Source organism: Bufo bufo, chromosome 7 (assembly GCF_905171765.1).
Source record: "Bufo bufo chromosome 7, aBufBuf1.1, whole genome shotgun sequence".
In the NCBI taxonomy this organism is placed as follows: Eukaryota; Metazoa; Chordata; class Amphibia; order Anura; family Bufonidae; genus Bufo; species Bufo bufo.
Window position 1 is genome coordinate 20499387 of NC_053395.1, and position 72089 is coordinate 20571475.

Here is a 72089-nt window from a genome sequence, read left to right on the forward strand (position 1 = left end):
GTCTCCTTGTCATGGCTGATATACCCAGGGTGGCAGGCATCCAAAGACCGGCAGCCCTGAATCAGAAAAACAGAATATGTATATAAAAAAACAAAAAAGTCAATGCCAAACTCCAGACTCTATTAATGAACAACAGGAGCAACACTGCTGTATAATTACACAGGAGAACTGTCGTAATGAACGTCTGCCAGAGCTGGAGTCCAGCGCCCATCGTTCTCTATTTATGGCGTAAATATAACCTTCTAGAATAGCTATTAAAGGAGTCACCCAGGTTAGTAAGAGGCTGCAGGACTGACAACTTCAAACAGATGATTGCCAGGTATACCCACAGCCAGACCTCTCACTGATCCAAAGATAGGCTAGCAATTTCAAAAACTTGGATGACCCATTTAGTATCACTCATCACGCTTCAGGATAGAGCACAGATTTCATGTTCTCTTTCCTCAGAGGATTTGCATGTACTGCCAAAAAAAAGCGAGGTAAAGGAAGTGACAACTACTCTGAGGAAGTTTCTAACTGCAAAAGTATAATTATAGCACCACCCCCATAGACAAAAATATAACTACTATAATACTGCTCCTATGTACAAGAATATAACTACTATAATACTGCTCCTATGTACAAGAATATAACTACTATAATACTGCTCCTATGTACAAGAATATAACTACTATAATACTGCTCCTAGTATATAACTACTATAATACTGCTCCTATGTACAAGAATATAACTACTATAATACTGCTCCTATGTACAAGAATATAACTACTATAATACTGCTCCTATGTACAAGAATATAACTACTATAATACTGCCTCCTATATACAAGAATATAACTACTATAATACTGCCTCCTATATACAAGAATATAACTACTATAATACTGCCTCCTATGTACAAGAATATAACTACTATAATACCGCTCCTATGTACAAGAATATAACTACTATAATACCGCTCCTATGTACAAGAATATAACTACTATAATACCGCTCCTATGTACAAGAATATAACTACTATAATACCGCTCCTATGTACAAGAATATAACTACTATAATACCGCTCCTATGTACAAGAATATAACTACTATAATACTGCCTCCTATGTACAAGAATATAACTACTATAATACTGCTCCTATGTACAAGAATATAACTACTATAATACTGCCTCCTATGTACAAGAATATAACTACTATAATACTGCTCCTATGTACAAGAATATAACTACTATAATACTGCTCCTATGTACAGGAATATAACTACTATAATACTGCCTCCTATGTACAAGAATATAACTACTATAATACCGCTCCTATGTACAAGAATATAACTACTATAATACCGCTCCTATGTACAAGAATATAACTACTATAATACCGCTCCTATGTACAAGAATATAACTACTATAATACCGCTCCTATGTACAAGAATATAACTACTATAATACTGCTCCTATGTACAAGAATATAACTACTATAATACTGCCTCCTATGTACAAGAATATAACTACTATAATACTGCCTCCTATGTACAAGAATATAACTACTATAATACTGCTCCTATGTACAAGAATATAACTACTATAATACTGCTCCTATGTACAAGAATATAACTACTATAATACTGCCTCCTATGTACAAGAATATAACTACTATAATACTGCCTCCTATGTACAAGAATATAACTTCTATAATACTGCTCCTATGTACAAGAATATAACTACTATAATACTGCTCCTATGTACAAGAATATAACTACTATAATACTGCCTCCTATGTACAAGAATATAACTACTACAATACTGTTCCCTATGTACAAGAATATACCTACTATAATACTGCTCCTATGTACAAGAATATAACTACTATAATACTGCTCCTATGTACAGGAATATAACTATTATAATACTGCTCCTATATACAAGAATATAACTACTATAATACTGCTTCTATGTACAAGAATATAACTACTATAATACTGCTTCTATGTACAAGAATATAACTACTATAATACTGCTCCTATGTACAGGAATATAACTACTATAATACTGCTCATATGTACAAGAATATAACTACTATAATACTGCTCCGATGTACAAGAATATAACTACTATAATACTGCTCCTATATACAAGAATATAACTACTATAATACTGCTCTTATGTACAAGAATATAACTACTATAATACTGCTCCTATATACAAGAATATAACTACTATAATACTGCTCCTATGTACAAGAATATAACTACTATAATACTGCTTCTATGTACAAGAATATAACTACTATAATACTGCCCTCGACAGTCGAGGAGATCAGTTTCTTACAGACCACAATTCGCCCTCCGGGGTCCACACATTCGGTTTACCTCACACATATCAGACTTCTTCAGCCTGGGGCTGTTGGACTCCGCACTGGCGCCATCGGCAGGGCTGTGAGAACGGATCCTGCTACTCATCTGAATTCCTCCTTCCTCCTCTTCCACCTGGTCCCCCTGACCCAGGCTATCCCCGCAGGCCGCTCCCTGGGGGAGGGGCGAGTGCAGAGCTTCAGTGCAGAACAGAGTGCGGGGTCCATGGAGTTCACAGAAGTGGCACAGAGCTACAATGGCGTTCATGATTCTCGCGGACAGGCTTGGAGTCAGCTTACAGCCGTGTCATCCAGCGATGGCCATCAGCTCCTCTCGCTCCAGACATACAGATTGTCATCCTCTAAGAACTGAACACGTAAGAGCAGAGTTAGCAGAGCGGAGACAACTACTTAAACAGCAATTCCCTTTCCATAGTCCAATTTTGAAGCAGAGAAGTCAAGTTTCCAGTGATGTCCTGTGAGGACTTGTCCAGCCTTGAAGCTGGCAACCAAGGTCCATACCTGTGTCCCTGAAGCCCCTAAACAGAAAAAAGGAAGACTCCCCCGTCTGCGATCCCCGCAGGACCAGGAAGGGCATGTGACTGCTGAGGCCAATTAAAGGTCTCAGAGGCTTCAACACTATATCACAGCAGAGACGTACGATTCAAGCCACTGAGGTCTGTGACTGGCTGCAGGGGTCCGGGGGAACCGGGCTCTTATTACTCCTGCAGGGACCAGAAGCCGCGGGGAGCAGAGCAGTGGTGGGACCATGGAAAGGCAAGTCTTTGCTTTTTTATGTTCAGGGTCACCGATCTGGACCAAAGAAGTGGTCGGCTTCAAAGTCACCCCTTTAATGCATGTAGATATATTATAAGCCTCAGTGTAACTCTCCTTGCAGAGATCCAGCAGGTGTAGGGAGTCTTACAAGCAAAGCTTCCTGGGAAAAAAATATGCCAATTCCCTTTCAGATGGAAAACACTCTAGTGCCACCTAGAGGTGGGTAAGAAGCTGACTTTAAAGGTCTGATCCAGATACAGGGAGCTCCCTCTAGTGGTGGTGTTTGCAGGCATTGGTTAATCTTTTAAAGGTGTAGTCCTATATTAGGATATGCCATACATGTCTGATAGATGCAGGTCTCACCTCTGGGACCTAGGCTGCACCCATCTTCAGAATAGGGGGTCCCTGCCCCCCCATCTTGCCTGGTGAGGCGGCTGCAGACAATGAATGGAGAGGGGGCCATATAAGAGGAGCGCTCCCTCCATTCATGCACATACTCTACTGTTTATACGACTCCCATCCACATCTTCGTGCTTTGTCCGTATGAATGCTCGAGTCGACGGCCACCATGAAGGGCAAGGTACTAGAGATACGTGTAAGTGTCCTGTGGTTGTGTCAGATATGTATAAGGCTACTTTCACACCAGCGTTAATATTTTCCAGTATCGAGATCCGTCATAGGGTCTCAATACCGGAAAAAAACGCTTCCGTTTTGTCCCTACTCATTGTCAATGGGTACAAAACGTAACTGAACAGAATGCTCCAAAATGCATTCCATTCTGTTCTCATACCGGAGATGCGGAGCAAAACGTCATGACGCACAATGCAAGTCAGAGGGGACGGATCCGTTTTCTCTGACACAATAGAAAACGGATCCGTCCTCCATTGACTTTCAACGGAGTTCATGACGGATCCGTCTTGGGTACGTTAAAGATAATACAACCGGATCCGTTCATAACGGATGCAGATGGTTGTATTATCAGTAACGGAAGCGTTTTTGCTGAACCCTGCCGGATCCAATAAAAACGCTAGTGTGAAAGTGGCCTAAGATTGGAGCTCCCCTTGGGTTTTCACATCTGGACGATTATGGCGTATAGATAGGTGCGGGACACACTCCTATCTCAAGAATAAGGCCCTGTCATGAATGAAGGGCACTGTGTACATACACCGTGTACTGACCAGTCACCTGAAACAGCGGAGTGAGCGCGCTCAGCTATTGTCAGAAGTCCCATAGCAATGAATGGACAAAGCTGCGCATGCGCAGCGTTCACATAGCCTTATGAGGGCTTATTTTTTGAGGGGCAAGTTGTACTTTCTAATGGCCCTATTTACGGTTGCATATAATGTTGTGGGCAGCAGGAAAAAAAGTGGGATCTAATTGGAAAAAAAAACAAAAAAAAAAACACAATTCTGCCAGTTTTTTTTTTATTTTTTTATGCCGTTCACTATGTCGTAAAATTGACCTGTTACCTTCATTCTCCAGATCAGTATGATTACAATGATACCACACCTGTATCGTTTTTCTTGCATTCTAATACTGAAAAAAAAAAACTTGGAAAACAAAAATGTTAGCACCATATTCTGACCCCTATAACTTTTTTGTAGTTATGCTTACGGACCTGTGTCAGGGCTCACTTTTTGCGGGGAGATCTGTACTTTTCAGCTATACCATTTTGAAGTGTGTGTGTGTGTGTGACTTTTTGATCAATTTTAATTTTTAAGAAAATATATTTTTTTGGGAGGGGGGAGTTGAAGTGACAAAAAAAATGACAAATTGGCAGCTTATTTATTTATTTCTCGTTACGCCATTGCCCGTGGGACCGTTGACAGGTGTTTTTTTTTTTAAGGGGCACAGGCTAGGACCATAGGGTTTTTGGCTCCAAGGCCAGACTCCACTGCGGACTGTCCGTGTGCAGATCTGCACCTAACAGCTGTGTGGTGGGACCAGGAGAGTTCACTTTTAAGTCTTAGGCTAGGTCTACACAACGACACGTGTCGCACCAATGTCACGCGACACATATAATAATAGTCTATGGTGTCGCAATGCGACATGCTGCCACTGGGACACGACAGTCACAGAAAAATTCATCTCGAATGGATTTTTTGCGACTGTCGCGTCACAGTATGTCGCATGTCGCAGTGCGACACCATAGACTATCATTGTAAAAATTGTCGCGCGGTATGCCTACCTCTCCGGCCCCTGTCGGGGTGCGCCTACCCTCCGACCCAGTCACCGTGCACCTACCTCTCCGGCCCCTGTCAGGGTGCGCCTACCCTCCGACCCCGTCACTGTGCACCTTCCTCTCCGTCCCCCGTCACTGTGCACCTTCCTCTCCGTCCCCCGTCACCGTGCGCCTACCTCTTCGCCCCCTGTCACCGTGCGCCTACCTCTTCGCCCCCTGTCACCGTGCGCCTACCTCTTCGCCCCCTGTCACCGTGCGCCTACCTCTCCGCCCCCCGTCACCGTGCGCCTACCTCTCCGCCCCCCGTCACCGTGCGCCTACCTCTCCGCCCCCCGTCACCGTGCGACTACCTCTTCGACCCCCTGTCACCATGCCCCTTTGGTTCCCGTCAGGGGCACTTTCCTTGACAGACACCCAGCTGGCCCAGAGACTAGTCCAGGGGTCAGCAACCTCCTGCTGTTGTGAAACTACAACTCCCAGCATGCACACTTGCTCAGTTGTTCTAAAACCTCCCATAGAAATAAACAGAGCATGCTGGGATTTGTAGTGCTGACCCCTGGACTAGGACATTTGCTGTAAGCTGAGACCCCTTAGATTTAGAGATTGAGGGGTCCCCATCGACACCCCCCTCCCTCGTCATACTTCTATAGCTGGCCACATAAGTCCACGCTATAGCCCCGGGTGGCACTACAAGTCGCAGCACCCCTGGGTATATAAACCTGACCGCAGCCCCCTGCATGCACACACACTCACCTGTCAATCCGCCATGTTTACATCACATGACATCCCCTGCCTTCCGTTTCTCTGGACGACCGTAAGTGTGGGAATTGAGAGGGGGGGTTCAAATTTTCACAGGCCGAGAACTTACTTCTGCCTGGCTGCACTCTTAAGAGACTCACTTCATACGGCGAGAAATAATGGCGGTTTACTTCCCAGAAAGAAAGTAAAGGCAGCGATTAAACCGGGGCTTCTTACACGCCCCCCCGCAAAGCATTCCAATGGTTTAACCCTGAGCGCGAGCTGCTGCCTGGAATGCGTCACCTGATGCTGCAGTCACATGACTCCTCCCCGTCCATGTGCTGCGGTGTGTCACCGGGCTGTCACGGGACGCCCCGCTCGCTGCTGTGCGCCGCCTGTGAAAATCACCCTCACTCACGTGCTCTTAAAGGGCCACTAACGTTTCATTAGAGAGGCAGGAAAGGCCTGATTTGTTTATTTTATTTTTTTGTTACTGTCCTGATCACGTGAGTGGAGGTTGGGAAGGTCACGTGTTTACCACCGAAACGGCCCAACGCGATAATTACAGTGTGTGTGTGAACGCAGCCGATGTCTCCCATACATTCCCAGTACAAACCTGCAGCTTTTTTTTTTATTATTTATTTTATCCATGTTTTTTGAAAAATATCACACACTGCTGTGGTGTTTTTAGTCCATAGACCTCCATTTTTATGTTATTATTTTTACACTATTTCCTATCGTTATCCTCTGAACTGCTGGACGATGCGCCTGCTTAATGATGAGGCGCACACCTTCTGCAGTCCGTGCGCCTACACCGAAATCTGCCGCAGCTCCGAAAAATTAGTGCAAAAGAAGAAGAAGTTCACCCAGCCTGCTGGCCCCACCTTCTCTTTGGGAAAGTGGCCAGGACGGCGTAGAATCGCCACTTAGGTGCAATGGAGTTTAAAAAGTCAGAAACACGAGGTCTACGACTTTTTAGCGCCAGAAAACAGCTGTTGGCGGGAGCGATAAATTCATCCCAGAGCTTGCAAAGAAAAGCCACAAAAAAGGCATGGACATTGGGGCACGTGTACTAAAGTGTTTGCGCCTGTTTTTAGTCCAAAAAAAAAGTACAGTTTTTGTCCAATTTTTTTAGCTGCATTTTTTTACTGAAATTGCACCTATTTTGGGGTTTTTGCACCTCATTCAACTATTTAGATTTTTTTTTTAGACTCATTCAGAAGTTTCCTAACTTTTGCAACTTTTTTTCTAACCTATTTATGTAGGTGCGTCTTTTTTCTGCCTGAATTTGTCGCAAAAACAGTCCTAATTTCTATTCCACCCCAGGGCTGGCATACTTTTCTTTGTGTGTTTTGAGTGGTGAAGCGCTTTCCTGGAGAGATGAAACTTTTCACTGCAAAGATGCAACTTTTTCATGCAAGTAAATTAGATCAGTCTAAGGACTCATGCACACGAACGTATTTTCTTTCAGTGTCTTTTTTTTTTTTGCGGACCGTATGTGGAACCATTCATTTCAATGGGTCTGCAAAAAAAAAAGTTATTCCATGTACATTCCGTTTCCATATTTCCGTTCTGCAAAAAAATAGAACATTATTGTCCACATTACGGACAAGGATAGGACTGTCCTATTAGCTGTTCCGTACGGAATGCACACGGACGTCATCCGTATTTTTTATGGATCCGTTTTTTGCAGACCGCGAAATACATAGGGTCGTGTGTATGAGCCCTAAGTCAGGGATGCCCAACCCAAAACCCTACAGCTGTTGTAAAACTACAACTCCCAGCATGCCCTGATAGCTGTCGGTAGGCCAGGCATAATGGAAGTTGTAGTTTTGCAACAGCTGGAGGGCCGCAGGTTGAGCGTCCCTGGTCTAAGTGAATATGAGCCTGTCTTACTGAAAAACAACCACCAGAGGTCAGCCTAATAACGCCGGCTATAATTCATCGACTGGGAAGCATGTAATAAATACTCGGAAAAAGACAGACAAATGAAATCCGCCGGTCTAATTTTATGGCCAAAAACAGGGGAGCTTGATAAATGTACCCCACTATTTATACATTGGAAAAAATATATATATGTCTCAAAAACACTGATGTTTTCAGGCACACTCCCCCCCCCCCCCCTAAAAAAAAGCCCAAACTAAATGAATGTGTGAATGAGCCCCCAATTCTATTGTAAAGAATGTAGAGGAACACGCTCGCCCATCAATTACTATTTTAATTACTGCTTGCAAAGTGAATGACTTGCTGGATCAGTATGTCAGGCGCCTGATAACCATGTGACCCTTTTCATTGGGGGAGGGGGAACATACGGTTTCTCCTTGTAGAGATCAGCTATTTAGTGCAAGTAGTCTTAGGGTACGTGCACGCTAGCGCTACTTTCACACTAGCGTTTCTATTTTTCAGTATTGAGATCCGTCACAGGATCTAAATACCGGAGGAAAAAAACGCTTCCGTTTTGTCCCCATTCATTGTCAATGTAGACAAAACGTAACTGAACAGAACGGAGCGCTCCAAAATGCATTCCGTTCCATTTGGTTACCATACCGTCGAGCAAACCGCAGCATTCTGCGGTTTTCATTTCGTCCTTGGATGTGGAGCAAGACGGATCCGTCGTAACTCTGACAATAGAAAACGGATCTGTCCCCCATTGACTTTCAGTGGGGGTTCATGACAGATCAGTCTTGGCGATGTTGAAGGTAATATAACCGGATCCGCAATACATAACTGCAGTTCCTCAACCAAAAACACATTCAATACAGAATACCGCGCACTATTATTCCTGTTACCCCTGCTAGGGAGAGACCACAATCACGTATCAGTACATAAACCAAGATTACCTTGCTATTGAATCCTCCTCTGTGATCTCTATACAACTCCTATTGCAGGCTTGATTTCAGGATTTTTTGGGGTCCGGCATCTTTTTTTTCGCTGGAGCGCGCCCCAGCCAGTAGCGTTGCTCCGTGCTAAGTTTTGAAAGCTCGCGCTCACCGTACTTTTAGTCCGTCTGCCTCTTGCCACTCCGCCCCCATTATAGTCAATGGGGACCTGAGCAGCAGTGAACTAGCGGCAGGACGGATCCGACAGGCTGTTCCCCTGCCGCTAATGTGAAAGTACCCTAAGCTACCGTCTTTCCCCGAAAATAAGACATCCCCCGAAAATAAGACCTACTTCCAGTTTTGCCTCTCGCAGTAATATAAGGCATCCCCCCGAAAAAAAGGCCTCCCCGATAATAAGGCCTCCCCGATAATAAGGCCCCGCCAGAATATAAGGCCCCTGACGCTACCGTAGGGCGTATGAATCCTCTGGACTGTAGCGGCGGCTGCCGCCGCACAGCTCACTGATTGGCCGCAGCGCATCCAGAGCTGTTCAGGCGGTGCGAGGTCTCTTTAAATCAGAGAGCCTGCGCTGCCGCCAGGAGAAGCTGCCGCCTGCTGCTCGCTCTGCCCTGACGGAATCTGGCTGACTCGCGATTAGACAGTGAGTCGCACGGGGCAGGAGCTGGGCACACTGTGTGGAATCTGGCTGGCACGGACACACAGGGGTGACTGAGGTGGTGGGGGGGGAAATGTTTGATAAGGTAGTGGGGGATTTCTGGTGACGGTGGGAGGGGGGAGAGAGACTAAATAATCCACTGTCCACTGGCACAGGGTAGTGGGATCACTTAAAATGACACAGGGGGATCAGAGGTGGGAATCAAAATGACACAGGATGATCAGAAGGGGGTACTACCGTAAAATAGTAATCCCCCTCCCCTCTGATTCTCTTGTGCCATTTTGATTCCCCCCTCTGATCCCCATGTGTCATGGAAAATAAGACATCCCCTGAAAATAAGACCTAGCGCATTTTTGGGAGCAAAAATTAATATAAGACACTGTCTTATTTTCGGGGAAACAGGGTATGTAAATGAGCTCTTTCTGGAAAAGAAAGCTGCCCTCTGGCTCCACCTGGTGGACATCTTAAAAGCACAAAGTCAAGCAGCAGCTACCGCCATATGTGATACTTCAGTTACAATTCTTTCATTGCACCTGCTTCTTTAAAGGGGTATTCCTGTTGGTAAAAGATATCATCTATCCACAGGGGGTCCTACCGCTGGGACACCCACCAAACATGAGAATGGGTACCCGGTAACCCTTGGATCACCCTATGAACAGAGCTGCAGGTCGGGCATGCAAACTACCACACTACTTACCAGTAGGGGAGATCCAAAGACAGCTTACTACAGCGCTCACCTATTTCCGGAACTCCCATAGAGATTAATGGAGCGGCAGTTCACACATTTTTATTTTGGAGGGCTCCGGCTCTGAGGGGTACCCATTCTCGCGATCAGGTGGGCCCTTCACCGATCTAATAGTTCTCCCCTATCGTGTGAATCAGGGATAATACCCCTGATATTGTGACCCTTGTGCAAGGAAAGAAATGGTGTACCCCTGCCATATTTAAAGGGGATATGTGGGGGGGGGGGGGGGGTACTGAAACCAAAACCAGTTGCTAAAATAAAAGGGTAGAAGCCCTCAGCTGTTTTTACAACACTTCTGAGATGTAAAAAAAAGTCAATTTGCAACTTCAAACTTTTTGCCACTTTTGAAGAGAGCTGGGGCAGGGATTACCAGAAAGGGTCGTGGCCTCCAGGAGTCCGATAGTCACTGCAACTTATGCCAGAAACGGGCAGTTCAAATCTATGGCAGGCTCCTGGGTGCTGTAGATATTATTCTCCGGCCTACAGACTGTGGCGCTTACTACATATGGTTTGTCTCACAGCAAAGGACTTTTCCCTAAGGCCCCTTTCACACGGGTGAGATTCCCGCGCGGGTGCAATGCGTGATGTGAACACATTGCACCCGCACTGAATCCGGACCCATTCATTTCTATGGGGCTGTTCAGTTGTGCGTTGTATGAAAATCGCAGCAAGCTCTATATTCTGCATTTTTCACACAACACAGGCCCCATAGAAGTGAATGGGGCTGTGTGAAAACCGCAAGCAAGTGCGGATGCGGTGCGATTTTCACGCATGGTTGCTAGGAGACGATCGGGATGGGGACCCGATCATTATTATTATTTTCCCTTATAACATGGTTATAAGGGAAAATAATAGCATTCTTAATACAGAATGCTTAGTACAATAGCGCTGGAGGGGTTAAAAAAAATAAAATAATTTAACTCGCCTTAATCCACTTGTTTGTGCAGCCGGCATCTCTTCTGTCTTCATCTTTGCTGTGCAGTAGGAAAAAGACCTGTGGTGAGGTCACTACGCTCATCACATGGTCCATCACCATGGTGATAGATCATGTGATGAGTGCAGTGATGTCATCAAAGGTCCTTTACTCAGGTCCTGAAGAAAGACTAGAAGCCGAGCTGCGAGAACAAGTGGATTAACCACCTCCGGACCGCCTAACGCACAGACGCATCCGGAAGGTGGTTGATTCATTCCTCCTGGACGCGCCGGCGCGTCATCTCGCGAGATTTCCTGTGAACAGGCGCGCACGTTCACAGGAACGGAAGGTAAGCGAGTGGATCTCCAGCCTGCCAGCGGCGATCGTTATGATAACAAAGTAAATGTATCGGATCGATCTAAGTTGCTCACCTACCCAATGTCCAGTGGTCTGCGTGGGGGCTCTCACTGTCAAGCGTACTCCTCGACGTACGTTTCGCTAATGATTCTCCTGAAGAAGCATTAGCGAAACGTACGTCGAGGAGTACGCTTGACAGAGAGAGCCCACACGCAGACCACTGGACATTGGGTAGGTGAGCAACTTAGATCGATCCGATACATTTACTTTGAATATGTATTAATAACTTAATCTGTTCGGATAAGATACAATTTAACACATGAATGCCATTTATGCTCACTATATACCCATGTTTAATCTGCTTCACACCGGAAGTAATTGTATTACTATGGCTAGATGCAGCTTTAAATAATATATGCTGATCTAGATTCCAGATATAAAGCACCTTGAAAGTGATTAAAGCAATTAAAACAATTTAATCTGCCAGCAGTCGATGTATTGTGGACTGCCTCTTGAAGCACGCTGTATGGTCTCTACATTTATGTTTGTATGTTTTTTTTATGTCATAATAAAATTTAACTTTATTAGGTAAATATGTTTCCCGATTCTCTTTGTCGATTTGAATACCTTAGGGTGTCTACTTTCTGAAATGGGGTAATTTGTGGGGTGTTTCTCCTGTCTGGGCATTGTAGAACCTCAGGAAACATGACAGGTGCTCAGAAAGTCAGAGCTGCTTCAAAAAGCGGAAATTCACATTTTTGTACCATAGTTTGTAAACGCTATAACTTTTACCCAAACATTTTTTTTTTTATCAAAAGAGATGTAGAACAATAAATTTAGAGAAAAATTTATATATGGATGTCGTTTTTTTTGCAAAATTTTACAACTGAAAGTGAAAAATGTCATTTTTTTGCAAAAAAAATCGTTAAATTTCGATTAATAACAAAAAAAGTAAATGGCAGCAGCAATGAAATACCACAAAATGAAAGCTCTATTAGTGAGAAGAAAAGGAGGTAAAATTCATTTGGGTGGTAAGTTGTATGACCGAGCAATAAACGGTGAAAGTAGTGTAGGTCAGAAGTGTAAAAAGTGGCCTGGTCATTAAGGGTGTTTAAGCTAGGGGAGCTGAGGTGGTTAAGGGGTTAAATATTATAATATATATATAAAAAAAATATGATTTTTTTTAACCCCTCCAGCCCCATTGTACTATGCATTCTGTATTAAGAATGCAATTATTTTCCCTTATTACCATGTTATAAGGGAAAATAATACAGTCTACACAACACCTAACCCAAACCCGAACTTCTGTGAAGTTCAGGTTTGGGTACCAAACATGCCAATTTTTCTCACGCGCGTGCAAAACGCATTAAAATGTTTTGCACTCGCGCAAAAAAAAAAAAAGCGCATTTTCCCGCGACGCACCAGCATCTTATCCGGCCCAAAACCATGACGTCCGTGTGAAAGAGGCCTAAGACTGTAGGATGATACACCATTCTTAGTAAAACTACACCAATGTGGACTTCTGTGTCCTTCTTCTAGCGACCGGTTGGTGTCCCTCCGATCCAACCTTCTAACTTGATGAAAAGAAATTTAAAGGGGGTTTTCTGAGCCTTTTTAACAGACCGGTGGGGGGTCTGACGCTCCTGTAAACTCAGCAGCTTTCCCTAGGCCAGTGACGTCATAGTCCTCGGTCACAGGGCCCAGACGCAGCGATTCCATGCAGGCGCTGTGCTTGGTAAGCTGCAAGACTGCCGTGGCCCTACCTTCTAAAACAGCTGACCGGTGGGGGTCCCGGGTGCCGGACCCTCACTGATCAGGCACTAGGGACCTATCCAGAGGATAGGTGAACAGTTAAAAAGGCTTGGAAAACACCTTTAAAGAAAACTATTCCAAATGTCCCTCCTGGCACCAGAGCTCAACTCCATACCGTAGGCAATCACCTAGGTCATCACTTGTACACAGAAGCTCAGTGGAGACAGGAGCAGAATTTTAGCAGCATCTCTATTGGATTTCTTTTTTTTTTTCTATTTCTTCCAGGAAATGGGCCCAAATCTTCTATTAACCCTTTAGACTTCTACGTGACAGGGCAGTACTGCTCTCCCTGCTGCACAATGACGGGTCCAGAGACAAATTCACAACAGACTTTATTGGTATAGGTCGTTTTCCGCTCCTTGGAGTAACTTTGAACGCATACAGGGCTGAGAGAGTTTCATAAATATTGGTTTTCCTTTTTTTTTATTTTATTTTTATTAATGTCCAGGCATAGAGGTGGTGGCATTTCTCTCAGCTTGATATCGAAGACGTTGTTTTGCATTGCTGACGATCCAGGGGTGGGGGTGCGGAGCCGTCCCCTTCAAGAATAGCTCGATGGCTTGTTTCCTGAGTCGTCGTCTTGAGAGCCCATGCTCTGCAATTCACAAGAGGTCGGGGGTCAAGAAAGAGCAACTGTCGTCTGTCAAGCAAACTCTATACCGTGCTGCAACCTTTAACAGACCCTGCTGTAACCTTTATGTACAACCCTGGAGAACCCCTTTAAAGGGATCGTCCAGGACTAGAAAAACAAGGCTGCTTTTCTCAAAAATCAGCGCCAAACCCGTCCATGGGCTGTGTCTGTCTGGCATGGCAACTCCGCTTCTTTGAAGTGAATGGGGCTATACTGTAATACCGTGGCACTGTCTCTCTAAGAAAGCAGCCATGTTTTTATAATCCTGTATCAGCCCTTTAAGTCTCTGTGCGTTTTTCAATATCTGAATAAAGTTTATTGCTACAGACTGTTTCAGGTCATGCTGGGAGTTGTAGTGCCTCCACAGCTAGACACCAAACTAGACCTTAAAGCGAACCTGTCACCATGATTTTGCGCATAGAGCTGGGGACATGGGCTGCTAGATGGCCACTAGCTCATCTGCAGTACCCAGGTCCCACAGCTCTCTGCGCTTTTATTGTGTTAAAAAACCGTTTTCAGTGATATGCAAATTACCTGATATGAGTCCTGTAGCCGGAGATGAGTCAAGCTTCAAGGAGCCCAGCACCGCCCCGCGTCCTCCGAATCTCCTCCTTGCCGGCTGACGTCACAGAGCTGGAGCGCCGAAATCTCGCGATGCGCGAGCTAGCGCATGCGTAGTTCGTTCCCTGTGCTGATGCCAGCACAGGGAATGAACATGATGCAGACACTGCGCATGCGCTAGCTCGCGCATCACGAGATTTCGGCGCTCCAGCTCTGTGACGTCAGCCGGCAAGGAGGAGATTCGGAGGACGCGGGGCGGTGCTGGGCTCCTTGACGCTTGACTCATCTCCGGACACAGGACTCATATCAGGTAATTTGCATATCACTCAAAACGGTTTTTCAATACAATAAAAGCGCGGAGAGCTGTGGGACCTGGGTACTGCAGATGAGCTAGTGGCCATCTAGCAGCCCATGTCCCCAGCTCTATGCGCAAAATCATGGTGACAGGTTTCCTTTAACTGGATGATTATTACCTTCTGAACAAACTGTGGGTTCACCGTGATTTCTTGATCCATTGCTTTTAATCGATCGTCAAGGTCTATACAGCGCAGCATCTGGAGACCGGAGACAAAGGAGTTAATTCAGCGACGAGCACGGGGATTTCTGCAGGCCCAATTCCAATGCATGGTACGGCCGCAGACATTTCTGCAACTGATCTGCCATATGCACATTCCCCCATATAGTAGACTGCGCTGTAGACCTGGCCTTCAGGGGAACACAGTACCTCCTCCCCAAATACCTAGAGGGTCCCAATACTTACTTCCTGATCAATATTGTGAAGCATAGCAGGATTGTTGTATTTCTCGGGATTATCATGAAAGCACACCATGCCATCCTTCTGATTAATACTTGCGAAGATTTCTCCATCTTCTATCTGAAAGGGTTAAATGAAAGAAGGTAATAAGATCATTTTTTTTATTCCAGGCAAAATTACATCAGTCCTCGATATGTTCCAATATAGCGGTGACTGCATTTACTCACTGTTTGGCAGCATTTCACAGTCCATAGTGGAAGCTCTAGCCCAGGGATCAGTAACCTCTGGCACTCCAGACGTTCTGAAACTACAACTCCCAGAATGCTCCATTCACTTCTATGGGAGTCGTGAGAACAGCCAGGCATGTTAGCATGCTGGGAGTTGTAGTTTCACAGCAGCTGGAGTGCCGCTCTAGCCCCTTGGAGGGTCAGTTTGCTGTCTGCCTGTTTCTAACTCTGCACAGGTTGTAATATAACCTGACCTCACGGGATTTATTAGCTAGATGATGGCTGCCTGGGACAACACGATGCAGAACCTGCAGGTGGTTTACAAGGCACTTTAACCTTGCTGCATTAGGTGACCACGTGAGTGACAAGGAAGCGGAGAGAAGTCTGTGCAGGGAACCAATTCAGCTTTTGTTTTGCCTGGCTTATGGACAGGTATGGCAGATTGATAGGATATGCCTTAGAGGGGTTGTCTCATATGAGACAATGAGGGCATATCGCTAGGATAACCCCCCATTGTCCGAAAAGTATCGAGAACTGAGTGGGCCAAAGTGGTGGCTGGAGGACTTCGGTCTGGCCACCGATCGCTCTCCCCATACAAGTGAATGGGAGCACACCGCACATGACTGGCCACCGCTCCCATTCACATCCATGGGCCCGTTGCAAATAGCAGAGCCAGTTCTCGGCTATTTTCGGTGGTCCCATAGAAATGAACGGAGGGCGCATGCGCAGTGCGCCCTCCACCACTTTTGGGGCTCCGTTTAGGACAATGCCACCATTTTCTCAGATGAGACAACCCCTTTAAATGTTCGATAGGTGCAGGTCCCGCCTAAGTGACCCCAAGGTGAATCAAGAGCAAGCCGTGCATGCACAGCCCCCCCCCTCCATTCGCTGTTATGGGAGCTCCAAAAATAGCCAAGCACTGGCTCAGCTATTTTCTGAAGTCCCGAAGCAGTGAATGAAAGGGCTCTCCATTAATGGCGAGTCCCATGATGCATTGTAATCATTTCTTACCATATACAGAACATATTTTTCAGCCTCTTGAGCACCGGATAACTGAACTCGACTGGCCATGTCTTGTAATGAAAGCGTTAGGAAGGTCTGGAAGAAGAAGAAGATCAAGAGAGCAGGTAGACAGAGGACTAAACACTGCAGTCAGTCACTTGTGAGGAAGGATGAAGAAAAGGAACATTTTCACTTTGTAACAGATATAAAGCCTTAGGCTATGTTCACACCTTCATTATTTGCTACAGGCAACTTCGATACAAAACTGCAGCAGAAAGGCGGCCACCTGGATTTCTGCCACAGATGTATCCACACAAGGACTAACGAGCATTGCTCCAGATCTTAAAATCCGCAGCATGGCCATTATTTACACTGCATTGTGAATGCTCGCACTGGATGCAGAATGTCCGCGGATTTGATGAGGATTTAGGTGCAAAACCCACGCCAGCTCCTGAACACGCGAACTATCCAGTAAGATGGCGGCACCGATATGACTACTGAGGTTATAGTATATCTAATGCACCTACCGGCAGCGCCTAAAAATCACGGTGAAATTCCCAACAAGCCAGGGACTTAACCATGATCTGCAGACAACGGTAAGAAGATCCTGAAGCCAAGCTATGAAGTACGTTTCAGATAATCCAGCCCTGGGCTATATTTGTCACATGCCGGATTATTAGGATCTCCAAACACAAGGTTAAGGCCAGCCTCAATGGGGCCTGGGCCCCTCACAATGTACTTATCTCGCATCGCTTATGAAGCCGGCACGGCCGCCGCTGCATCTCCATCATGCAGATGAAAACATTGGGGGAGGCTTGTCCCCTTCACCGCCTGCCATTGGTTCCCGCCCCCTCCGCCACCCGAATGTTTTCATCCGACCGACCGGGAGATGCAGCGGCGACTGTGCGGGCTTCAGAAGCAAGGTGGGTGTCGGGGTAAGTACATTGTGTGTGAGGGGCCCGGCATATGGGAGGGGGCCTTTCAGGGGTCACTTTTGAGACGCCCAAAAAATCATGGTAGTATCGTAGCTCGTATTTGTCCTCCATTTGTGGGAATGCGAGTTCTTGCGAATATAACAAGATTCTCCCCTATACAGAAATCTTACGGTTGCTGTGATAGGACAGCAAACTCTTCGGCTACAAAGAGCAGCCCAGCCGTATCCCCTATGCATGTGGGGGGGGGGGGGGGCGTCACTTACTTTGGTAAGCCTCTGTATATTCTTCTTGTACAGGGAGGACAGGCATTGCTTCACCAGCCCCATGTTATTGTCTCGGGTGAAGGTCTCGCTGTGTTTGTTCACCAGGTTCCGCAGCTCGGTGGGGTTGTTGGTCGAGTAGACCTGGGCCAGCTCGTGGTAAGCGTTGCTAAGAGGCTGCAAATCAAAAAATACCGCCAGCTTCAAAACGATCCGCAATCCTACAAACACCTCAACGTACAATCCTACAGCCGCTCACCTTAATAAATCTACCGACGATCTGTGAGGTATATTTAGGCAGCGGCTGAACTTTTCCTAGGAGTATCAAAGAAACTAGGATATACTTCTTATAGGATTCCAACATGATGTGACTAACAGCCATGGCCGGCGTCGTGATCGCCTAGAAAACAGACATGTCAGACGATCCATATACTGCACATACCTGCTGTATGACAGTCACGTCCTATGTGGCTTCCTACCTACCTGCTCGTAGAAGTAAAGCGCCCTCTCGAGGTTCTTCAGCCCCGTGTAGATCATCCCGCCGTAATAATAGTAGCACAGGAAGGGCCTGGCGTCGTACGCTCCGTTCTCTTTACATATGTCCATCATATCTACATCTAAGTAAGCGAGCGCCGGCTTAAAACATTTCGCTAACAAGCAGAGCTGCGAGAACAAGAGGAAGAATTTACATAGGGGTGAAAAATCCACAACTCTAAACATATTAGATCATTATCCCCCCGCCCCTGAAATAAGGCTTTAGTAGGACCGCAACGTTCAGTGCCTACAGCTCAGCTGCATTGTCTGATGGAGTCCAGGGTCATCTGAAATCAAGCTCTTCTGCCATCAGTGGATCGGACTGCTATGCCGTCCCTCCGTCATGCTTTAAACTGCAGCTCTGCTCGCTCACATTGTTTGTACAAGGACGCTGTACAGGAGACAGAATGTGTTACCTGGCAGAGATCTGCGTGAATTGAGGTCAGCTGATTTGTATTCATTTGCATCTTGTCTATGGCTTGTCTGAGAACACAGATTCCTCGTAAAGGCTGTGAAAGGGAAACAGAGAAATCTTGTCAAGTGTGGATCCGATTGACAGAACCCGCATAAATAGCAATTCCACAATGTTGCTTTACAATTTGGGGCTGAAACCATGTACATCCAAGATATGCTACAGGTGCGGATCACAAAGTAATAGGTATAGGCCACCTAGACACATTGCAGATTCCGTGCGGATAAACCGCAGTGCCAGCAACGTGTATGAGATTAGACAAACCTCATGCGCACTTTGCTTATTCGTACCAAGCAGAAAAGGACCTGCCGTGCGGACTCTGAAATCTGTAGCAGGTCGATTCTTTTGTGCAGATGTTACCCTTTTCAATGCAACGTGTGGAAAAACAACATCAAAACCGCAAGTTACGCAATTTTTGGTGTGGAAACGTACAGAAATGTGCGCACAATTTCCGCATGACATCCGGGACTCATGTGCAGGTATCCTTGGAGGCTATGTACACCTTCAGGGGCGATTTTATTTTTATTTTTTATGATTGCATTTTACTCATTTTGGGCCAAAAAGAATTATTTTTAATTGTTCTTTATTAAAGATATGGAGTCGTTCTGTCACAAAGGGGTTAGGGTTGTTGCGATAACAAAATTTTGATTCGATTTCGATACCATAAAGTAATGCGATACTCGATACCACGCGGAAAAAATAATAAAACACCAAAAAAGCCGAGTGCAGTATGCATTTTTTTTTTTAAAATGGCTAATCGCACAGTTTTCATTTATTATTTTTTTCAAATATTTTAATAGTTTGGACTTTTCAGACGTGGCAATATGTGATATGTTTATATATTTTATATGTAAAATTAGGAAAGGGGGTGATTTCTACTTAATAATTTGGTGTTTTTCTTTTTTTTACTTTTTATTTAATAACTATTAGCCCCCTAAAAGGGGTTAACTGTTTTTGTAGCTATGTGAATAGTACTGTCACTTCGTGCCGGTCATCTAATAACCTAAATCTCTAAATTACTTAAAGGTCAAACACTTATTTAGTTCGCAGTCTTACCAGTAAGATCAGGATTCAACTATAATAAGTGTTTAAAATGTCAGAGATCAGGAGCCGTCAGCTGAGCTGCCTGACGGAGCAGAGTGAAAATTCAGAGCCTGCTACTAGAGAATCTCAAGGCTGTACAGAGACAGGGATTAAAATTTTTAATAAAGACCAATTGAAAAAATGCTTTGTAGCTGAAAATGAGTACAATGCAATAATACGAAATTGCCCCAAAAGGTGCACATAGCCGTTAAAAGGGATTTGCCACTCCTATAACAGCTTAATCCTTCTGCTGTGAAAAGTCCTGTAAAGATTTTTGAAAATCTCTGCTTGCCATCAACAATTAGAATGGATGAAACAGCAAAAAGAGACTAAGAATAACATGCACACGAACGTATGCGTTTTGCGATCCATTGTAATAATGCCTATCCTTGTCCGCAAAACGGACAAGAATGGGACATGCTCTATTTTTTTTTTTCGCGGGGCTACGGAACAGACATACGGATGCGGATAGTACACGGTGTGCTGTCATCATTTTTTGCAGACCAATTGAAATGAATGGGTCCGCATCCTATCCGCAAAAAAGACAGAACGGACACGGAAACAAAATACGTTAGTGTGCACGTAGCCTAAGGCCCCCTGCACACAAACACACGTGTTCCGTTGCCATATTGCAGACCGCATATGCGGATTCGCAATAAACAGACACTGTTCTGTGTGCATTCAGCATCACAGATGCGGACCCATTCACTTGAATGGGTCCACGAATCCGGAAATGCGGAACGGAACCCTACGGAGTGCTTCTGTGGGGTTCCATTCCGTAAAAAGATAGAACTTGCTCTATCTTTTTGCGGAACGGGCGGATCACGGACCCATTTAAGTTGAATGGGTCTGGATCCGTCCCGGAGGCCGCACAAACGTTCTCCGTGCATTGGGGACCGCAAATTGCGGTCCCCAATGCACGGGAACGGAACACATACGTTCGTGTGCAGGAGGCCTAAGAGGCACGTTTATCAAGACCGACGTTTTAGATGCCGGTCTTAATAAGCCCCATTGCCGATGGTGGATCCGCCGCAGTTATGAAGATGCACCGGCCTCTCCATAACTTCGGAGCATCCAGCGCCGCTTCTAAATGTAATCAAAATGGGAGATGGTCGGCACTTGATCCTACTGGGCGCCGGCACGGGAAAGAGAAAACTCCAAGAAACAATGTAACAAATTCCCAGCGGACGCTTTTTATTCCAGATAAGTATCCAAACACAAGGACGCGTTTCAGACTGTCCAGTCTTCATAGCTGACCAAGACTGGACGGGCTGAAACGCGTCCTTGTGTTTGGATACTTATCTGGAATAAAAAGCGTATGAATTGAATGGAACGAGCGTCCGCTGGGAATTTGTTACGTTGCTTCTAAATGTAAGACAGCTTCCGAGCTGTCTTACATCAAACCTTTTTCTACGCCTGGAACAGACGTAGAAAATGGTCCCCTTGCCCGCTCACGCCATGCCCACTTTTTTAGATCTGGCGTGAGCAGGGCGAAGTCGCAGATAGTGGCACAAGTAACTGTTGTGCCGCAATCTGCGCCTGAAATACGCCTAATTTAGGCGTATATCAGCTTGATAAATGACCCCCTAAGGTTCACACTACTACTAGGGCTACTCGGTGACCAGAAAATGGTGCGATCTGCGTGAGTCACATGATATTTAACCCCTGCTAAACACACACAAATAAATCTGTCGACAAGTTGCACCCGACTTACGTTGAACTTTACACTGGAAAAGCTGCTCATTTGCAATCAGTGACCAGCAATCCAGCAGGACTGTATTTTCGTGTTGCAGTTAAGGCGACCACATTCCCAGTTATTACTTGGGAGGTCGCAATGTGACCGTGTGGTCGCGGAGCTCCACGTGAAGCCCTAGTCTTATCTGCACTGATACACTGCAGCAAACAAAGAATACAGGAGAGAGAGAATCGTGCTGCTGTGAAGAGGGTTACATCAGGGCAGGTTTGCATCCTCCCACTGCAAACACTGAGCTCTCCCAAGCAAGCAGAAATCTTAAAAACCACGAGGTATACCAAGTGGAGAACGTACATCGTACATTATACAAGGATGCAGCCGACACTCACCTGTTTTCTTTCCACAAGTGCATTTGTTAACTGGTGGCAAAGACCAGCGACTGTGAATGAGAAGAGGGAAATTCAGTGCCCGCCGGGTACAGGACCCCCCCATCCCCCATGGGGTCATACTTACAGGTGTCTGTGGCGTATCTTATGTGCTCCCCATTACACGTGCTGATGAAGAGCTGGACTTGGGAAAACAGGGTCTCAAAATCAGGAATACTGGGCATGGAAAACTTCACAAACCTGCAGAGGAGAGAGCAGCAGCACCGTCAGCAGTGGCCCCAAGCAAGAGAAGATGTGGACAGGGGCCACAGACATCAACACAGAACTGGAGTTATTTCTAGGAATCCTGGTGCCCTGGGCCCAACCAGCTCCTTTAAGAGGGACCAGTACATGTGGAGATGCACCTGTCGAGCTCACGGGGGACGGGGACGTATGGTTAAAGGATGATAATGACCTATCATCGGGATATAAGTTACTGGATAACCCCTTTAATGAGGTCTTGGACATGCTCCTTAAAGGGGTATTCCCATCTCAGACAATGGGGGCATATTGCTAGGATATGCCCCCATTGTCTGATAGGTGCGGGTCCCACCTCTTAGAACCGCACCCTTGAAAGTCACGGAGAGCGCACCACGCTTGCGCAGCCACCGCTCCCATTCTATGCCAGCGCTCAGCTATTTTCGGTGGCCCCATAGAAATGAATGCAGGGCCCACGCCCGGTGTGCCCTCCGTGACTTTCAAGGCTCTGTTTACGAGATAGGTGCGGGTCTAAGAGGTGGGACATAACCTAGCAATATGCCCCCATTGTCTGATATGGGAATAACCCTTTAATGTCCCTGCCCCCCACGATTAAAGGAAATTACACCATGTCTCTAACCACCACGTGCAACTCCTTTCCTCCAAGTGACCTGCTTGCAATAGGCAGATCGACTTAAAGGACACTAGCCCTAGTCTTCTTTCCCTTTAGGGTGTTCTATGTGGAGTTACCCTTTAAAGACATACAGTACCTGGATTCCTCCCCCCCCCCCCCCCCCCCTTGACGGAGGACCTTGTGAAAACATACACTATGCGCTACCCAAAAGGGGTCAGCAACCTCCGGCACTCCAGGTTTTTCTTAAACTACAACCCCCAGCATGCACACTTACTCAGCTGTTCTCAGACCTCCCATAGAAATGAATGAAGCATGCTGGGAGTGGTAGTTTCACAACAGCTGGTAGGCGGAGGATGCCGACATTTGAACCACATCAGAAGGGGGCACCAACCACCCTCCTCCCCTATAGACATAGACTGTAGTCCCAGCTCTATACTTACAGAACAGCGAGGACCCCCAGGGAGTGCTCCTGGACATCCAGGGCCCCCAGCACTGTATCCAGGTGAGAGAGGTTCTTGGCCAGCAGCTCGCCGCTCTTGTTGATGAGCTCACACAGCTGGGTCATTTGTCCTGTAATACAAAGGGGAAGGGTCTTATACATTTCGTCCATATCAGATGCCAATCAGCCTACAGTCCCCTTACATAGGCACACTGGGCGAGCATGCATCTGTCATCGGCTTATCTGCCCTGAGAATAAAGGGATGGGGCATGTTAAAAACCAACAGCCTGATCCTTCTCTCACCTAACATCTAACATCTGCCATCAGGGGGAGAGTCAGGAGACCTTATACACATTTACCTAATGTGCCCGCCAGATATCTCCAATGCCAAGCAGAGCCGCCTTTCTGCGGACCCCCGATGAGAAACCCTCCGCATACATCAGTGGCTGGCTCGGCTATGTCCAGCAGTCCCGTAGAGGTGGCTGTGCATGAGGGGGACCCTTCTGGAGATAGGAGCGGGTCCTCCCATTTACGAGATGACGCAACCCCTTTAAATATTTGGCCCTGGCTAAAATAAGCCACGGCGGCCATGTTTATCCTGCAGAGGCCACTGACAGCTGATCACCGGGGCGCATGCACTTGGGGTATATATTCACACAGTGCAGTCACATCTATGTGATTACAGCCTTAAAGGGAACCTGTCATCGGGATTTTGTGTATAGAGCTGAGGACATGGGCTGCTAGATGGCAGCTAGCACATCCGCAATACCCAGTCCCCATAGCTCTGTGTGCTTTTATTGTGTATAAAAACCGATTTGATACACATGCAAATTAACCTGAGATGAGTCAGAGCTTGAAAATATGACTCTTCTCTGGTCACACAAGTAAGATATGACTCTTATGTTAATTTGCATATGTATCTAATCGTTTTTTTTACACAATAAAAGCACACAGAGCTTTGGGGACTGGGTATTGCGGATGTGCTAGCGGCCATCTAGCAACCCATGTCTTCAGCTCTATACCCAAAATCCCGGTGACAGGTTCCCTTTAAAATGGAGCTGAGCAGACGGGGAGCCATTCTCTCTCTCCTATTCAGAGAGATGTTTCTGTTCACTGACAGCAAGCAAAGGTATTGACACTGTAAGTAACTGCAAACACTCCAACATAACCCAAGAAAGGTCCTGTAACCCCTGCAGGACGTCTGGTGGCCGACGCTGGAGTCTTCGGTGTCCATACTGCACATGTAGCGGAGGAAACCCAACGGGGACACGGACCCATCTCACATCATCCGCCCTGAACTAAAACATCTCACAGCTGAGGCTCTGTCACAACGGCATCTAGTCTAGAACAGGGATTCCCAACCTGGGGCCCTCCAGCTGTTGCAAAACTACAACTCCCAACATGCCCTTATATCTGTAGGCTTGTCCAGGCATGACGGGAGTTGTACTTTTGCAACAGCTGGAGGGCCGCAGGTTGGGCATCCCTGATCTATAGACAATCTTCTGCCAGCTACACACATCTGTCTCCCATTCTGTTTGTTACAATGTATCAGCGTGGAGAAATCAGGCTCTCTCTCACAGAGGACTAGTGTCTGCACTGCAGAAAATTGTAACAAACCCTCAGCTGTGAGAAGCATGACTGCCACAACCCCTTTAAAACTACATATTACGCCCCCCATGACTTGCAAGCACTCCCAAAGTTTCCCAAAGGAGGTGGGAGAGAGCCTTGCGGTCATAGCCAGTCGCCCCTTATGGGTAACATGCACAGCACAGTAAAGTCAGCCTCATAAACTGTGCAACAGAGCATGGAGGTCTGGATGTAAATACTAATGTTCATATTCACTGACAGCTAGCAGAGGCATTGAACATTACCAGGATTTGCGGCAGGCTGACACTAGCTCACAGACACTTCCCTGCACCGCTCCAAAGTGGAGTTTCCCATAGCAACCAATCAGCTTCCAGCTCTTACACTTCACAGAATGAAAGCACTCATCTGATTGGTTGCTAAGGGTGACGACTGCTCCACTTTATTCAGAAAGCGAGGGGGGGGGGATTTCCATACATTTCCTCCCCTCTGTCTCCGGCCCCTCACCCTCATACACAGGCTACACCCCGGCCTCCGGCCCGCCTCTCCTCTCCTCTCTCTCCCCTCACCTTGCGAGGACAGCTGCCTGACGCTGTTAACGAACTGCTCCAGAGCGGACGCCATGGTGCGGGATCTCTCCCGCCTCCCTCCGCAGAGGAGAGCCGGTGCTGGGACCCGAGAGAGAGCAGGAGCACAGGGCCGAGCTCACTCACTGCGCCGAAATCTCGCGAGCTTCCCCGCAGCCAGGCGCGTAGTGAAACCTCGCGAGAGCGCTGCCTGTCAGGGGAGGGCTGGGCCAGGCGACGTCACGGCGCGAACTATCGCGATAAAGTCACCACCTAGAAGGTTAGTGCGGAATGAGTCGTGATCGCTGCTGCTGGTTCTTCAGCAGTGGTCACCGGCCCGGCGTCACGTGACTGCTCCATGACATCTAACCCCCATCCTACACACACAGGCTGCTAGGGCATGATGAGAGTTGTAGTCCCTCCGCAGGTTTCAGTCTAGCGATCGTCAGTTATAACGAAGGGCGGATGGATTTAGAGGGATTGTCCAGTTTTGCAGAAATACGTACTTCCTCTTTCTAAAGTACTATATGCTTCAGTTCATTGCCATTTTTTAACATGGATGCTTGCAGTCAGTGAATGGAATCATTGGGGGAAGATTGATTAGTCCTGTCTGATACTTAGGCCTGGTTCACACTGTACCCTACAAATGATAGCGCAAAAACTAACACTCCTTTCCAGACAAACCACGCCTCTTCACGCCCCTTAAATCAGCACGGCGCAAAAAGTGTCTAAAACACATGAAAAAGTGATGCAAAATGTACATCATTTATTTATTTTTCCACAAAAAAAATAAAATAAAAACACTGGATAGGGGATATACTAAGCGATCCACGAGGTCTGACCACTGGGACCCCCAACATCTCTGAGAACGGGGGATGGAGCAGCAGGTCGGTCGTCCCCCCCCCCCCCCCCCCCTCCCCCGCTGCTCCATTCATTGTCTATGGGACTGCTGGAAATCCAGGAGGACAGTCCTATAGAGAATGGAACGGAGGGGAGCGCGATCGACCTGCTGCTCCATCGGGGGGGGGGGCAGAGTGGTCAGACCCCAACGGTGAGCTAGATACCCCCTATCCAGTGCACAGGAGATCACGTGTAGTAACCAGAATACCCCTCCTCTCCTGACTGGTCTGGATTGTCTATTTCTATGGCCCGATGTTGTGCTGTTCCTCTATTATTCCTGCTAGAAGCAGGGGGGGCCTGACATTGGCAGCACGGATTTAATAGTGTCAGATAAGGCAGGGGCACAACCACAACTGGTGACCTCCAGCTTTACCTTTGTTTGTAGACTGCTGGCAATGCGTCTAGTAGGAATAATAGAGGAATGAGACAACATAAAGAAATAAGAATAGATAAGAAATGTTATTCTATGGGGAATGTAAAAAGTTGTTTCTAAAACAGACAGGTCCAGAGAGGGGAGAGGTCTTCCTTAAAAGGTATTCCGGTCTAGGACGGTAACTCTCCCCCTCGGTCACCCGCTATATCCTGTCTGTCTACCTCTGCTATGTGCGGCGCCTCCTCCGTTTTTAGTATTACCATTTGGCCTTCTCTTCTTTTTGCTGTCAGGGTGCAGCACAGACCTGCAGGAGTTAACATTTCACGCCGGTCCCTCCCATGGAGCGTTGCTATGCAGAACAGAAACACAAGCAGGGGGCGCCTGTCTCTTTAAGTAGAGGAGGCAGCCTGTCCTTAGAAGGCAGTGCAGGAACGGGCAGGATGACGAGAGCCTGTGGCTGCAGAAGTCAGTGCACTGCAGAGCTGTAGGACGGAGGGGCCGGTGCCTGCGGTGATCCGGAGCCCCCCGCGTGTATTTAGGGCAGGGGGCGGTGATTGTGACCGTTACATAACAAGGTGCAGCTGATGCCGAGGAGACCTCTGCAGCCGTCGTCGCCTCCTTCCTGTGACCACCGCCGAGCCCCCGGCAGCAGCTCACACCCTGCAGGGGAAACGCTGCGATGCCTTGGACTACAAGTGTCTTATTCATACAATGGTTTCCTTGCAGATCCTCAGCTGCTGCTTAATGATCAGGACTCGGTACCAAGGAGAAGAAGATCTCCCCCAGGGACATGTATGGTAAACCTCAGCTGCAATCACATTGCACAATCGTAATGTAAAGGGGTCCCCGGGGAACATCCTGACGTCTCAGCCGCCTTCTTGGATCTCATGCTCTATGAATACAAGCGCTGTGCCCGTAAACCCCTTACAATGTGCGACTAGTTCACCCAGCGCCATGTCCCTACCTAGGCTGCTCCGCGGGGGCGGGGCGCTCACTGCAGGCCTCCATAACTGCAGCTCTTCCTCTGCAAGTTCTGCCAGAAGCCTCAGGGTGTTGGTGGACATGGACGGAGTGCTGGCGGACTTTGAGGGTGGCTTCTTGAAGAAGTACAGGACTCGGTACCCTAAGGAGCCTTACATTGAGCTGCTGGACCGGAGGGGATTCTGGGTATCGGAGCAGTATGAGAATCTCAAGCCAGGACTGAGTGTAAGTGATTGGGAGGAGGACACTCTTTTTATTGTTAGAATATATTTAGTGGTATGAGGGGGTAACATACTTTTCTGCTTGCTGTCAGTGAATGGAAAAATAATTTTGAAGTAATACAGATTTTTTGATTTTTTTTATTATTATTTTTAGGAGAAAGCTATGAGTATCTGGGAAGCAAAGCATTTCTTCTTGGATCTGGATCCTATTGATGGCGCTGTGGAGGCCTTGAAGGAGATGTCCAGTCTACCCAAGTAAACGTCATTGACAGGGCTGGGATAGGTGACAAATGCATGATCCTTGGAGGTCCGACAACTGGGACCTGTCACCAGGAATGTAATGGGACCTGCTGCTTCATTCTCAAGAAAAAGGACTTTTAATCCGTGTGCAAATGAACAGTTAAGTGCACTGAGGGCAGGACCAAGACACTGTGTGCAACCTTGCTCCTCCTGCTTCTTCCAGCCCCCCCTTTCCTTCTTGATTGAGGAGGCCGGGTGTCCATATAGTCATACAGCCTGGCCCTGTCAATCAATGAGAGGCAGGGGGTAGCAGAAGGATTAGGAGGCGTAAGGCCCCTTTCAAATGTGCAGGTGCGTTGCGGGAACACGCGCGATTTTTCCGCGCAAGTGCAAAACATTGTAATGCGTTTTGCACTCGCGTGAGAAAAATCGCGCGTGTTTGGTACTCAAACCCGACCTTCTTCACAGAAGTTCGGGCTTGGGATCGGTGTTCTGTAGATTGTATTATTTTCCCTTATAACATGGTTATAAGGGAAAATAATAGCATTCTGAATACAGAATGCATAGTAAAACAGCGCTGGAGGGGTTAAAAAAAATAAAAAATTATTTAACTCACCTTAGTCCACTTGATCGCGCAGCCGGCATCTCCTTCTGTCTTCATCTTAGCTCTGTGCAGCAACAGGACCTGTGGTGACGTCACTCCGGTCATCACATGATCCATCACCATGGTAAAAGATCATGTGATGGATCATCAATGATCGGGTCTCCATCCCGATCGTCTCCTAGCAACCGTGCGTGAAAATCGCACCGCATCCGCACTTGCTTGCGATTTTCACGCAACCCCATTCATTTCTATGGGGCCTGCGTTACGTGAAAAACGCACAAAGAGGAGCATGATGCGTGAAAATCACTGCTCATGTGAACAGCCCCATAGAAATAAATGGGTCGGAATTCAGTGCGGGTGCAATGCGTTCAACTCACGCATCGCATCCGCGCGGAATACTCGCCCGTGTGAAAGGGGCCTAAGGGTACTCAGGATGGCTTGGGCCCGCCCTCAGTGCACTTAACTGCTCATTTGCATATGGACTAAAAGTACTTTTTCCAGATCACTAAGCGAAAGTCCACACCACGTCAATTTATCCCGCAGATTTTTCACCCTTTTCAGTGCATAGTTTGACATTGGCAGCAAAATCCTTAATAAATTCATAGTAGAAATTCCAGTGCAGAATCGTGGTACCCCCTACGGCAAATCCACCGTGGCACATCCACTTGCTGGTACTGTAAATTGCTAAGGAATTGCGCAAGCAAATCCACGGTGGCACATCCGCAGTGTATCCGTCCCATGTGAACATACCCTTAAAGGGGTCATCCAATCTCAAGATATCACTAGGATATGCTACAACGTCACATAGCTGCGGGTCCCATGTTTGGGACTTGCTACTATCTCCAGAAGGGGGCAAAACTGCGCAAAAGCGTGGCTACATATCCATGCACCGCTGTGGGACTGCTGGAAAAATTGGAGTCGGCGCTCTGTTATTTTCGGAGCCCCTATAGCTGTGAACAGAGGCCGGCCGCGCTTGCTCAGCTTCTCTCCCTTGATTTTGAGGGCCCCGTTCTGGAAATAGGAGCAGGTCCCAGAGGTGGGACCTGCAACTATCTGACGTTTGTGGCATGACCTTGCGATACTCCACTCATCTTGAGATGGGAAACCCCTTTTAAGATGACAAAAATGTGTCAGGTGAGGTGCAGTTTGGCATCGAGAATATATAACGTGTCACAAATAACATGAATGTTCACATTGAGAGACACGAAAACTGACCAGCATGCAATGTGCAAGATTAGTACATGTTATGCTGATTGACAGGACATACGGTCAGATATAGCTCAGCATCTGCTTCCATTCACTACAACCCCCACCATGATGTGCTCAAAGGCCATCTCATCTGCATGTGCTGTGTGGGCTGACTGTAGTGTTCTTCAAAGGCATGAGTGACAACAAGTGCAGAGATGATGTATTAACTGCAGTTCTTCCTTCCCTGCAGCACTGATGTCTTCCTCTGCACCAGCCCCATAAAGCGATACCAGTACTGCCCATATGAGAAGGTAAATGGACTGGGGGGAGGTTGACTGTTCATTGACATTGATGCCACCTGTTCAATATATATGGTACATTTAGAGAGGACTTCATGTCTTCTAAAGATCAGTAATATAGTCCCCTATGTACAAGAATATAACTACTATAATACTGCCTCCTATGTACAAGAATATAATTACTATAATACTGCTCCTATGTACAAGAATATAACTACTATAATACTGCATCCTATGTACAAGAATATAACTACTATAATACTACCTCCTATGTACAAGAATATAACTACTATAATACTGCTCCTATGTACAAGAATATAACTACTATAATACTGCCTCCTATATACAAGAATATAACTACTATAATACTGCCTCCTATGTACAAGAATATAACTACTATAATACTACCTCCTATGTACAGGAATATAACTACTATAATACTGCCTCCTATGTACAAGAATATATCTACTATAATACTGCCTCCTATGTACAAGAATATAACTACTATAATATTGCCTCCTATGTACAGGAATATAACTACTATAATACTGCTCCTATGTACAAGAATATAACTACTATAATACTGCTCCTATGTACAAGAATATTACTATAATACTGCTCCTATGTACAAGAACATAACTACTATAATACTGCCTCCTATGTACAAGAACATAACTACTATAATACTGCTCCTATGTACAGGAATATAACTACTACACTGCATGCAGAATTATTAGGCAAATGAGTATTTTCACCACATCATCCTCTTTATGCATGTTGTCTTACTCCAAGCTGTATAGGCTCGAAAGCCTACTACCAATTAAGCATATTAGGTGATGTGCATCTCTGTAATGATTTTCATGCAGGACAATGCTCCATCAAGTTGTATTTTTGAGGATTAATTTTATTATTGAGCAACAACCATGTTCTCAATGAACCCAAAAAACTCATTAATATCAAAGCTGAATATTTTTGGAAGTAGTTTTTAGTTTGTTTTTAGTTTTAGCTATTTTAGGGGGATATCTGTGTGTGCAGGTGACTATTACTGTGCATAATTATTAGGCAACTTAACAAAAAACAAATATATACCCATTTCAATTATTTATTTTTACCAGTGAAACCAATATAACATCTCAACATTCACAAATATACATTTCTGACATTCAAAAACAAAACAAAAACAAATCAGTGACCAATATAGCCACCTTTCTTTGCAAGGACACTCAAAAGCCTGCCATCCATGGATTCTGTCAGTGTTTTGATCTGTTCACCATCAACATTGCGTGCAGCAGCAACCACAGCCTCCCTGTCACTACCAGAGCTTTGGGACGTTCTCACAGCTCTGTTTCTCCACCCCTGTGATGATGTCACTACTAGAGCTGGGAGGAGTTCTCACTACTCTGTTTACTTTTGGTTTCTTTCACCACAGCTGTCCTTCATGTGTTTGATTTTCCTCTCTTTATATCACCCCTCCTCCTATGATAGGATGTGGATTATAGTTCTCACTTCAGTTGTGGCTCTAGCTTTGGTTTGTTCACTTGTGGCTATCAGTCCACTGGACCTGTGTTCTGCTGCAGCTAGCACTCCGGATATTGCCAGCCTGTCCTTGGATCCGTCTTCTCTGCGGCTGCAACCCCGTCAGCTAAGTGTGCAGACATTGTTGTGTTCCTGTTTATTTTCTGACTGGATCTGAGGTGGCCACGGTTCCCTCCATATACTGAGTAGGGCACTGGTGGCCGTGCCCCTTCCACTATTGTAGGGGTCACAGTGGTCATTAGTCTTAGGCACGTGGGCATGCCTCTTTCCGCCATTTGGATCCGGGCATGTGCTTTAGCAGAATAGGGAGAGCGTTGAGGGTCGGACAGGGGTCACCCGTTATCCTCCCTAGTTCTGGGTCCAGTCAGTAGCTCTGTACTGTGTATTACTATTGTTGCCCACATACAGCCGTGACACTCCCAGACACTGTTCAGAGAGTTGTACTGTTTTCCCTCCTTGTAAATCTCACATTTGATGATGGACCACAGGTTCTCAATGGGGTTCAGATCAGGTGAACAAGGAAGCCATGTCATTAGATTTTCTTCTTTTATACCCTTTCTTGCCAGCCACGCTGTGGAGTACTTGGACGCGTGTGATGGAGCATTGTCCTGCATGAAAATCATGTTTTTCTTGAAGGATGCAGACTTCTTCCTGTACCACTGCTTGAAGAAGGTGTCTTCCAGAAACTGGCAGTAGGACTGGGAGTTGAGCTTGACTCCATGCTCAACCCGAAAAGGCCCCACAAGCTCATCTTTGATGATACCAGACCAAACCAGTACTCCACCTCCACCTTGCTGGCGTCTGAGTCGGACTGGAGCTCTCTGCCCTTTACCAATCCAGCCACGGGCCCATCCATCTGGCCCATCAAGACTCACTCTCATTTCATCAGTCCATAAAACCTTAGAAAAATCAGTCTTGAGATATTTCTTGGCCCAGTCTTGACGTTTCAGCTTGTGTGTCTTGTTCAGTGGTGGTCGTCTTTCAGCCTTTCTTACCTTGGCCATGTCTCTGAGTATTGCACACCTTGTGCTTTTGGGCACTCCAGTGATGTTGCAGCTCTGAAATATGGCCAAACTGGTGGCAAGTGGCATCTTGGCAGCTGCACGCTTGACTTTTCTCAGTTCATGGGCAGTTATTTTGCGCCTTGGTTTTTCCACACGCTTCTTGCGACCCTGTTGACTATTTTGAATGAAACGCTTGATTGTTGGATGATCACGCTTCAGAAGCTTTGCAATTTTAAGAGTGCTGCATCCCTCTGCAAGATATCTCACTATTTTTGACTTTTCTGAGCCTGTCAAGTCCTTCTTTTGACCCATTTTGCCAAAGGAAAGGAAGTTGCCTAATAATTATGCACACCTGATATAGGGTGTTGATGTCATTAGACCACACCCCTTCTCATTACAGAGATGCACATCACCTAATATGCTTAATTGGTAGTAGGCTTTCGAGCCTATACAGCTTGGAGTAAGACAACATGCATAAAGAGGATGATGTGGTCAAAATACTCATTTGCCTAATAATTCTGCACGCAGTGTATGTACAAGAATATAACTACTATAATACTGCTCCTATGTACAAGAATATAACTACTATAATACCGCTCCTATGTACAAGAATATAACTACTATAATACTGCTCTTATGTACAAGAATATAACTACTATAATACTGCTCCTATGTACAAGAATATAACTACTATAATACTGCCCCCTATGTACAGGAATATAACTACTATAATACTGCCTCCCATGTACAAGAATATAACTACTATAATACTGCTCCTATGTACAAGAATATAACTACTATAATACTGCCTCCTATGTACAAGAATATAACTACTATAATACTGCCTCCTATGTACAAGAATATAACTACTATAATACTGCCTCCTATGTACAAGAATATAACTACTATAATACTGCTCCTATGTACAAGAATATAACTACTATAATACTGCTCCTATGTACAAGAATATAACTACTATAATACTGCTCCTATGTACAAGAATATATCTACTATAATACTGCTCCTATGTACAAGAATATAACTACTATAATACTGCTCCTATGTACAAGAATATAACTACTATAATACTGCCTTCTATGTACAAGAATATAACTACTATAATACTGCTCCTATGTACAAGAATATAACTACTATAATACTGCCTCCTATGTACAAGAATATAACTACTATAATACTGCTCCTATGTACAGGAATATAACTACTATAATACTGCTCCTATGTACAAGAATATAGCTACTATAATACTGCTCCTATGTACAGGAATATAACTACTATAATACTGCTCCTATGTACAAGAATATAACTACTATCCCCTTTTTATATGTTTGTTTGACCTACCTACATCAGGTCACACACCAAATGTCAATTAGTTGGTTCTAGATGACCTTGCTCTGAAGACATGCACTTTATATATGTCATATGTATACTATGCACTATACTGTCAAAGTACGCTTTAGACTTGTCTGTAATAACTCTGATTTGTGCATCAATGTATGTAAACATCTCTTTTGATATGCTTTTCAATAAAAAGACAATTGACAAAGAATATAACTACTATAATACTACCTCCTATGTACAAGAATATAACTACTATAATACTACCTCCTATGTACAAGAATATAACTACTATAATACTGCTCCTATGTACAAGAATATAACTACTATAATACTGCTCCTATGTACAGGAATATAACTACTATAATACTGCTCCTATGTACAAGAATATAACTACTATAATACTGCTCCTATGTACAAGAATATAACTACTATAATACTACCTCCTATGTACAAGAATATAACTACTATAATACTGCCTCCTATGTACAAGAATATAACTACTATAATACTACCTCCTATGTACAAGAATATAACTACTATAATACTGCTCCTATGTACAAGAATATAACTACTATAATACTGCCTCCTATGTACAAGAATATAACTACTATAATACTGCCTCCTATGTACAAGAATATAACTACTATAATACTGCCCCCTATGTACAGGAATATAACTACTATAATACTGCCTCCTATGTACAAGAATATAACTACTATAATACTGCTCCTATGTACAAGAATATAACTACTATAATACTGCCTCCTATGTACAAGAATATAACTACTATAATACTGCTCCTATGTACAAGAATATAACTACTATAATACTGCCTCCTATGTACAAGAATATAACTACTATAATACTGCCTCCTATGTACAAGAATATAACTACTATAATACTGCCTCCTATGTACAAGAATATAACTACTATAATACTGCTCCTATGTACAAGAATATAACTACTATAATACTGCCTCCTATGTACAAGAATATAACTACTATAATACTGCCTCCTATGTACAAGAATATAACTACTATAATACTGCCCCCTATGTACAGGAATATAACTACTATAATACTGCCTCCTATGTACAAGAATATAACTACTATAATACTGCTCCTATGTACAAGAATATAACTACTATAATACTGCCTCCTATGTACAAGAATATAAGTACTATAATACTGCCTCCTATGTACAAGAATATAACTACTATAATACTGCTCCTATGTACAAGAATATAACTACTATAATACTACCTCCTATGTACAAGAATATAACTACTATAATACTGCTCCTATGTACAAGAATATAACTACTATAATACTGCTCCTATGTACAAGAATATATCTACTATAATACTGCTCCTATGTACAAGAATATAACTACTATAATACTGCTCCTATGTACAAGAATATAACTACTATAATACTGCCTTCTATGTACAAGAATATAACTACTATAATACTGCTCCTATGTACAAGAATATAACTACTATAATACTGCCTCCTATGTACAAGAATATAACTACTATAATACTACCTCCTATGTACAAGAATATAACTACTATAATACTGCTCCTATGTACAAGAATATAACTACTATAATACTGCTCCTATGTACAAGAATATAACTACTATAATACTACCTCCTATGTACAAGAATATAACTACTATAATACTGCTCCTATGTACAAGAATATAACTACTATAATACTGCTCCTATGTACAAGAATATATCTACTATAATACTGCTCCTATGTACAAGAATATAACTACTATAATACTGCTCCTATGTACAAGAATATAACTACTATAATACTGCCTTCTATGTACAAGAATATAACTACTATAATACTGCTCCTATGTACAGGAATATAACTACTATAATACTGCTCCTATGTACAAGAATATAACTACTATAATACTGCTCCTATGTACAGGAATATAACTACTATAATACTGCTCCTATGTACAAGAATATAACTACTATCCCCTTTTTATATGTTTGTTTGACCTACCTACATCAGGTCACACACCAAATGTCAATTAGTTGGTTCTAGATGACCTTGCTCTGAAGACATGCACTTTATATATGTCATATGTATACTATGCACTATACTGTCAAAGTACGCTTTAGACTTGTCTGTAATAACTCTGATTTGTGCATCAATGTATGTAAACATCTCTTTTGATATGCTTTTCAATAAAAAGACAATTGAAAAAGAATATAACTACTATAATACTGCTCCTATGTACAAGAATATAACTACTATAATACTACCTCCTATGTACAAGAATATAACTACTATAATACTGCTCCTATGTACAAGAATATAACTACTATAATACTGCTCCTATGTACAGGAATATAACTACTATAATACTGCTCCTATGTACAAGAATATAACTACTATAATACTGCTCCTATGTACAAGAATATAACTACTATAATACTACCTCCTATGTACAAGAATATAACTACTATAATACTGCCTCCTATGTACAAGAATATAACTACTATAATACTACCTCCTATGTACAAGAATATAACTACTATAATACTGCTCCTATGTACAAGAATATAACTACTATAATACTGCCTCCTATGTACAAGAATATAACTACTATAATACTGCCTCCTATGTACAAGAATATAACTACTATAATACTGCTCCTATGTACAAGAATATAACTACTATAATACTGCCTTATATGTACAAGAATATAACTACTATAATACTGCCTCCTATGTACAAGAATATAACTACTATAATACTGCCTCCTATGTACAAGAATATAACTACTATAATACTGCCTCCTATGTACAAGAATATAACTACTATAATACTGCCCCCTATGTACAGGAATATAACTACTATAATACTGCCTCCCATGTACAAGAATATAACTACTATAATACTGCTCCTATGTACAAGAATATAACTACTATAATACTGCCTCCTATGTACAAGAATATAACTACTATAATACTGCCTCCTATGTACAAGAATATAACTACTATAATACTGCCTCCTATGTACAAGAATATAACTACTATAATACTGCTCCTATGTACAAGAATATAACTACTATAATACTGCTCCTATGTACAAGAATATAACTACTATAATACTGCTCATATATATATAAGTATATAACTACTATAATACTGCCCCCTATGTACAGGAATATAACTACTATAATACTGCCTCCTATGTACAAGAATATAACTACTATAATACTGCTCCTATGTACAAGAATATAACTACTATAATACTGCTCCTATGTACAAGAATATAACTACTATAATACTGCTCATATATATATAAGTATATAACTACTATAATACTGCCCCCTATGTACAGGAATATAACTACTATAATACTGCCTCCCATGTACAAGAATATAACTACTATAATACTGCTCCTATGTACAAGAATATAACTACTATAATACTGCCTCCTATGTACAAGAATATAACTACTATAATACTGCCTCCTATGTACAAGAATATAACTACTATAATACTGCCTCCTATGTACAAGAATATAACTACTATAATACTGCTCCTATGTACAAGAATATAACTACTATAATACTGCTTCCTATGTACAAGAATATAACTACTATAATACTGCTCCTATGTACAAGAATATAACTACTATAATACTGCTCCTATGTACAAGAATATAACTACTATAATACTGCTCCTATGTACAAGAATATAACTACTATAATACTGCTTCTGGTACAAGAATATAACTACTATAATACTGCTCCTATGTACAAGAATATAACTACTATAATACTGCTCCTATGTACAGGAATATAACTACTATAATACTGCTCCTATGTACAGGAATATAACTACTATAATACTGCCTCCTATGTACAAGAATATAACTACTATAATACTGCCTCCCATGTACAAGAATATAACTACTATAATACTGCTCCTATGTACAAGAATATAACTACTATAATACTGCCTCCTATGTACAAGAATATAACTACTATAATACTGCCTCCTATGTACAAGAATATAACTACTATAATACTGCTCCTATGTACAAGAATATAACTACTATAATACTGCCTCCTATGTACAAGAATATATCTACTATAATACCGCTCCTATGTACAAGAATATAACTACTATAATACTGCTCCTATGTACAGGAATATAACTACTATAATACTGCCTCCTATGTACAAGAATATAACTACTATAATACTGCTCATATATATAACTACGGTACTGTAGTGGAGATCTGCAGTGATTCTCTCCTCTGTCTCTCTCGGTCAGTACGCTTGGGTGGAGAAGAACTTTGGACATGAGTTTTTGGAGCGGATTATTCTCACCAGGGACAAGACGGTAGTCTCTGCGGACCTCCTGATAGATGACCGTCCTGATATAATGGGTAATGTCGACCACTACCATTATCATATCCCACTATTAACCCACTATTTCCTCTATCCACAAGTATTTGGTGGGTGGGGGTCTGACCCCTGGGTCTCCCAGCGATCTCAAGAACGGGGGTCCACAAGTGCCACTGAGCGCATGCATGATCACCACTCCATTGACTTCTATGGGCTGGAGAGTGCGGCGCTCCTGGCAGTCCCTCTGGTGGAATTATTCTGTTTGCCCGATACTTCTGATGACATCATCTTACCTGCTTCCTGGTCCCAGCTACAGGAGTTGCAGGCCTGGTTGACACAAGACGACTTTTTTGAGACCATGTGGTGATTGTATTTCCTTTTCTCCCCTGCAGGGGCCGAACCAAACCCCAGTTGGGAGCACGTCCTGTTCACAGCTTGCCACAACCGCCATTTATCAGTGACGGCACCCAACCGGCGGCTTCAGTCCTGGAGAGATGACTGGAAGGCATTACTAGACGGCAAGAGGCCGCCCAGCTAATCGCTATGTGCAAGAGATTCAACCTATCAGATCCAAGCAATCTAGAAACGCCCCTCCTCCTTTGTGCTGGATGCCTCTGAGGTCTCCGATTGGTCCACACGGTGACGCGTCTGAACAACGTATCTTTGCAGCGTGCACGGTCACACGGGAACACAAAGCAATAGGCCGTCGCTGCCCGTATGTCAAGTAGTAAATTGCATGTTAGCCGCAGGTGCCGCCTTATACGCCAAACTGATGTTCATTAGAGCGCAACTTAACAAGTCACTAGCGCCTGCTGACGATTGAGGTAAGATAAGTAAAAATGGCTGCCTGTAGGTGACCGGGGGACGTGTGGGACATGAGCAGCTCTCCACCTTAAAGGGGCATTCCACTTTAAGAGGTCTTCTGATAGGTGTGTGTTTCGGTTCCTAATTGCACATTTACATTGTGGCTGCCGTTCTTTATGGATCCGTGATAGAAAGCTCAGCTGGATCCGTCGTACCTCACATCCCACCAGCCCCAGACCCCAGTTATATCAACGTGCGTCTGTCTGTCTATTATCTATCTATCTCATTATTTATCTATCTATGGCTACTTTCACACTAGCGTTAAAGTTTTCCTAGGACGGAACTCAATACCGGAAAAAAACGCATCAGTTTTGTCCTAATGCATTCTGAATGGAAAGCAATCCGCTCAGTATGCATCAGGACGTCTTCCGTTCCTTTTACGGTATTTGGCCGGAGAAAATACTGCAGCATGCTGCGGTATTTTATCCGGCCAAAATTCTGGAACACTTGCCAGATTGCCGGATCCAGCATTAATTTCCATTGAAATGTAGTAATGCCGGATCCGGTACCAAGTGTTCATGAAATTGCTGCATTGGCGGATCCGGTTTTCCAGTCTGCGCATGCGCAGACCTTTAAAAATGTGAAAAATAAATAAATACCAGATCCGTTTTTCCGGATGACACCGGAGAGACGGATATGGTATTTCTATGCATTTGTCAGATGGATCCGGATCCGGAAACAAATGATATCTGTTTGCATATGGATTTCCGGATCTGGCAGGCAGTTCCGGCAACGCTAGTGTGAAAGTACCTCATATCTATCTATTATCTATCTATCTATCTATCTATCTCCTATCTATCTAATATCTATCTATCTATCTATCTATCTATCTATCTATTATCTATCTCACATCTATCTATCTATCTATTATCTATCTCACATCTATCTATCTATCTATCTATCTAATATCTATCTATCTTCTATTATCTATCTATCTATCTATCTATCTATTATCTATCTATCTATCTATCTATCTATCTCTTATCTATCTATTATCTATCTATCTATCTATCTATCTTCTATTATCTATTATCTATCTATCTATCTATTATCTATCTATCTCTTATCTATCTATTATCTATCTATCTATCTATCTATCTATCGGTCTATCTATCTCTTATCTATCTATCTATCTATCTATCTATCTATCTATCTATCTATCTATCTATCTATTATCTATCTATCTCATATCTATCTATCTATCTATCTATCTATCTATCTATCTATTATCTATCTATCTCATATCTATCTATCTCATATCTATCTCCTATCTATTATCTATCTATCTATCTATTATCTATCTATCTATCTATCTATTATCTATCTATCTCATATCTATCTATCTATCTATCTATCTCTTATCTATCTATCTATCTATCTATCTATCCATCTATCTATTATTTATCTATCTCCTATCTATCTATCCACACGGGTGAATAAACTTCTGTTTCCGTTTTCATTATTGGAGAGTGCTGCCTCTTTGCATTGTCTTGTCCCTTTGGTCTTGCACCTCAATTTTTCTCTTTTTTTGTTCACTCTGGTGCTGCCATTTTTTTTACTTTTTTATCTATCTATCTAGCTTATCCATCCATCCATCTCTCTATCAGTTTTTATTCAGTCTGGACTCCGGGCTGATACATTTTACCTGCACTGATACATTGTAGCAAACTATCAGGACAGGATAGTCCTATATTTACCTACAGAGGATTGTCTAGACTAGATCCAAGAGCAGCATTAGGTCATGACTGGGTTTTCTAGCCCATGGAGGCTTTTCCTGTTCACTGACCAGAAGCAGAGATCTTGAAAATGGTGAGAAGAAAAAAAAATAATAATGAATTAAAGCAGTTTTATTTTGTGGTATAAAAGGGGAAGATGTGAAAGCTTCATATAGATAGTGGTCTGATGTCTGGGCCCCGCCATCCTTCTACCCTTCCCCCGTACAGCTGTGCCCCAGGCCGTGTGCTGTGGAGGAAATGCAGCTCGGCTCCATTCAGGTTTGAAACTTGAAGGGGCCTTCGGGCCCCCACTGACTCCAGTCATCAGCGGACGGCCCCTGTCACCGCTCTGTGCGGTCCCGGGGGCCGTGTGATGGATTTTATTTGCTCGTTGTAACTTTTACTCTGGTTTCATCCATTCATTTGGTTCTTATCTATAAAAATGCTTACTTATGAATATTTTTCCTCACTGCATTGGAGCAATGCCAGACATCTTAAAGGGATACACTGATGCCAAGCGGAGGTCCGGAAAGGGCGTGACACAGGGATAGGAGACATCAAAGTCACTTGATTCTTCATTAATCAGCATGGAGATCTCTTTAGTCCTGAAGGAAGTTTTATTCTTGATTTTGTTTTTACTGTTTAATGTAGCTTAGGTGTTTTTTTTTCTTTTCTTAAAGGGGTTATCCCATGATTAATGTAAAACATGATAACCAGACGTCACATAGTGCATGGCAATCTCTTTCTGACAAAGCTAGAACCAGCCCCGTACCTCACATGGATCCAGAGATTTCTCAAAATTGTTCGGATAGATTTATTTCAAGCTGGCAGCTCAGGGGGTGTGTCCTTTCTTAGAGGGTGTGTCCTTTCTTAGAGGGTGTGTCCTTTCTTAGAGGGTGTGTCCTTTCTCGGGGGGGGGGGGGTGTCCTTTTGCCGCATGTGCTTCCTTCTCAGTGAGCAGGACAAAGAAATTAGAAAAAGAGCAAACAGCAGGTGGCGCCATACAGACAGATTTCAGTGAAACACTCAGCGGCTATAATACGTTTTTTAATTACATGCAATTACAGGTGCAGGTTTGAAAACGGTAGAATTTTATTTGTGGGAACACTCCAACACCATACTCTGACTCCGCCAGGGAACGCCCACTTATGGACTGTGTTTAAATTAGCCCTGCCCCATTTTTGGCTCAAATTTGCCGGGATTGTCTCTGAAAATCAGGACCAGTCCCTGCAAATTTGGGACAGTTCCGTAACTGTGCAACACTTGACTCATTAATGGTGGTATCGAGCGCTTTTTATGTCCCACGTTGTATATTACGAACAACGTGTTAATCTCTAGCCTCACTTAAAGGGGTTCTCCAACACCAGGATCCCCTTCTGATATCACCAGGCACAGTGCATATACTGGTGCTCCAGTTCCAGCGCCGACGTCCGGCAGCGTGACGTGTCGTCTACACGCTTGTCACAGCTGCTGGCCGGTCAGTGGTCTCAGTGGTGGTCACGGTCACGTCGCCAGGGCACCCGTGACACCCTGCACGCCACTATCAAGAGGGATTCCTGGTCTGGGACGTCCCCTTTTAGGGTAAATGCACACGTTCAGGATTTATGTGTGGAGAATCCGCACTGTAATCTGCAGGTGTTCGCAGAGAAATACGTGTCGTCAATCCGCATCAGTTGATACAGATTTACATGCGGATTAGTTGCGGATTTTCCTGTCCCCATTGAAGTGAATGGAGAAAATCCAAACAGCAAAAATAAAATAAATTGACATGCTGCGAATTTTAAAATTTGCACCGTAGGTCCAAATCCGCGTGGGAAAAATCTGTATCGTGTGCATGAGAATTTCAAATTCTCATAGAATACAAAATACACGACCTACGGTGTGGATTTTCCGCACGCAAATCCTGATCGTGTGCATTTAGCCTTAGGGTCCATTCACACAACGGTATTTCTGGGTCCGCATCCTTTCCGCAATTTTGGGTAGGGGAGAAGGGGGCCACTTACCTCTCAGCTGGCTCCAAATGACCAGACACCGCGCGTGCGCAGTGAGTGCTAGGGAGATTTAACAGACCAAATGGCCATCGGATCTCCCTACCCCCACACTGCACAGGCGCGGTGATCGGATGGATGTTCGGTATAAGAGACCTCCCTGTCTGCTGGTGCGCACGCGCGGTGTATCCCGAGGGGAGTAGTTAGCTGTGCTTGCGCACTGGCCCGTAATCACCGCTGGTGAGGCTCCCAGCGCAGGCGCAGTGTCGGCCGGTGTCCAGCTGAGAGGTAAGGCGTAAGCGCATTAGGTGGCCCCTTCTCCCCAACTCTGGTGTAAAATTTCCCAACCCTGTCCTTGTGTGCCTGCGCGGCGCACCACACCTCCTTCCAAAGCTGGAAACGTCATAGTCGTTGCGGCCGCGTCACAACAGGAAGTGACGAGGGTAGGGAAATTTCACGGAACACCAGTGTTCTGTCAGAATACTATGCCTTACTGGCATGGCAGCACCCCCCTGTAGCTGACAGCCTGACACCTGGGGCGGACGGCCCCCTCCCCCGCAGCACGCCACTTGATGTAATTGAAAGTTTGGGCAGTGGCCAGCGGGGCTCAAGAGGCAGCTTTACTTGGGCCCCCCAGGAACAACTGGGCCCGTGGCAGCTGCCCCTTTTGCCCCGCGTTAAAGACGGCCCTGGGCTTGGGACAACATTAAAAAAAAGGGCATTAAAGGGGACAGGGGCTCAAGCCCCCTTTGAGCCCTATGTGTGCACGTCCCTGACACCACCTAATACGCTGGACGACTCTCTATCATCACTTCGCATGCGCAGAAAATCACAGTGCCGGCACTGGCGCGAGGTCCGAATCACAAGTACAGACACCATTAGCTGGAGCAAATACCAGATTTCAACACGTTTGTAAGGTTCGTGGAATCACATCCATTTGTAGAGCGGAGCGAGACGTCCTACTGGTGAGAAGCATCTATGGGAGTCTGAGAGAGGCGGATGCATAGCCGCACACGGGCAAGGAAGTACGGTTCAAAACGGCGATCTCTGGAGACATTGTCATAAGCTTCAGGAAACATCGCTACGGGACGCCATTGACATTTATACTGTTCATGCGTGAGCTCCGCAGGAGTGTGAAAGGAGGGACGGTGACTATATTACTGTTTTATGCAGATGGTATTTTTATGTGTTGGATACAGTTTATATCACAATTAAAAGTGTTTGATTTTAGTATTTTAATATAGCAGCAGGCCACTTTTTCAAGTGCTAGGTGGTATAGCAGGCCAGGCTATACTGCGGTGAGCGCTCGGAAAAGCCATATATCTGGTTCTGTATGTTGTCAAGGATCCCTGTTCACTGTATTAATAGCTGCCTCCATATTGTGTAGGATTTCTGTTTGTATCATTCTATAAAGCTGGAGAAGTATAGAAAATATCTGTAATATATATCATATCTACGCTGTTATAATGAATATATATATGAACAAACCACTGTACTGTAAAATATATATTTCTATTTGGTGCTTAGTGATGTTACTGAAATGTTTATATACACAGAAGATACCCAGGTTATACCAGCTGTACATATATAATTATATACAGGAGATACCCAGGTTATACCAGCATGGTCCATTTCACTATATATAAGATGTATAATGTATACCAGCTGTAGATATATAATTATATACAGAAGATGCCCAGGTTATACCAGCATGGTCCATATCACTATATACAAGAAGATGTATAACTTATACCAGCTGTACATATATAATTATATACAGGAGATGCCCAGGTTATACCAGCATGCTCCATATCACTATATACAAGAAGATGCATAACTTATACCAGCTGTACATATATAATTATATACAGGAGATGCCCAGGTTATACCAGCATGGTCCATATCACTATATACAAGAAGATGTATAACTTATACCAGCTGTACATATATAATTATATACAGGAGATACCCAGGTTATACCAGCATGCTCCATATCACTATATACAAGAAGATGTATAACTTATACCAGCTGTACATATATAATTATATACAGGAGATACCCAGGTTATACCAGCACGGTCCATATCACTATATACAAGAAGATGTATAACTTATACCAGCTGTACATATATAATTATATACAGGAGATACCCAGGTTATACCAGCATGGTCCATATCACTATATACAAGAAGATGTATAACTTATACCAGCTGTACATATATAATTATATACAGGAGATGCCCAGGTTATACCAGCATGCTCCATATCACTATATACAAGAAGATGTATAACTTATACCAGCTGTACCTATATAATTATATACAGGAGATGCCCAGGTTATACCAGCATGCTCCATATCACTATATACAAGAAGATGTATAACTTATACCAGCTGTACCTATATAATTATATACAGGAGATGCCCAGGTTATACCAGCATGCTCCATATCACTATATACAAGAAGATGTATAACTTATACCAGCTGTACATATATAATTATATACAGGAGATGCCCAGGTTATACCAGCATGGTCCATATCACTATATACAAGAAGATGTATAACTTATACCAGCTGTACCTATATAATTATATACAGGAGATGCCCAGGTTATACCAGCATGCTCCATATCACTATATACAAGAAGATGTATAACTTATACCAGCTGTACATATATAATTATATACAGGAGATGCCCAGGTTATACCAGCATGCTCCATATCACTATATACAAGAAGATGTATAACTTATACCAGCTGTACCTATATAATTATATACAGGAGATGCCCAGGTTATACCAGCATGCTCCATATCACTATATACTGTACAAGAAGATGTATAACTTATACCAGCTGTACATATATAATTATATACAGGAGATACCCAGGTTATACCAGCATGCTCCATATCACTACATACAAGAAGATGTATAACTAAATGATTTTCCTATTCCATGACGTAAAGTCATAGTTTTATTAAAGACACGGAGGCGAGTATTGCTTTCTCCTTCTTTACTTTTCCACCAATAGCAGCAAAGAAGAAATGTACATAATCATAAGAATAAAGGACCCTCCCCTGACAGATCCTATAATAAGCAGTGTCCTCTTCAGTAACTTCCTCTTTCTTTGTATCCGCGACACCAACCGCATAACCGGAAACTGGAACTGGACCCGAAAACGACAACCATTCTGGTCCAACAAACTGTAGAATTCAAGCCAACTTGGCTAACACTTCAGGAAACCTGTAACAACGTAGAATTCCATACGCCGTGGAAACTTCAACCTGAAACAGAGCAAATAATATAGCCAGTGTAAGAAGCAGGCAGAAACTGAACAAGATCGACCCTGGAAACGGTCGTACACCGTAAGGTCGCTGATAAACAGAACCATAAATATTCAGTAATATAAATATACGTAATAAATAACAATAAAAGACAATGTAAACAGTCCAACAATAATCACACAGTAAAAGGGCGGGCAGGAAAAACCCAGGGCGGGCAATACTCGCCTCCGTGTCTTTAATAAAACTATGACTTTACGTCATGGAATAGGAAAATCATTTAGTTTTACAGCAAGACACGGAGGCTCATATTGCAAGTTCAAAGCTGATCAATAATAGATGAAAACACATGAGGGGGCGGACGAAAATAAAATTCTCTAAACGTCGTGGCCCTAGACCAGTCAGCCAAACGCAAAATGTCCTCCAAACGAGCCCCCGAAACAGCCAGGGCAGTGGCAGCCGCGCCCCTGGCCGAATGAGCGGTAAAGACCGCCGTATCAATCCCCGAAAGGGACATGACCCACTTCATCCAACGCGCCAAAGTGGGACTAGTCACCGGGCCAAAAGGATGGCGAATAGAGAGGAACAGCTGTGGGATGTCCACAGAGCGGTGAGTCCGAGTGCGCAACTCATATTCCCGCAAGCAGGCTACAGGACAAAGCGGGAAACAGGGATAAGACACGGACCGAATATTGGTCTTGGTGCGCCGCGTAATGTTAAATGTGACGCCCTCGGGAGTAAAGGATCTCGCATCATGATCCAGAGCCCTGACATCGGAAACCCTCTTACAGGAAATGAGGCAAAAGAGGGTCAGCAACTTGGCTGACAGCTGACGGAGGGAAAGAGCCGCGTTTTCAGGCCACGCAGAGAGGAAAGACAGGACCAGGGAAACGTCCCACGTAGTGGTGAAGCGTGGCCGAGGAGGCCGAGCCAAGCGTGAGCCACGTAGTAGGCGTGACACCGAAGGGTGTTGACCCGCCGGAACACCATCAAAACCCTGATGAGTAGAAGAAATCGCTGAACGGAACAAATTAATGGTCCGATAAACTTTTCCTGCTTCAAAAAGAGACGTAAGGACTTGTAACAAATGGGTCACAGGCGCCGAAATGGGATCCAGGTCCCGTTCCACGCACCAGCTAACCCAAGATCCCCAAGCTGCCCGGAAAGACTTTCGGGTGCCGGGAGCCCAAGCGTTGTCCAGGAGGCGTCTAGTTGCCTCCGAAATTCCCTCGACCTCTCCAGGAGTCCTGAGATTCGGCACGCCAGAAGTTGAAGGGAGCCGTCGACCAGCAGGGGATGTGGAGCACCCAGAGGGTCCTGGAGGAGATCCGTTCGATCCGGAAGAAGGAGAGGTACATCCATCAGGAGTTCCAGGAGGATCGGGTACCAGGCTTGAGTCCCCCAGAAGGGGATCACCACCACCAATTCCGCATCCTCACGACGAGTCTGTAGCAGCATCCTCGGGATCATGGCAAAAGGTGGAAACGCGTAATGTAGAGCTGATGACCAGTCCTGGAGAAACGCGTCCACCGCCTCCGGATCCGGGCGCCAGCTGAAGAACCTGGGAAGGTGAGTATTGAGCCGTGACGCAAAGAGGTCTATGGCGCAAGGACCCCAGGTGTCCAAGATCATGGAGAACATCTCCGGTGCGAGTCTCCAGTCGCTGCCGTCCGTGAAGCATCTGGAACTCCGATCCGCTCGGTAGTTGTGTAGACCCGGAAGGTACTCCGCTTGTATCATGATGTCCCTGGAAAGACAGTAGGACCAGAACTCTTTCGCCAGTCGGGCCAAGGTAGCCGATTGGGTGCCGCCCAGGTGATTGACATAGCGGACCGCTGACACATTGTCCATGTGTAATCTGATGCATGCATGTGCCATGCCATTGGTAAAACTCCGGATGGCAAACGAGCCCGCCAGGAGTTCCAGAGCGTTGATGTGAAGTTGGGTCTCGGCCTCCGACCATCGACCCCCTGTGGAAATACCCTCGCAGTGGGCACCCCAGCCTTGGAGACTCGCGTCCGACTCCACAGTGAATTCTGGTTGAAATCCGAAGATTTCTCTGCCGTTCCAGGCTTCCAAGTTGCATATCCACCAACGAAGTTCCTCCCGCGCTTCCTGGTCCAGAACCACCGCGTCCGCGAACGAGGCCCCGGCACGAAGGTGGGCAATCTTCAGTCGCTGTAGGGCCCGATAATAGAGAGGAGCGGGGAACACCGCCTGGATAGAGGAGGCCAGCAGGCCAATGATGCGAGCCAGGTGGCGTAGGGATAGGGAGGTAGCTGAGAGGGCATGTCTCAACTCCTTGCGTATCGTCCACAACTTCTCTGACGGAAGACTGAGAGATTCCGCAACAGAGTCCACCGTGAAGCCCAGGAACTCCATCCGTCGAGACGGCGTGAGGCAGGATTTCTCGGGGTTGAGCAGAAAACGAAGAGCCGTAAGGAGGTTCGAGGTCCACTGAAGGTGTTGTAGCAGCGTCGACTGACATTGATGCATAATGAGGATGTCGTCTAGATAGATGACTAGACGCACACCCCGACTCCGTAACCAGGCCATGACCGGGCGCAGAAGCTTGGTAAAGCACCAAGGCGCCGAAGAAAGGCCAAACGGCAGGCAAGTGAAGCGCCACACTTCGCCCCTCCACAGGAAGCGCAGGAGATCCCTGGACGAGGAGGCAATTGGGACCGTCAGATAGGCATCTTTGAGGTCCAGCTTCACCATCCAGTCCCCCGGAATCAGCAAGTCCCGAAGGAGGTGAATTCCTTCCATCTTGAAGTGGCGATAGCGCACCACAGAGTTCAGGGCACGGAGATTTATCACCGGACGCATTTGTCCACCCTTTTTCTGCACTAGAAAAATGTTGCTGAGTACACCCTCCGGAGTAGGAGGGGCCCTTTCTATCGCCCTTTTTAAAAAAAGGGAATACAGTTCTTAATCCACGAGCTCCCTGTCTGGTAATGCCAGAGGAAGTGGTGTGGTAGAAGGGATAAGATCTGGCGATTCCGTAAGTTCTATGTGGAACCCCTGCACAGTGGTCAGCACCCATGGGTCTGATGTAATGTTGGACCAAACGTGGGAACAAAGACGGAGTCTGCCCCCGACACAAGGAACCAAAGAAGTCCCCACTGGGGAAAGACTTACCAAAGGATTTTCGGAAATTCGGATTCCCTCTAACGGACCTCGAACGCCATTGGCCGCCTCTGGCCGGGAAGAATGGAGGAGGATTCCTTTGGTCCTGGAAGGGAGGTCTTTGGGTGAAGGAGCCTCTGCCCGAGCTGCGGGTCTGGTAACTTGAACGGCCGGACAGACGGCCCCTACTACTGCCGGCCCTAGTGGAGACCCGTCCCTGAAAAACCCTACGCATAGAGGACTGGGCCTTGTCCAGGGCAGTAAATGCTCCCACATATCTGCTGAGGTCCTTGATAAAGGAATCCCCGAAAAGCAGACCCTGTGCATCCTTACCTGCCTCAGTAAGTGCCAGGTTGGCCAATTTAGGATCTATTTTGAATAGTATGGCTTTACGCCGTTCAATGGCCAGGGAGGAGTTGGTGCTGCCCGCAATACAAATGGCTCTATGTATCCAGCCAGTAAGCTCCTCCGGATCTATCGGAGAGCCGTCCGCTCTGGCCGATTCGGCCATTTCAAAAATTTTGCCATGGGGGCCAAAAATGTCAAGGAGCTTGTCCTGGCAGCTCTTAATTGCCGCATCCAACCCCTTACGGGGGTTCCAGCCGGATTTCGCCAAGAACTGTGTAATCTTGGGATCAACCGCTGGCGTTTGACAGACCTTGTTGGGGATCAATGGTCTGGGGCACTCAGATCTGAGCTTGCTGCGCGCCTCTTTGCTCAGAGGACGGCGCACCCAATGCTCTAAATAATCGCTCACATGAGCTATAGGCATCCACTCCTCTGACCTAGGGTGGTGGAGGGCATCAGGGTCGAATAAGGGGGTGCCAGAGGGATCCACCAGGGTAGATGCCGCATTAGGGGCGGTGGAGGCAGGACCCATAGACCCAGAGGTGGAAGGCATAGGGCCAGTAGTGCCTGGTAAATCATATTCCATCTCCTCCTTGGAATGGCAGCTCGCCTCCGCATTAGCCTCCGTATCAGAACCCAATTCTGATTCCACATCACTATTTTGTGCTCTAGCACATTTCCACGTGCGCGCCCTTTCTGCCTGGCGCGGTAAGGCTCTTTTGCGTGATCTATGCACGCTATCAAGGGTGGCTGAAATCACACCAGTCAGGTTCTCCTGTATATTAGGAGTATCATAAACGGCAGGCTGCGGATGAGGTATAGCAGGCGTCTGACTAGAGGGGCCAGGGGCATGGGCAGACAAAGCCTGGGAGATGGTCTGGGAGATCATGGATGACATGGATCCCATGGCTTCAATTATTGCGCTAGATACTGAGCGCTGCAACTCCAGGGCCTGTGCATTCATCTCAGACCTTCTGGGCTCCCCAGATGGAGGGGGGGTAGGCCCAGATGGGGATCGGTCGGATGACATGCTTGGTCTATTCAGATAATAATAATAAATAATAAATCAGGTCTACAGCTGCAGGTAACCTAAGGGGGAGCTAAAATGGCAAGTGCTAGCCTAACAACCCCCCAACTAACCAAAACGAGGGGTTAATCACCCCAGGAGCCGCAGAGAAGGAGCCGAGACCGTCCGGTGTAGATGCAGTGCCGAAATCCCGCGAGCTCCCAAAATGGCCGCCGAGATCTCGCGACCCGCGGGAAATAAGCAGAGCCGGCGCCGGAGAGAGATGGTGAACGGGGCACCAAGGAGAAGAGAGAAAAGAGTGGAGGAACACCTCCGGACGCCGGAGCAGGCCGCAGGTAACGGACAGAATAAGGGTGGGAATCGGAAGTCCAAAATCGCAAACGGAAAATAATACAGGGAAAAACAAATCGGGAAACAATAAGAAAAAAGGGGGGGAAGAACCCCCAAGCAAGGGAAAAGGGGCCTAGAATGAATCCCTAAGATATGAAGGCCTAGAAACAATATACAAATATATATAAGGGGAATAAACTCAATTAAGAGACACAGTCTGACATACAGCAGTCTGAGCAAGCAGAAGCTCAGAGCTTAACCCTTAAATCACAGCAATCATGCCACAAAAATATACTGAATAGATGTTACTTATCTTGGTGGAAGCAGCAAAGAAAGAGGAAGTTACTGAAGAGGACACTGCTTATTATAGGGTCTGTCAGGGGAGGGGCCTTTATTGTTATGATTATGCAAATTTCTTCTTTGCTGCTATTGGTGGAAAAGTAAAGAAGGAGAAAGCAATATGAGCCTCCGTGTCTTGCTGTAAAACTTATACCAGCTGTAGATATATAATTATATACAGGAGATGCCCAGGTTATACCAGCATGGTCCATATCACTGTATACAAGAAGATGTATAACTTATACCAGCTGTACATATATAATTATATACAGGAGATGCCCAGGTTATACCAGCATGGTCCATATCACTATATACAAGAAGATGTATAACTTATACCAGCTGTATATATATAATTATATACAGGAGATACCCAGGTTATACCAGCATGGTCCATATCACTATATACAAGAAGATGTATAACTTATACCGGCTGTAGATATTTAATTATATACAGGAGATGCCCAGGTTATACCAGCATGCTCCATATCACTATATACAAGAAGATGTATAACGTATACCAGCTGTACATATATAATTATATACAGGAGATGCCCAGGTTATACCAGCATGGTCCATATCACTATATACAAGAAGATGTATAACTTATACCAGCTGTACATATATAGTTATATACAGGAGATGCCCAGGTTATACCAGCACGGTCCATATCACTATATACAAGAAGATGTATAACTTATACCAGCTGTATATATATAATTATATACAGGAGATACCCAGGTTATACCAGCATGCTCCATATCACTATATACAAGAAGATGTATAACTTATACCAGCTGTACATATATAATTATATACAGGAGATACCCAGGTTATACCAGCTGTACATATATAATTATATACAGGAGATGCCCAGGTTATACCAGCATGGTCCATATCATTATATACAAGAAGATGTATAACTTATACCGGCTGTAGATATATAATTATATACAGGAGATGCCCAGGTTATACCAGCATGCTCCATATCACTATATACAAGAAGATGTATAACTTATACCGGCTGTAGATATATAATTATATACAGGAGATGCCCAGGTTATACCAGCATGCTCCATATCACTATATACAAGAAGATGTATAACTTATACCAGCTGTACATATATAGTTATATACAGGCTATACCCAGGTTATACCAGCATGGTCCAGATCATTATTTTTTTCAATTTACAACCTTTATGAACACATCTGTCCACATGGGGGCACTCTAGCACCATATATATCTATGATAAAGTTTACTTGTCAGTCTATACTATAAAACTCTTTATACTGTGTCCTTTTTTTTTTAACATCTTCCTCATTATAGGAAATTCCAGCAGACTACACTTTAAAATTTAATGGCGTGGGGTGCTCTTTTGGTACCTGCTGGTACATGGGACCTACGGGTACTTTCAGAATTGATAAAAACAAGGTGTGAACAGAGTCTAAGATGTAACTATCTGAGATTATGGTGCCCCCAGGAACTGTCGCCCATCCTTTTTTGGAGTAGTAGTGACAGCTACATCGGTAGTCACCCAACTATTTCTCTGAAATTTTGAACAACCTAACAGAAGAGGACAACGCACAGCCGTATATTCACTGCGGACTTTAGTCTAGAAATGTTTTTTAAAGAAATGTCCACCCTGGATCGCCATTTAAAAAAAAAAGAAAGTTCAAAATTCTCAACTTCTTAATAGATACGTATTACCCGTAGCGACCACCAGGGGGAGGGTGACACATGCTGAAATGTGCAGTCAGCTCCTAGGCACCCTCTAGTGGCTGCTATGCATATGTGCATCAATTAAAAGGTACAGCTAATTCCATGCAAAAAACTAAAATAAAATAAAAAAACAGTTGGGGAAAAAGAAAAATGACAGTTTTTTATTTTATTTTATTTTTGTACCATGAAAATAAAGGCAGTGAAAAAATCTCTGTCCCTTAAAGGGGCTGTGCCAAGATTTAGACTTATAAACTGCCCATGGGACAGGGGATAAGTATCTAAGGAGTGGGGGTCCCGTGTCTCCACCTATCCCCCCCCCCCCCCCCCTTATAAATAGAGCTTGTGCACTTCCACTCCATTCATCTCTATGGGACTGCTTGAGAAAGCCAAGCGCTGAGCTCCCATAGAGAATGAATGGAGCGGCGGTGCACATAGGGGCGGTACGTTCATTCAGAGAAATGGGACCGCTGTTCTCGCCATCGATAAACGTCCCATCGGCTGTGACCCCACTGATCAGACGCTTATCCCTTAAGCCTCATTCACACGTCTGTGTCCAAATCCGTGAAAAGGTGGTCAGTGTCGCCTTCGCGAAGGATCCGTGTGTCCGTTTTTTGCTGACCATGTACAGCTGACAAATAATTTTCAAAGCATCTGAGTTGCATCCGTGGTTTACACGGACCCATAGACTATAATGGGCGTGATGGATCCGTGAGCGCGGACCGGTGCCTTCTCAAACAGCTGATCGGCGGGGGTCCCGGGTGTCATACCCCCACCGATCAGATACTGATGATCACTAGAACAATTAGGAAAACCCCTTTAAGGACCATTGAGCGTCTGTTACATGTATTGCATGGATGCGGGGGAGGGGTAGATTACGCTTTTATTTACACCGCGCTGTAAACCCATCTCAAGCAGAATCTCGCAGTTGTTATTGCGGCTGCTTCCTCCTCGGCCTGAATATCCCTCCGAGTTATCGATCGGCGTCCTGGGTATAAAGAGAACACAAAGTCCACGGCTCCTGGTGTAATGGACACGGGACACCGGCGGCGCTCTTAGCGTCACTGCTCCCAGAATCCTCCGCTCCTCTCTGCGCGGTGTCACTTACACAACCCGCGGGTGTCAGCTTGTGTAACACAGAACCTAATGTTTCCATAGAGGAGGCGTCCAAACATCCCGTCCGGAGCGAACCCAAACACTGATAAGAAGCGCAGCTGGGAAACACGGATTTATGACGTCGGGGCGCACGGGACAAGCATATGGGCACTAGGGTTAACCCTTGCCATGCTGCCGAGCATTCTACACTTTGTGTAACAATTTACCCTTTTTTTTTATTTATTATTCAAGATCTCTGCTTGCTGTTAGTGAGTGAGAACCCCTGTCCTGAACAATCCCACTCACACATTATAAGAGAGGATTTCGCAGACAGCCCAGTACAGCGCTCGCCTATTTCCAGAACTCCCAAGGAAATGAATGGAGCGGCTGAGCGCACGCCCAGGGTACAGGACCCCTGTTCTCGTGATCAATGGTGGTCTCCGCGGTAAGACCCACACTGATGTAATAGTTACCCCCTATCCTGTGAATAGGAGATAATGTAATATTACCGGAATACCCCTTTAACATATCTTTGTAGGGGTCACAGATCCATTTTCCTGATACAGAGCTCCAAATCCCCTCCATAGGCAGACAGCTAAATAGTAAAGGTCTGCCTGCAGTCACCACTAGGGGCAGCACACTGCTTTCTACAGCTCCCTTTGAAGTCAATACTAATGGTCTAGTTTCTGGGGCAATTAGCTCCCCCTGGTGGTGGCTGCATTTCTCAAGTCAGTACATGATAGGCTTAGATCAGGGATGCCCAACCTGCGGCCCTCCAGCTGTTGAAAAACTACAACTCCCAGCATACCTGGACAGCCTACAGCTATTAGGGCATGCTGGGAGTTGTAGTTTTGCAACATCTGGAGGGCAGCAGGTTGAGCATGCCTGGCTTAGATGCACAGCAGACTGTATCACATATAATAGGCTGAGATACACAGCTCAGCAGACGGTATCACATGCAATATGCTTAGATACAGTGGCTCAGCATACAGCATCACACATGATAGTCTTAGATACACCAGCTCAGCAGACAGTATTACACAGGATGGGTTTAGATACATAGCTCAGCAGGGAGTATCAACCATGGGCAGTATCACACAGGAAAGGATTAGATACAGAAGTTGTGAGACAGTATTACATATGACAGGCTTAGATACACAGCTCAGCAGACTGTATCACACATGATAGGATTAGATACACAGCTCAGCAGACTGTATCCCAGATAACAGGCTTAGATACACAGTTTGGCAGACAGTATCACACATGACAGGCTTAGATACACAGCTCAGCAGACAGTATCACACATGATAGGATTAGATACACAGCTCAGCAGACAGTATCACACATGACAGGATTAGATACAGTGGATCAGCAGACAGTATCACACATGATAGGATTAGATACAGTGGATCAGCAGACTGTATCACAGATGATAGGATTAGATACACAGCTCAGCAGACAGTATCACACATGACAGGCTTAGATACACAGCTCAGCAGACAGTATCACACATGATAGGATTAGCTACACAGCTCAGCAGACAGTATCACACAGGATAGGATTAGATACACAGCTCAGCAGACTGTATCACACAGGATAGGATTAGATACACAGCTCAGCAGACAGTATCACACAGGAGAGGATTAGATACACAGCTCAGCAGACAGTATCACACAGGACAGGATTAGATACACAGCTCAGCAGACAGTATCACACATGATAGGATTAGATACACAGCTCAGCAGACAGTATCACACATGATAGGATTAGATACACAGCTCAGCAGACAGTATCACACAGGATAGGATTAGATACACAGCCCAGCAGACAGTATCACACAGGATTGGATTAGATACAAAGCTCAGCAGACAGTATCACACAGGAGAGGATTAGATACACAGCTCAGCAGACTGTATCACACAGGAGAGGATTAGATACACAGCTCAGCAGACAATATCACACAGGATAGGATTAGATACACAGCTCAGCAGACAGTATCACACAGGATAGGATTAGATACACAGCTCAGCAGACAGTATCACACATGATAGGATTAGATACACAGCTCAGCAGACAGTATCACACATGATAGGATTAGATACACAGCTCAGCAGACAGTATCACACATGATAGGATTAGATACACAGCTCAGCAGACAGTATCACACAGGATAGGATTAGATACACAGCTCAGCAGACAGTATCACACATGATAGGATTAGATACACAGCTCAGCAGACAGTATCACACAGGATAGGATTAGATACACAGCTCAGCAGACAGTATCACACAGGATAGGATTAGATACACATCTCAGCAGACAGTATCACACAGGATAGGATTAGATACACAGCTCAGCAGACAGTATCACACAGGATAGGATTAGATACACAGCTCAGCAGACAGTATCACACATGATAGGATTAGATACACAGCTCAGCAGACAGTATCACACAGGATAGGATTAGATACACAGCTCAGCAGACAGTATCACATAGGATTAGATACACAGCTCAGCAGACAGTATCACACAGGATAGGATTAGATACAGAGCTCAGCAGACAGTATCACACAGGATAGGATTAGATACACAGCTCAGCAGACAGTATCACACATGACAGGATTAGATACACAGCTCAGCAGACAGTATCACACAGGATAGGATTAGATACACAGCTCAGCAGACAGTATCACACAGGATAGGATTAGATACACAGCTCAGCAGACAGTATCACACATGACAGGATTAGATACACAGCTCAGCAGACAGTATCACACAGGATAGGATTAGATACACAGCTCAGCAGACAGTATCACACAGGATAGGATTAGATACACAGCTCAGCAGACAGTATCACACAGGATAGGATTAGATACACAGCTCAGCAGACAGTATCACACAGGATAGGATTAGATACACAGCTCAGCAGACAGTATCACGCATGACAGGATTAGATACACAGCTCAGCAGACAGTATCACACAGGATAGGATTAGATGCACAGCTCAGCAGACAGTATCACACAGGATAGGATTAGATACACAGCTCAGCAGACAGTATCACACATGATAGGATTAGATACACAGCTCAGCAGACAGTATCACACAGGATAGGATTAGATACACAGCTCAGCAGACAGTATCACACAGGATAGGATTAGATACACAGCTCAGCAGACAGTATCACACAGGATAGGATTAGATACACAGCTCAGCAGACAGTATCACGCATGACAGGATTAGATACACAGCTCAGCAGACAGTATCACACAGGATAGGATTAGATGCACAGCTCAGCAGACAGTATCACACAGGATAGGATTAGATACACAGCTCAGCAGACAGTATCACACAGGATAGGATTAGATACACAGCTCAGCAGACAGTATCACACCATAGGATTAGATACACAGCTCAGCAGACAGTATCACACCATAGGATTAGATACACAGCTCAGCAGACAGTATCACACAGGATAGGATTAGATACACAGCTCAGCAGACAGTATCACACAGGATAGGATTAGATACACAGCTCAGCAGACAGTATCACACAGGATAGGATTAGATACACAGCTTAGCAGACAGTATCACACAGGATAGGATTAGATACACAGCTCAGCAGACAGTATCACACATGATAGGATTAGATACACAGCTCAGCAGACAGTATCACACATGATAGGATTAGATACACAGCTCAGCAGACAGTATCACACATGATAGGATTAGATACACAGCTCAGCAGACAGTATCACACAGGATAGGATTAGATACACAGCTCAGCAGACAGTATCACACATGATAGGATTAGATACACAGCTCAGCAGACAGTATCACACAGGATAGGATTAGATACACAGCCCAGCAGACAGCATCACACAGGACAGGATTAGATATACAGCTCAGCAGACAGTATCACACAGGATAGGATTAGATACACAGCTCAGCAGACAGTATCACATAGGATAGGATTAGATACACAGCTCAGCAGACAGTATCACACAGGATAGGATTAGATACACAGCTCAGCAGACAGTATCACACAGGATAGGATTAGATACACAGCTCAGCAGACAGTATCACACATGATAGGATTAGATACACAGCTCAGCAGACAGTATCACACAGGATAGGATTAGATACACAGCTCAGCAGACAGTATCACATAGGATTAGATACACAGCTCAGCAGACAGTATCACACAGGATAGGATTAGATACACTGGCTGAGCAGACAGTATCACACAGGATAGGATTAGATACACAGCTCAGCAGACAGTATCACACAGGATAGGATTAGATACACAGCTCAGCAGACAGTATCACACAGGATAGGATTAGATACACAGCTCAGCAGACAGTATCACACATGATAGGATTAGATACACAGCTCAGCAGACAGTATCACACAGGATAGGATTAGATACACAGCTCAGCAGACAGTATCACATAGGATTAGATACACAGCTCAGCAGACAGTATCACACAGGATAGGATTAGATACACAGCTCAGCAGACAGTATCACACATGATAGGATTAGATACACAGCTCAGCAGACAGTATCACACATGATAGGATTAGATACACAGCTCAGCAGACAGTATCACACATGATAGGATTAGATACACAGCTCAGCAGACAGTATCACACAGGATAGGATTAGATACACAGCTCAGCAGACAGTATCACACATGATAGGATTAGATACACAGCTCAGCAGACAGTATCACACAGGATAGGATTAGATACACAGCTCAGCAGACAGTATCACACAGGATAGGATTAGATACACATCTCAGCAGACAGTATCACACAGGATAGGATTAGATACACAGCTCAGCAGACAGTATCACACAGGATAGGATTAGATACACAGCTCAGCAGACAGTATCACACATGATAGGATTAGATACACAGCTCAGCAGACAGTATCACACAGGATAGGATTAGATACACAGCTCAGCAGACAGTATCACATAGGATTAGATACACAGCTCAGCAGACAGTATCACACAGGATAGGATTAGATACAGAGCTCAGCAGACAGTATCACACAGGATAGGATTAGATACACAGCTCAGCAGACAGTATCACACATGACAGGATTAGATACACAGCTCAGCAGACAGTATCACACAGGATAGGATTAGATACACAGCTCAGCAGACAGTATCACACAGGATAGGATTAGATACACAGCTCAGCAGACAGTATCACACATGACAGGATTAGATACACAGCTCAGCAGACAGTATCACACAGGATAGGATTAGATACACAGCTCAGCAGACAGTATCACACAGGATAGGATTAGATACACAGCTCAGCAGACAGTATCACACAGGATAGGATTAGATACACAGCTCAGCAGACAGTATCACACAGGATAGGATTAGATACACAGCTCAGCAGACAGTATCACGCATGACAGGATTAGATACACAGCTCAGCAGACAGTATCACACAGGATAGGATTAGATGCACAGCTCAGCAGACAGTATCACACAGGATAGGATTAGATACACAGCTCAGCAGACAGTATCACACATGATAGGATTAGATACACAGCTCAGCAGACAGTATCACACAGGATAGGATTAGATACACAGCTCAGCAGACAGTATCACACAGGATAGGATTAGATACACAGCTCAGCAGACAGTATCACACAGGATAGGATTAGATACACAGCTCAGCAGACAGTATCACGCATGACAGGATTAGATACACAGCTCAGCAGACAGTATCACACAGGATAGGATTAGATGCACAGCTCAGCAGACAGTATCACACAGGATAGGATTAGATACACAGCTCAGCAGACAGTATCACACAGGATAGGATTAGATACACAGCTCAGCAGACAGTATCACACCATAGGATTAGATACACAGCTCAGCAGACAGTATCACACCATAGGATTAGATACACAGCTCAGCAGACAGTATCACACAGGATAGGATTAGATACACAGCTCAGCAGACAGTATCACACAGGATAGGATTAGATACACAGCTCAGCAGACAGTATCACACAGGATAGGATTAGATACACAGCTTAGCAGACAGTATCACACAGGATAGGATTAGATACACAGCTCAGCAGACAGTATCACACATGATAGGATTAGATACACAGCTCAGCAGACAGTATCACACATGATAGGATTAGATACACAGCTCAGCAGACAGTATCACACATGATAGGATTAGATACACAGCTCAGCAGACAGTATCACACAGGATAGGATTAGATACACAGCTCAGCAGACAGTATCACACATGATAGGATTAGATACACAGCTCAGCAGACAGTATCACACAGGATAGGATTAGATACACAGCCCAGCAGACAGCATCACACAGGACAGGATTAGATATACAGCTCAGCAGACAGTATCACACAGGATAGGATTAGATACACAGCTCAGCAGACAGTATCACATAGGATAGGATTAGATACACAGCTCAGCAGACAGTATCACACAGGATAGGATTAGATACACAGCTCAGCAGACAGTATCACACAGGATAGGATTAGATACACAGCTCAGCAGACAGTATCACACATGATAGGATTAGATACACAGCTCAGCAGACAGTATCACACAGGATAGGATTAGATACACAGCTCAGCAGACAGTATCACATAGGATTAGATACACAGCTCAGCAGACAGTATCACACAGGATAGGATTAGATACACTGGCTGAGCAGACAGTATCACACAGGATAGGATTAGATACACAGCTCAGCAGACAGTATCACACAGGATAGGATTAGATACACAGCTCAGCAGACAGTATCACACAGGATAGGATTAGATACACAGCTCAGCAGACAGTATCACACATGATAGGATTAGATACACAGCTCAGCAGACAGTATCACACAGGATAGGATTAGATACACAGCTCAGCAGACAGTATCACATAGGATTAGATACACAGCTCAGCAGACAGTATCACACAGGATAGGATTAGATACAGAGCTCAGCAGACAGTATCACACAGGATAGGATTAGATACACAGCTCAGCAGACAGTATCACACATGACAGGATTAGATACACAGCTCAGCAGACAGTATCACACAGGATAGGATTAGATACACAGCTCAGCAGACAGTATCACACAGGATAGGATTAGATACACAGCTCAGCAGACAGTATCACACATGACAGGATTAGATACACAGCTCAGCAGACAGTATCACACAGGATAGGATTAGATACACAGCTCAGCAGACAGTATCACACAGGATAGGATTAGATACACAGCTCAGCAGTCAGTATCACACAGGATAGGATTAGATACACAGCTCAGCAGACAGTATCACACAGGATAGGATTAGATACACAGCTCAGCAGACAGTATCACACAGTATAGGATTAGATACACAGCTCAGCAGACAGTATCACACAGGATAGGATTAGATACACAGCTCAGCAGACAGTATCACACAGGATAGGATTAGATACACAGCTCAGCAGACAGTATCACACAGGATAGGATTAGATGCACAGCTCAGCAGACAGTATCACACAGGATAGGATTAGATACACAGCTCAGCAGACAGTATCACACAGGATAGGATTAGATACACAGCTCAGCAGACAGTATCACACCATAGGATTAGATACACAGCTCAGCAGACAGTATCACACCATAGGATTAGATACACAGCTCAGCAGACAGTATCACACAGGATAGGATTAGATACACAGCTCAGCAGACAGTATCACACAGGATAGGATTAGATACACAGCTCAGCAGACAGTATCACACAGGATAGGATTAGATACACAGCTCAGCAGACAGTATCACACAGGATAGGATTAGATACACAGCTCAGCAGACAGTATCACACAGGATAGGATTAGATACACAGATCAGCAGACAGTATCACACAGGATAGGATTAGATACACAGCTCAGCAGACAGTATCACACAGGATAGGATTAGATACACAGCTCAGCAGACAGTATCACACAGGATAGGATTAGATACACAGATCAGCAGACAGTATCACACAGGATAGGATTAGATACACAGCTCAGCAGACAGTATCACACAGGATAGGATTAGATACACAGCTCAGCAGACAGTATCACACAGGATAGGATTAGATACACAGCTCAGCAGACAGTATCACACAGGATAGGATTAGATACACAGCTCAGCAGACAGTATCACACAGGATAGGATTAGATACACAGCTCAGCAGACAGTATCACACAGGATAGGATTAGATACACAGCTCAGCAGACAGTATCACACAGGATAGGATTAGATACACAGCTCAGCAGACAGTATCACACAGGATAGGATTAGATACACAGCTCAGCAGACAGTATCACACAGGATAGGATTAGATACACAGCTCAGCAGACAGTATCACACAGGATAGGATTAGATACACAGCTCAGCAGACAGTATCACACAGGATAGGATTAGATACACAGCTCAGCAGACAGTATCACACAGGATAGGATTAGATACACAGCTCAGCAGACAGTATCACATAGGATTAGATACACATCTCAGCAGACTGTATCACACAGGATAGGATTAGATACACAGCTCAGCAGACAGTATCACTTCGATCCAATGGTTTGCCTCCACTATATGCCTTTTCTTAGACGTCCTCTAGTGGCCATTCTCGGTATGTCCACATGTAAATCCGCTCCATCCTGGGATGACGTAGGTGGGCAATGTTTAGGAACAGAGGGATCCCGCTTTGTCAGCTGGTGGGATCAGTTTGTGCCTTGAGAGTTTTATATTAACCACGATACGAGCCTGAGTCAGCCGTGATGACTTCCCCCATCTTCTCCTCGGCTGCTGAGTAAACATTTAATATCAATTTTTCTTTTTATGAGAGAAGCTAACAAATGTCATTTAATTACTAGAACGGAACAATGAAATGACTGCGCCCCGTCCGTTTTTTTTATGAGAGGTAGTCGGCGTGTGCGGATAACCATGTACAAGATAACAGAGGCCACGAGCCTGGGACCACTAGTCATAAGTCACCTCGTTCTGTCCTGGGGTCTCCCCAAATAGATGAGATTTCTTATTCTCCCAGTATGGGTATATTAGCTAGCTGCCACTAGGGGGAGTCTCTGCATATGTCTTTCTATTGCAACCATTGACTTGAATAGGAGCTGTATAACTCTGAATGCAGTGAGCTCCCCCTAGTGGCCACTTCAGGCAGTCAGAATATTATCACACAATTATATGACTGCATGAAGGGCAGCAGGAGATTTGGAGGGGACACGCTTCAGACACTGTTTATGGGGAGTTTTTTACTGATGGAAGATATAAATGTGGTGGGGGTTTACGCTATAAAATTTACATTTTTTTAGTATGGGCTTCTGGAGGATGGCAGCATGCCACCTGCATTATGTTCTGTAGTCACTTATGCATCTTACCTCCACAGCTAGGTTCCCCAACACCGCTCACCTCTCTTTGGCTGTGATTCACCCATAAAAGGGGCCTTATCGGGAATCACTTTTACGGCGTATTGTGTGGAAATGCATTAAAAGCCTGATGGGTGGGGTCCGGCTGCAAGTCCTTTATATTTCTCATTCCCTTTGCATTCACTCCTGGCTTTGGCTCAAGAATCTGCAATGATATTTTCTAATTGAGGCATTACCATGTGCCATGTCCTGAGCTGTTCCTTCACTATGAGCACTGCTTGCTTTTGGCCACTAGGTGGCACTGTTGAACCATTCGGATCATCTTGATTGCGCTGCCATATAGTAAAGCACAAGTCCTGATAAGGCACATTTATACCAGGGCAATGGCTTTCTTGCTCTCCCTATCTTGGGTGTTGAATAGTATGGTCACCTACACGATCAGGTTGAATCAGAGGATCATCCGATGGGCCGGGGGTTCAGACATGATAATGGGAACCATGCACATGAGACCGTATATCATGTCCTAGCGGCATGCAACCTATGAAGATCATTTGCTTATGGGATCTATTGCTATAGTGAGTGCAAATAATTGTGAGCATGCACCGTATAGTGCACCATGGGCGGAGTCAATAAGTGAGAGAGAGAAAGTGCAAGGAGAGCGCCAAACTGATGGAGAGGGGTCATTCATGGGAAAAACTCCCGCCATACAGAGAAAAATATGGTTGGGATTCACCACATGTCATCCCTGGGGCCAGGAAGATGAGATAGGCTGCCCCCTATGGACAAGAATATCATTTCAGTGGTCCCCCGACTTGCAATGTCCATTGGTCATGAGATTGTCGGGTTATGGTGGATTCTCCCATACTTGCCAGTTCTTCTGAGCCATCTCAGAGGCTTCCAGAAAAAGGTAGACCTCCTGGACTACTGGAAAAGTTGGCAAATCTCTCAGGTGCTACAGAAACCTTCCGGGACCTTCGGAAGAGCATCCCTAAATATGTGTGGTACCAACTGATGGACTTTAACATTTAGGAAATGCTTGGGGCCCCAGAGATAAGGGGGCCCCCCGCTGGCCACAAGCAATTGGTGGGAATAAAAGGGGCGGACAGCTTCACAGGGGCCCAGAGGGGAGGGGCCACACTGCTAAGCTAAGAGTGGGGCTTAACAGGCTGATGGGTGGGGCATAAAAGGCTAATGAGGCAGGGCTTAGAAATCTGATGGGGTGGTGCTTAGCAGGATGGTGGGTGGAGATTAGAAGTCTGATGGGGTGGAGCTTAGCAGGCTGATGGGGTGGGGCATAACGGGCTAATGAGGCAGGGCTTAGAAATCTGATGGGGTGGGGCTTAGCAGGATGGTGGGCGGAGATTAGAAGTCTGATGGGGTGGGGCTTAGCAGGCTGATGGGGCGGAGCTTTGCAAGGTCATAGGGCAGCAATTGGAAGTTCCACAACATGGAGACATATCTGTGCTTGGGGCCCCAGAAATACCAAATCTGTTGTGTTTATTATCACACGTTAGTAAAATTCCGTTTTTGCAAAAGCTGCCGGTGTCAGAGATTCTTTCCTCGTTCGCGACTTCGCTGTATCCTGGGCAGCCTACCCCGGGACACGGCTTTACAGCACCAAGATGCTGCGTTATCAAACTCAATCCTGGCGCCCAAACACACATAAAGGGTGTGGACAAACTGTAAGGCGGGGGCAGTGGAATTCCGGCCATGGAGCTCCTCCAAACCAAGGACCACTGCATCCCGTATGCGTTGGCATGTCCTTTCGACCATATAAAAAATCATAGTCTGTTGCACTTCCATATACAGAGGAAGACAATAAAAACACTGTACAATTCTTTTACTGTGGCAGCCAATGGGTGATGCCTGCCACGGATGTCTATACAATGTCATGCATAGGGTATAGATTGGGGAATACTCCCGTCATATACCCCAGACAGAGACAAAAGATGAAATAGGAACAGTCCCTTAGGCCTCATGGATACGGGTGTTGTTGGCCTGTGCCCACGCTCTGGACTGTAAATTGCGGTCCGCAATGCACGGGCACCGACCATGTGCCCGCCGTAGGCGGACACGGATCCATTAACTTGAATGGAGTCCGCAATCCACATCTGATGGTCCGCACTGCTTTTTTGCGGTGCAGAGGCACGGACTAAAAAACCCACGGAAGCACTCCGTAGTGCATTCGTGGGGTTCCGTGCCTCTGTTCCACACCTTCAGAATTGCGGACCCATTCATGTGAATGGGTTTGCATCTGTGATGTAGTGCACAAATGCTGCAGACCCGCTGTACAGGCACCGGCCAACAGCAGCCTTAGGGCTCATGCACACGAACGTATTTTGTTTCTGTGTCCATTCCGCAAAAAAACGGAAATGACTCTGTGTGCATTCCGTTTCTGTATGTTCCTTCCACAAAAAGACAGAACATGTCCTATTATTGTCCACATTACGGACAAGGATAGGACTGTACTATTAGGGACAGGCTGTTCCTTTCCGCAAAATACGGAATGCACACGGATTTCATACGTACTTTTTGCGGATCCATGTTTTGCGGACCACAAAATACATACGGTCGTGTGCATGAACCCTTATAATGTAACTGGCAAATGAACCTCATGTTCAGTACGTCTACTGTGCACAGGTCCGGAGCTCGCGCCTCGTATCTGCAGCCACTGCCGCGGTTTCATCATGTGTTTGCTTTACAGCGGATCACACCTGGCAGAACCGTCCAATCTGATATGAAGCGCTGCAGGCTGCACACAGATTTTTATTTTTTTTGCTTCTGTATTCACTGAATAGCTTCTCATCGCTCACTTGAAAAAACATAGAAGCAAATAACACAAGCTGACAAAGCAAACACATCCCACTGTGTATTGTTCATTAAAGTACATTTGAAGGTGTGGTATCTCTATACAGGGGAAAACACCAAGCCTGAGGACAATACCAAACTTACAGGGAAAATGCACTGTAGAAGATTATAGAGATCAACTCACATCACAGCTGACATTAATATGTATGGAGTTATATGGTGAAGACAATTTACTACTGCCTGCTATGTACAAGAATATTACTACTATAATACTGCCTCATATGTACAGGAATATAACTACTATAATACTGCCTCCTATGTACAAGAATATAACTACTATAATACTGCTCCTATGTACAAGAATATAACTACTATAATACTGCTCCTATGTACAAGAATATAACTACTATAATACTGCTCCTATGTACAAGAATATAACTACTATAATACTGCTCCTATGTACAATAATATAACTACTATAATACTGCTCCTATGTACAAGAATATAACTACTATAATACTGCTCCTATGTACAAGAATATAACTACTATAATACTGCTCCTATGTACAAGAATATAACTACTATAATACTGCTCCTATGTACAAGAATATAACTACTATAATACTGCCTCTATGTACAAGAATATAACTACTATAATACTGCTCCTATGTACAAGAATATAGCTACTATAATACTGCCTCCTATGTACAAGAATATAACTACTATAATACTGCTCCTATGTACAAGAATATAACTACTATAATACTGCCTCCTATGTACAAGAATATAACTACTATAATACTGCCTCCTATGTACAAGAATATAACTACTATAATACTGCCTCCTATGTACAAGAATATAACTACTATAATACTGCCTCCTATGTACAAGAATATAACTACTATAATACTGCCTCTTATGTACAAGAAAATAACTACTATAATACTGCCTCCTGTGTACAGGAATATAACTACTATAATACTGCTCCTATGTACAAGAGTATAACTACTATAATACTGCCTCCTATGTACAAGAATATAACTACTATAATACTGCCTCCTATGTACAAGAATATAACTACTATAATACTGCTCCTATGTACAGGAATATAACTACTATAATACTGCTCCTATGTACAAGAATATAACTACTATAATACTGCTCCTATGTACAAGAATATAACTACTATAATACTGCCTCCTATGTACAAGAATATAACTACTATAATACTGCTCCTATGTACAAGAATATAACTACTATAATACTGCTCCTATGTACAAGAATATAACTACTATAATACTGCTCCTATGTACAAGAATATAACTACTATAATACTGCCTCCTATGTACAAGAATATAACTACTATAATACTGCCCCCTATGTACAAGAATATAACTGCTATAATACTGCTCCTATGTACAAGAATATAACTACTATAATACTGCCTCCTATGTACAAGAATATAACTACTATAATACTGCCTCCTATGTACAAGAATATAACTACTATAATACTGCTCCTATGTACAAGACTATAACTACTATAATACTGCTCCTATGTACAAGAATATAACTACTATAATACTGCCTCCTATGTACAAGAATATAACTACTATAATACTGCCTCCTATGTACAAGAATATAACTACTATAATACTGCCTCCTATGTACAAGAATATAACTACTATAATACTGCCTCCTATGTACAAGAATATAACTACTATAATACTGCCTCTTATGTACAAGAAAATAACTACTATAATACTGCCTCCTATGTACAAGAATATAACTACTATAATACTGCTCCTATGTACAAGAATATAACTACTATAATACTGCTCCTATGTACAAGAATATAACTACTATAATACTGCCTCCTATGTACAATAATATAACTACTATAATACTGCTCCTATGTACAGGAATATAACTACTATAATACTGCTCCTATGTACAAGAATATAACTACTATAATACTGCTCCTATGTACAAGAATATAACTACTATAATACTGCTCCTATGTACAAGAATATAACTACTATAATACTGCTCCTATGTACAAGAATATTACTACTATAATACTGCTCCTATGTACAAGAATATAACTACTATAATACTGCCTCCTATGTACAAGAATATAACTACTATAATACTGCTCCTATGTACAAGAATATAACTACTATAATACTGCTCCTATGTACAAGAATATAACTACTATAATACTGCTCCTATGTACAAGAATATAACTACTATAATACTGCTCCTATGTACAAGAATATAACTACTATAATACTGCTCCTATGTACAAGAATATAACTACTATAATACTGCTCCTATGTACAGGAATATAACTACTATAATACTGCCTCCTATGTACAAGAATATAACTACTATAATACTGCCTCCTATGTACAAGAATATAACTACTATAATACTGCTCCTCTGTACAAGAATATAACTACTATAATACTGCATCCTATGTACAAGAATATAACTACTATAATACTGCTCCTATGTACAAGAATATAACTACTATAATACTGCCTCCTATGTACAAGAATATAACTACTATAATACTGCTCCTATGTACAAGAATATTACTACTATAATACTGCTCCTATGTACAAGAATATAACTGCTATAATACTGCCTCCTATGTACAAGAATATAACTACTATAATACTGCCTCCTATGTACAAGAATATAACTACTATAATACTGCTCCTATGTACAAGAATATAACTACTATAATACTGCCTCCTATGTACAAGAATATAACTACTATAATACTGCTCCTATGTACAAGAATATTACTACTATAATACTGCTCCTATGTACAAGAATATAACTGCTATAATACTGCCTCCTATGTACAAGAATATAACTACTATAATACTGCCTCCTATGTACAAGAATATAACTACTATAATACTGCCTCCTATGTACAAGAATATAACTACTATAATACTGCTCCTATGTACAAGACTACACGGGGTTTGTTTGTAGTCTGTTACCATGGAGACACATCTGAATAGGAGCTGAATACACATAAATGTAGGAGATTCTTAATTAAGATTATTTAGAAAGTTGTTTATTTTTTAATTTTATTTTTTAGATGCACTAAAGCTATAAAATAATGGCTGCAGAAGTCTACACACCCCTCAGACCTATAACAACAGAACTATATTGCACCTCCTACTAGGTCAATAAAACTTTCTGAACGCATTATTAAGCTGCCCCACAGCATGTATTCCTGGAAAATAAGTGATTATATCAGACATCCCGTGTTATGTGAGGACAATTTGGCAGAGAGCTAAGCAAATATTACGGAAGGCTTCCAGTGTGAATAGAACTCTGTAAGCAGTGACCCCAGGACAGGACTAGCAAGAGCAGTCACCTATTGACTCTACTGGGCTTAGATCGGCCATAGACATAAGATAGCAATCACAGCTCTCACTCCGGACGCCCTCATACACAGCCGAGCATGCATGTGTTCTCATAGGAAGCGGGGGGAAAGCTGCTGCCAGACTGCACTGCAGCATCTTATCTTCTCTAGAGTAAAAGGATGGGGTAGTGAAATCATTGCTGCAGGGGTGGGATTCAAATTTTTAACAACAGGTTCTCTACTCAACGGCAGATACGCCGCGTCACGACACATGTGTCCCCCATGTGCCAGCAATGCCCCCAGTAGATGCCCACATAGTGTCCCCCATGTGCCAGCAATGCCCCCAGTAGATACCCACATAGTGTCCCCCATGTGCCAGCCATGCCCCCAGTAGATACCCCCATAGTGTCCCCCATGTGCCAGCCATGCCCCCAGTAGATACCCCTATAGCATCCCCAATGTGCCAACAATGCCCCCAGCGCGCCACAGAAAAGAAAAAAACAAACACTTACCTCCGGCCTAGTGTCTGCAGCCTATCAGAGGAACAGGGAATGGAGACGCCTCTCCCTTGCCCTGACGCAGTGTTCATCTGCATCGCCGCCCTGAGGACGATGATACAGATGAATGTAGGGAGATGAGCGCTTCCACAATGCAAGAGCTCATTTCCCACCGCACCGGATCGGGATTCAGTCGGTAACACAGTTCTCCGATCCGGCTGTAATTTTAACAACCGGATCTGGAGAACCGGAGGGACCAGGCTGAATCCCATGCCTGCATTGCTGGGTTCTCAAAAGATTTGGGGCAAGTCCCAATGCAAAAGTGTTACATTTTCGATCCAACCCTCAGCCCCAGTGCTAAAAGCATGTTTGGATGGACATTATATAAAAGAGGACCTTTCACCTTGAAAAACATTGTGAACTAAGTATACAGACATGTGGAGCGGCGCCCGGGGATCTCACTGCACTTACTATTATCCCCGGGCGCCGCTCCGTTCTCCCGCTATGCCCTCCGGTATCTTCACTCACTAAGTTATAGTAGGTGGTGTCTGCCCTTGTCCTGTGGGCGTCTCCTTCTCCTAGGCTGCAGCGCTGGCCAATCACAGCGCACAGCTCACAGCCTGGGAGGTTTTTTTCTCCCAGGCTGTGAGCTGTGCGCTGCGATTGGCCAGCGCTGCAGCCTAGGAGAAGGAGACGCCCACAGGACAAGGGCAGACACCGCCTACTATAACTTAGTGAGCGGAGATACCGGAGGACATAACGGGAGAACGGAGCGGCGCCCGGGGATAATAGTAAGTGCAGTGAGATCCCCGGGCGCCGCTGTATATGTCATGATACTTAGTTCACAATGTTTTTCAAGGTGAAAGGTCCTCTATCACACATACAGGAGAATAGGGCAGCACATACCTCTTACATCCAGTGATTTCTCCTCTGATTCAGACGTTCTCTTCTCCACTGGAAGCAGACCGCCATGATGACGTCTTCTAGTCAGATCTCGTCCCCGCAGAGTTTACCACACAGACATCTTAGGTACCTTGCTTTTCTATTCTCCTCCTCCGCCTGGTGCCCCAACATCGTCATCCTGCTGCTACCCCCAATACTGTGCCCCCCAAATACTATACTTACAAAATAACAGTGCCATACAGATAGTTTGCAAAGTGCTCCAAAAAGTCCCACCAGTAGTAATAATTCTCTCCCAGTGTGCCCTCATTAGTAATAGAGCCCCCTAAAGTGATAATGTTTTTCAAGAACGCCCCTGTTAGTAATAGTACCATCCATATTGTGCTTAATAGTAATAATGCCACTTTGGAACCCCCAAAGTGCCCCAGTAATAATAAGCCCCCCATAGAGCCCCCAGTAATGAGAATGAGTCTTATAGTGTTAACAGTATTTATCATGGCCCTGTAGAGTCCCCAGTAATTATAATAGCCCTCTATAAAGTGTCCCTAGTAGTTGTAATGACCCTATAGCACCTCAGTAGTTATAATTCCCCTATAGCACCCCAGTAGCTATAATTCCCCTATAGCACCCCAGTAGTTCTAATTCCCCTATAGCCCTCTAGTAGTTATAATTACCCTCTGTAGTGCCCGCAGTAAGTATAATGCCCCTCTGTAGTGTCCCCTATTGTTATAATGCCCCCTGTTGTGCACCCAGTACTATCTTCTCCCCAAAATGAGGAAGAAAAAAAAACCTCCCAAATCCT

At 44.4% G+C, this 72089-nt stretch overlaps 3 protein-coding genes across 4 annotated transcripts in view; 1 reads left to right on the forward strand and 2 right to left on the reverse strand.

Annotated features, from left to right (window-relative positions):
* FLCN (folliculin) overlaps window positions 1-6250 on the reverse strand; it is a 13379-nt gene extending 7129 nt beyond the window's left edge. The window contains exons 1-3 of one of the 2 annotated variants that reach the window (XM_040440700.1): window positions 6062-6250; window positions 2369-2718; window positions 1-56 (exon numbers count right to left, since the gene is read on the reverse strand). The exon at window positions 1-56 is cut by the window's left edge and continues 91 nt beyond it. In XM_040440700.1, coding sequence (XP_040296634.1) covers window positions 1-56; window positions 2369-2617 — 305 coding nt within the window. In that variant the 5' untranslated portion in view covers window positions 2618-2718; window positions 6062-6250. Of the gene's footprint in view, window positions 57-2368; window positions 2719-4595; window positions 4666-6061 lie in introns of those variants that run through there. The other variant, XM_040440701.1, reaches the window with a different exon arrangement.
* Window positions 6251-13683: 7433 nt separating this feature from the next.
* On the reverse strand, window positions 13684-25553 carry COPS3 (COP9 signalosome subunit 3). The gene is made up of 12 exons (XM_040441943.1): window positions 25370-25553; window positions 23218-23347; window positions 22034-22146; window positions 21910-21959; window positions 18689-18781; window positions 18222-18401; window positions 17998-18138; window positions 17742-17915; window positions 16553-16639; window positions 15321-15434; window positions 15034-15114; window positions 13684-13963 (listed from the first exon to the last, which is right to left on the reverse strand). Exons 1-12 carry the CDS (start codon window positions 25422-25424, stop codon window positions 13910-13912), a joined length of 1272 nt encoding a protein of 423 aa, XP_040297877.1. The 5' UTR covers window positions 25425-25553; the 3' UTR covers window positions 13684-13909.
* Window positions 25554-27062: 1509 nt separating this feature from the next.
* NT5M (5',3'-nucleotidase, mitochondrial) lies at window positions 27063-39587 on the forward strand. The gene is made up of 5 exons (XM_040441944.1): window positions 27063-27845; window positions 27996-28096; window positions 30124-30184; window positions 38383-38497; window positions 38849-39587. Exons 1-5 carry the CDS (start codon window positions 27534-27536, stop codon window positions 38992-38994), a joined length of 735 nt encoding a protein of 244 aa, XP_040297878.1. The 5' UTR covers window positions 27063-27533; the 3' UTR covers window positions 38995-39587.
* The last annotated feature ends 32502 nt before the right edge of the window (window positions 39588-72089 follow it).

Coding starts and splice junctions, on each gene's coding strand:
- NT5M (XM_040441944.1), top strand. CDS start 27,534: ATGAATACAAGCGCTGTGCCCGTAAACCCCTTACAATGTGCGACTAGT. Junction 30,185..38,382: donor AGTACTGCCCATATGAGAAG/GTAAATGGACTG, acceptor TCTCTCGGTCAG/TACGCTTGGGTGGAGAAGAA. Junction 38,498..38,848: donor TGACCGTCCTGATATAATGG/GTAATGTCGACC, acceptor TCTCCCCTGCAG/GGGCCGAACCAAACCCCAGT.
- COPS3 (XM_040441943.1), bottom strand. CDS start 25,424: ATGGCGTCCGCTCTGGAGCAGTTCGTTAACAGCGTCAGGCAGCTGTCC. Junction 23,348..25,369: donor CAGGCAGCTGTCCTCGCAAG/GTGAGGGGAGAG, acceptor TTTGTATTACAG/GACAAATGACCCAGCTGTGT. Junction 18,782..21,909: donor CACTTGTGGAAAGAAAACAG/GTGAGTGTCGGC, acceptor TCCCTTTCACAG/CCTTTACGAGGAATCTGTGT.